Raw genomic sequence first — 72,089 nt, forward strand, 5'->3', positions numbered from 1 at the left:
CAAACCCTCATGAGTAACAAGCCCTAAAATCAGCAGCCTCTCTCATGCTTGAATACAAAAAATGGAGTTGTGATTTTCTCCTGGTAATTATCTCAGTCTTCATTATGCAATCTGGAGACATGCTGGAATCCTGGTACATGGAAGACCACAAAGGGCTTTAGAAAAAAGCTGGAAACACCTTACGATTATGGAAAAAAATGCACAGGTTTTCAACTGCTAATCTAAGCCTCACTAGACTAGTCAGAGGGAGGTGAACACTAAATTACCACAGAGAGACCCTCTGGCCACAAGACTCTGGAGAGGACCATGAGGAGTCCCTAGCCATGACTATCAGTTTCCACCATTGCCACTCCTGTCAGCTTTAAGCCACCTTCCTACCCAGTCTCAAGATAACAAGGCACACTTACCATTTCCTGGCTCTCAGGGTTCTCAGTGTTCTCACTGTGATTTGTTTTCAGTTTCTGCATAGCACAGACACCTGGGCTTGGATCCAGGACAGAAGCCTACAAAAAGATTGAAAAAATGGTGGGCTCCAGACACCAAGGGAACAGAAGATTGTGGAAGCCCTCCCCCTCATCACCGGCTGCATGAGGGTTGGACAGTTCTCACCTAAGAGACTGATTGGTCAAGGCTTCATGCCCTGCCTCCAACCTGAGCCAAGTGGGTGCAGAATCAAAAGCTGAATGACAGGCTGCTCCATTGTCACTGTTAAAAGACTATAGATCAGGGCTGAGATTATAGCTTAGTCAGTAGAGTGCTTGTTTTGCTGATAAAAGGCCATGGATTCAATCCCTTGCACTACAGAAACACACTCTCCCACCCCCCCAAAAAAATAAGTAAAGGACTTTGGGGACTAGGGTTATGGATCAGAGGTAAAGCATTTCCCTAGCATGCGTGAGGTACTGGGTTGAACACCCAGCATTGCATTAAAAAGCCACCCAAGAGGGGATGTGGTTCAAGTGGTACAGCACTCCCTGGCATGTGGGCGGCCCAGTTTTGATCCTCAGCACCCCATGCTGTGTTCGCCAAAAACTAAAAGTAAATATTAAAAAAAGCCAACAAACAAACTACTAATGACATTTGACAAGAATGAGTAAGAACCAAATCTAGATGAATACTCTGACCTCCATCTCTATATTCATTTGTCAATAAGCAAGAAGGTAAACTTCTCTGTGTCTAATCACTAAAATAAGGGGATAGTGATCATTTTCTTCAGTGGGAAGTGATTAAAAATCATTATTTTGTGTAAAGTACATTAAATGTGAAAAATCTATTTTGGACATGTATAATGATTTTGGACATGTATAAAATGATTGCATAACTAACAATGATTTGTAATTTTATTATATAGTAGTTAATAAGAACCTCAGAGATGCTATACCTATAAAGAACAGTCATTCTTTTCTTTTAATGAAAAAAACATCACCATAGTTTGAACTTATAGTTATTATGAAGCTAGTCATACTTAAAATTCTTTCTCCATTCAGTATTACTATTGCAACAATATTTGTTGGTTTATTTTTACCACATTATGGTGTTTCTTTTTTTTCTATCTTTCTTTTCTCTTTTTTTATTGGTTGTTCAAAAGAATAAAAAGCTCTTGACATATCATATTTCATGCATTAGACTCAAGTGGGTTATGAACTTCCATTTTTAGCCCAAATACAGATTGGAGAATCACATCCGTTACACATCCACATTTTTACATAATGCCATTAGTAACTATTGTATTCTGCTACCTTTCCTATCCTCTACTACCCCTGGTCCCCTCTTCTCTCTCTACCCCATCTACTGTAATTCATTTCTCTCCTTGTTTTTTTTCCCATTCCCCTCACAACCTCTTATATGTAATTTTGTAAAACAATGAGGGTCTCCTTCCATTTGCATGCAATTTCCCTTTTCTCTCCCTTTCCCTCCCACCTCATGTCTCTGTTTAATATTAATCTTTTCCTCCTGCTCCTCGTCCCTGCTCTGTTCTTAGTTGTTCTCATTATATCAAAGAAGACATTTGCATTTGATTTTTAGGGATTGGCTAGCTTCACTTAGCATAATCTGCTCTAATGCCATCCATTTCCCTGCAAATTCCATGATTTTGTCATTTTTTAGTGCTGCGTAATACTCCAATGCATATAAATGCCACATTTTTTTTATCCATTCATCTATTGAAGGGCATCTGGGTTCTGTCCACAGTCCAGGTATTGTGAATTGTGCTGCTATGAACATTGATGTGGCAGTATCCCTGTAGTACGCTCTTTTAAGGTCTTCAGGGAATAGTCCAAGAAGGGCAATAGCTGGGTGAAATGGTGATTTGACCCAGATTTTTTCAATCAAAAATTCTAAAGTATAAATCATCTACTATGACTGTTTAGCCTAAAGCAAGATAGTCATTGAATACAGTATAAGAAGAAAGCCATAATTTTGTCAGAAAGATAACACTTGTAAATTCAGGTATTATCAATAGTTACTGGCTTGGTTAGGTATCTAATTGTTAGTATCTATAGAAACCAATCAATTGAACAGAAGTCTCAGGCAATTAATACCTGAGTAAAATAGTGCTTTTGTTTATGTAGTAATACTAAGTTTATATATCTTTCTTTTCTAACAAGCTGAACATAGCCTCAAAACCCCAATCTCTCAATATACAGGAATTTAACCAAGACTTTTTACTGAACAACCAATTTATTCAGTTAAGTGAGTTTAGTGATTGCTGTCTGAGCCAAAATGTTTTTCCTCTGCATGCAAATCTGGGTCAGCTTCATGTAACATAAGGTCAAATGATTATAGGAATCCTCAAAGTTCAGCACTGCAGAGAAACAGCATGAATAATTTCCCTTCAAAAATGTTAAAAACTGATGTTACCAATCTACAATTGCATTTATTGAAAATCACAATGTTTTACCCAGGAGACATCTAATTTTCTGCACCACAACTCACTTTAAAAGGCTCCAGTGTAAATTCATTGCAGAATGTATTTCTAGGTAAATAAATAATTTGACGCATGTATGGAATTTTTGAATAGATGCCAATTAAACAGGAGAGAAGAGCTGAAAAAATAAATTGTCATTTTAATTTTAAAGTAGTTGATCTTGAGCTATTACCATTGACAGTAGTTAGAGAGTCGGGCCATTTCTCTATTGAGGGCTCTTAATTTGTGAAAATAGTATCATACTATCAGCACAGTAGAAAACACATCTTTTGAATTCTCTAAGGCAAAAAAAAGTATTTTTTTCTCAAGTTTCTATGAGTGAATAATTGTTTCCAAAAAATTTCTACTCTAAAATAGTGCTATTATATAGTCTTGCTCAATCCACTGTTTTCTCAATAGACTGAAAACCATTACACATTGTTAGCAGTCTTACTTCAAAATTCCCTTGGTGGTATTCCTGAAAAATATGAATACTGAGACCTTTTACTTCCTACAGGGAAATCCTCTTCCATCATCTTATAATCCTAATAAAGAGTGAAAAGAAGTTGCTTGTTTTTCAAGTTTTATATACCTATATATGTTTGTATACAATTACATATAAAATTCTTTAAAGTAATTTATATATATATATATATATATATATATATATATATATATATATATATATATACATGTGTGTGTGTGTGTGTGTGTGTGTTTGTATTTATCCACACATTGCCTACATAAAAATTACTTTAAGGATAATATGTTTAATATACCTGGAGAATTTAACTGCAATGTGGTCTCTTGTACATGAAATCATGTAGCTGGTTGCAGTGGTACATGCCAGAGTCTTGGGAGGCTGAGGCAGGATGATTGTGAGTTCAAAGCCAGCCTCAGCAATTTAGCGAGTCCCTCAGCAACTCACATCAGTGAGATCCTGTTTCTAAAAAAATACAAAAAAGGGCTAAATATGTGGATCAGTGGATTATGCATCACTGGGTCCATTCCTTGGTATCAAAAAAAAAAAGGAATGCAATCCTGCAATCATGTAGGCATGCATAATGCATAAGTACATGGATTCAAGTTTAAAGAAAAATAAACATGGTAAAATTTTACTAAAATCCAATAGTTTGTAAAAAAATAATTAAAGAAACTAAGTGTTAAAATACTTACATATTTACTGGAATACCATAAACTATTATCAATATTGTTGTAAACATTGACAACATGAACATTTAATAAACTATAATGTTATCAGAAAATAAAATATTTTTTAAACATTACACTTAACATTATCACTTGCTATATAATAACAGGGAGGCATTATTTAATCTTAATGCCTTCACATTTTAGGGTCTAAATTTTAGATGGAAGAAGACCATCACTAGTCTTTGGCTATGTGGGCCTACATATACCTAATTTTAAAAAATCCACAGAATTTACAGTTATTGAATGAATTAATTTGGGAGTATTATGACTATGGGTAATTAATTTTTTTCTTTGATTTACCTTTTTTATAGACTTCACAGGATGCTCTACTTTTGTAATAAGAAAATTCCGTTTCAAAAAAAAATTTAATACAATTAAAAGTAAATTAAGACATGGAATGGATTTAGTTTTTAGTAATCAAAAATAAAACTATGGGGCTCAGAAGGGAATATAGTACATGGGTTGAATGTTTGCATTTTAGAGTTATGCTTTTCTGAGTCTGAATTCTATCTCTGCCTCTCCTACTTAACAAGGAACACAGCTCTCTAGACAATGGTGTTGTAAACCTCAAATACAATAGTGCTTGCAAGGTACATGGCACTCATTGTTAGTTTCAAAGGATAGTTGCTTTTATTATTACCATAAAATCTAATTTTAATAAAATGAACAACCTACAAACTATTAGATATTTCACACTTTGTACTCTTTTTGAAAATAAAATATTTCTAAACCTATAACTCATACTTGGACCTGGTCAAATACTTACTCAATTTATATTGCATTTTCCACTTAACATATTATTCTAGGGTAAGGAAAAAGGCAACCAGTTCTCATGACAATGACAAACATGTCTACCTGGAAGTCATCTTTGATACTGGAAACTTGAAACTACTCATTCCTTTAAATAAGAAACACAGCCCTTCATTTGAAATACAAGTTATATTATACTCACAAACATATGGACTAAAGTGTTACTGAATAATTGGTTGTGGTTGTTTTTTCTTTTCTGTGGAGGTGAGGATTAAACCCAAGGCCTTACAATTGCTAGGCAAGTGCTCTACCACTGAGGTATACTCCCAGTCCCAAATATATGTATTGCATACAATCTCTTTAAAAAATCTGTTATGTACGTCATTAGTAACAAAATATGCTTATTACAAGATGAATTTTTTCTTAGTTCAATATTTATTTCCAGATAATCATATGAATAAATAAATCATGTATGCTAATTTTATGATATGCAATGTAAATAAATTGAATCATCTTCCAGAATAATTAAGATAAAATCCCTTTGCATAATAGTAATTTTTACCATCCAAATATCTAAAATAATGGCTTTCTTCATTTTCATACCTCTTAGTTTATAAGTAAGCTCATGTGTTTTAAAATAATACTTAACCTTACTGATTGAATATAAGTCAAGGAAAACTAGGATCTTTTAATTTGGCAATAGTAAGAAAACATTTGAAATTTAAAGGAAATTAACCTTTTTAAAGTATTCCTTCAAAATTTTTCAAAATCAATATTACATAAGGTAAAATTTTTATCTTTCTGTTTTCCAAAAAAAATACTAGTTCATCCTTAGTTACATTATACCCTAAAACAAAATCCTGATTCAATGAAATATGTATTTTTATCTTTAAGTTTTCTAAAATGGTAAAATATTTCTTACTCTTCATATAACTGGAAATATAATAATCATGCTTAAACATTTTCACTTTAGATTCTAGATTATAATATCTTGTATTTTCTAAAACTCTCCTAGTAATTGAATTTCTACATTTATCTCAGTTTTTAAATACACATATTAATTAGAAATTCATACTTTAATATGTAGCATGTTATAATGAATTAAATGCTTAAAATTTACAAGAAGATGATAGCGAGGGTATTTTAAATGTTCTAAAGATTAGTATCTCCCATTTATATTGCTTTGGTACATAATTTAAAAAATGGAATTGGAGACTCAATATAGCAGAGTGAATCTGTGCTACCTCATCATGCACAGAATTTTCTAGCTTCATAAATGACATTATGATCTTGGATTTGGATTTCACCTTTCTGTGCGCTAAAGAATTACATGTTGGGTTAACTGAATCTATTTCACAAGACTGTTGGAAAGAAAAAAAATTCAAAGTGGCTTTATAGAAATATACTAGACAAATTTAAGATATAATCAATTAGAACTTAATTTTCTTTATTTCACAATGTTACATTACTGGAACTCATATGCCAAAATGCCCCAAGGCAATTGATAGAAATCCACTGAGAATATTACATTCAGAGAACTGTAATTACTGGTTAGTAATTCAATTTTCCTAAGAGGCAAATACTGGATCACTCGCTCTTCCAGAAACAGAGAAAGGAAAAAAAAGTTTTAAATGAAACTTGAATATGTAACTTGGACATTTTACAAAGTAGTTCATATTTTTCAGTTGTAATTTCTTCATGGATATGAACTTGATCTTCAGAGATAATATCCCTTATAAGCTCATCACATTTATTTCTTTCCTAAGACATACAAAAACAGAATCACTTAAATATTTAAATTCTTAATTTTTTTTTACTATTAGAAATATGTCACTACAAAGAAACACATATTAAGCTGCATACCCTTAAGTAGATATTATATCAATATGAAAAAGCATTTATTTTTCTTTTGCAAATTTATTATGTAAAGCCTAAAACAAAACAAAAAAATTTATTATGTAAAGCCTAAAATATTTTTTTACAATAACTCAGGACCTTTTCTTAAGTGTATTCTTAAGTTTTTAAAAATTTCTTAAATCATTATTTATCTTTAAAGATTTGTGAATATACTTAGCTATAATTAGAGAAGAATTTAATTTTGCTTTATAAAGTTTATGAAAATAATATCATCTCATGGGAAGGCTGGAATATTTTAATATCTGTCTGACTTTTGTTGTGTGTTTCTGCATCTGCAAAGGTAAATGTAACTCAATAGTTCTTGTTTTATAAGCTAGCAATAAACTTGTAAAATTGGGGAGACCATTAAGTGTATTTCATACAACAAAATAGTTTTAGATCCCTACATATTCTGGACACTTTATCATGTAGTTTTTGTACTTTGGACTTTTCAGATATTTTCTATTCCATATGATTGTTCAGTCAAATGTGAAACTTCTTTGAAATTCAAGGTATTACATGATTTCTTCTATATAAAATATTTTCTTTAGAAAATTTTACATACACTTGTCAAGTCTGAAACCAAGGTTGTAATTTTAAAATGGGAATGAATATTTTATGTTGAATTTATTATTCCACAAAAATAATAATGCATAAATATCATGTTTAAACAATCATGGATAAACCTTCTATAAAGGCAAATCTTAATGTGTCTATTCATTGGGAGCACACTCTCTTATAAGAAACAATAGAGCAAATGCAGAGATTTGCCTATAGAAATCGAGACATGCCTGATTGAACTGTGAGAAAGTCTCAGGAGATGTCTTCCAAAAATATCATCTGTCAAGAAACTTTAGATTTAAAGACTGGAATTGAAAGATCTCAGGCCCACCAGTGAGGAACTCATGTTTGCATAGATCTGTGCCTGACAGTTGGCTGGGTGTAAGAGCCAGAATTCAAGATAGGCCCAAAGGGGAGAAGATTCATATTTCTGAAATCTCCTCTCTCCTTGACAGAAAAATATTTAACTGTAACTTGATATTGTCTATAATGTCATTTCCATATACCTTTTGAAAAAGATACCACCAGGAAACAACTAAACATTCTATAATACATTTCTCTGTTTTTTTGCAACAAGGTGAATTCACCTTCCGATGGCTTTCTCAAGATCATAAATAAAAAGCACTGCATGAGAATACACAAAGAAAGAAAAGTAAACTAAGGACAAGATGAATTTCTTGTCTATTTTCTTCATGGTGGTAATTTCTTAAAATATAATAATGGAATTGTTTAGTTTCATCTTTAAGTATTGAAATTGATGAAAAGAATTTGACAACACATAAAAATATGTAAGCTAGTATGTGACTAGAGATTGCCATGTCAACTAAATGAAATGATTAAATGTAAAAATGAAAATGTAACAGGACTTTTATAGTCTTTGTGTTTTAACAAATTAGAATTTTCATTTTGTGTATATGTGGATATTATTGTATGTGTACCTTAAAAGCACATTAATTTTCTGAAGGCAGACAATTAATTGGGTCCAATTCACTCTTAACATGAATTGTAAACTCTCTATTATTCAATATTCCCTCATTCTGATAGCTGTGAACTCCCAGGTTATCATGAGTATGGCTAGGATGCACTGTGCAGTGCTCATTTAACAATTTGCTGCTGTGGTGCTTGAGTTCCTGTGGTTCTTGATGCCTGAGGTAGTTTTTATTCTTTTGCCCAGCTTGCATTCCATACTTTCATAAAAGTTTTAGAGATGTATCTCAATGCCATCTAGAAAATATCTATTTTCTTAGAAATGGACCCCAACAACACATTGCAGTAATACATTAAATATATAAATCCTTCAAAGCCTTTAGTAAGTCTTTCTAAGAAGGACTGGAGATTTGTAAACTCACAGAAATGCAATAATGTATTAATGATTTTGGTTAATGATCTGCTCATACTGATTACAAATTTCATAGTGTTATAATTGAATATGACATGTAGTAACAATACAGTTACATAGAAAATGACAAGTAAATCAGAACTATGTATAATTATTTCTAATTTACATGGCAAGTTTGAGGCTAAATTTATTTAAATTTCCATTTGTCTAGCCAATAGATAACCAAATTATTTTTTCAAGCTTTGTGTGTATGTGTGATGTGTGTATGTGTGTGTGTGTGTGTGTGTGTATATATATATATATATATATATATATATATATATATATATATATATATATATATAATTCAAAATATTTCTATATACTTTCACACTCTAAATAATATTACATAATATTATTGTGGTAATATTTGCTTACTAATGAATAATTAACAACACATATGATTTATATCAGAATATATTTTTGAAAATGTTCTGTAAAATATTTTAGCTGGATAATTTAAGTGTATAAGCAAAGCTAAAATTTAAAATTTAAATTCCAGGTAAGACTATGATACAGTGATTAAAAAAAATACTATGTTAACAAAAAATATAAAATGGCCCAGGAATTTTTAATGATTTGTGTGCAGACCTTTGTAGTTAACCTCAGAAACACAAATCTGAGCTAGATGTTTTTAAATAGCAGATGATTATTAACCAACTTAAAAGTCTAATGGAAATTTGTTCATAATTGTCTATTATTTAAAAGCAGTGCTCTTTATAGTTTGAATCTGGTGCTACCAGAATCATTACACTAGGAAAAATACTAACAAGCATAAGCTTATTCTAACCTATAAATATTTTCTGACATGTTGCTCACCATCTCTAGCAGTCAGAGAAATGCAAAGCAAAACCACCCTCAGATTGGCAGCCATTCGGAAGTCAAACAACAACAGGTGCTGGCGAGGATGTGGGGAAAAGGGTACTCTTGTACATTGCTGGTGGGACTGCAAATTGGTGCGGCCAATTTGCAAAGCAGTATGGAGATTCCTGGGAAAGCTGGGAATGGAATCACCATTTGACCCAGCTATTGCCCTTCTGGGACTTTTCCCTGAAGGCCTTAAAAGAGCATACTATAGGGATACTGCCACATCGATGTTCATAGCAGCACAATTCACAATAGCTAGACTGTGGAACCAACCCAGATGCCCTTCAATAGATGAATGGATAAAAAAAAAATGTGGCATTTATACACAATGGACTATTATGCAGCACTAAAAAATGACAAAATCATGGAATTTGAGAGAAATTGATGGCATTAGAGCAGATTATTCTAAGTGAAGCTAGCCAATCCCTAAAAACAAATGCCAAATGTCTTCTTTGATATAATGAGAACAACTAAGAACAGAGCAGGGAGGAAGAGCAGGAGGAAAAGATTAACATTAAACAGAGACATGAGGTGGGAGGGAAAGGGAGAGAAAAGGGAAATTGCATGCAAATGGAAGGAGACCCTCATTGTTATACAAAATTACATATAAGAGGTTGTGAGGGAAATGGGAAAAAAGCTTATTCTAACCTATAGATATTTTATGACATGTTGCTAGTATAAACATGGTGGTTACTTATTGCATGAGGATCAGAAAAAATTGGCAAGCACTTTACATTAACTGTTATTATTATTTGCAAAAAGTCAAATACAAATGTCAATACACACACATATATTCTGTGATAAAATTTCTTTGATCTTACATTTATTTTTATTTTCTTTATAATGACATCTATTTTAACATCTTCTATAAATCAGGCAACTGTAAGAACCACTTACCCCCTCACACGTGTGAAAACACTTGCCTGTTAACTGCTAAATACCTGGCACTTAGAATGTACCTCATTCATTTAATGAGCTCAAAAATAAACTTTGCAAGAAATAACTGGTGGGGCTGGTGTATTCAGTGATAGGGTTTTAATCCTAACCACCACATTAAAAGTAATAAATAAAAGAAAGGTATTGTGCACATCTATAACTAAAAATATTTTAAAAAAATAACTGATGATTACATTATAACACTACTTTTCAATTTTATTCTGTTCAACAACATGAGTTAGCATGCCCTTATCAACCTTCCTGCCTATATCAATATAGTGTTTCACAGATAAACTTTCACTTCTCACATGAAGATCCCTTTCAGAAGGAAAATGCATCCTATTCCCTGGTTTCTACACTCATTGACTTTTTTTTTCTTCACTAAATCTAAAATTACTGCCAATATAAGTTTTAGAAAGCCACATGAACCCTAAGAACTGAAATTGTAGCAGTCTTGAACTCAGACAGTTAGCATGAAAACCAAAGAAGGCACTGACCTCCTGGTGGACTCCCCAGAAGCACCCAGTTAGGAAAAATGAGCTCTGCTTGACATCACTGCCCATCCAATGTTCCTAGCTAAGTTCTTGAAACCTTCTATTCAATGCCTTTTCCTTCAGTTCTAAAGCAAACATTCAAAACTTGAATAAACTAAAATTTACCTCAGCAAAATGATTCAATAACTTCCATGATATAAAATGTTTTCTTTTTTAACTAAAGTGATCAATATTAGAAAATTGGAGGGAGAGTATAGTGTGCATAACAGAATGAAGACAAATAGAACGAATGTGTTCTCTCTATAATATATTTGATTTTTTTTTTAAAAAATGGTTTTATCAATACTCAGATCTGCACTGAAGGTTTACAAGCTCACTTTGGCACTGAGATAGCCCTAGTCCACAGAGAAGGAAAACTGTCTAATAATTTAACGTGCATGTCAGAGATGCAGTATAAATTATACCATCATTTTCATTTTAATTCAGGACAAAAGTCATATTTATTTCCTCTGTGTCCCATAGATGCAATACTCTTGCAATTATTAAGTTCCTTAGATGATTGTATAATTCCTCAGAGTCTTTTTCCTACATGGGAAAACTAATTATTGCATAAATGTCAATTATTTGAGAATTAATTTATAAGAGTTGTGCAAGATTGGAGAAAATAACAATTGAGATTTTTTAGGTTTTATTTTATTTCTGATTGATATAATAGGATGTTTAAACACTTGTATACATTGTATAATCATAGATTCACGGTAAACAACAAATCCTTCTTAAATATTTATCATTTCTTAAAGTTAGAACCTTCAGAATTCTCCCTTCAATTCTTTACACATTATTGCTAAGTCACTCTACTTTACAATAAAACTCCAGAAATTATTCCTTCTAACTATAAAACTATTCCCATTGATAACTTCCTTACCCCTTCTAAAACTTGCCTAACGACTGTTCTACTCTCAACTTTTAGGAGATCAACAGGTTTAGAGTTTATTGTTTTTCACTGAGTCTTTTTACTGAAAGTAATGCTTTTACATTTTATTTGAAATAGAGATAATAGATAATAAATCTTGAGAGCTTCTGAATTAGATGATTTAAATAAACAACTCATTTTAAAAACCTAAAAAATGGGTAACAAACAAATAATCTTAGAGAGGATATTACTATAGATGTGGATACAAAGGTGCATGTCCAAGTGTGTACACATGTTCATGTACACAGTAAAAAAAAGAATTGCAGAGGCTGGGGTTGTGGCCAGTGGTAGTATGCTTGCCTAGCACATATGAGGCACTGGGTCCAGACCTCAGCACCACATGAAAATACATAAAACAAAGGCATTTTGTCCAACTACAACTAAAAAATATTTAAAATAAATACATGAATAAATACATAAATAAATAAAGAGAATTGCAATTCAATATAAAGAAGAGGATTTTTTCAATGAACAAATTTGCTTCATTTGAAAATCAAATTGGATCTTTATAACATACCACAATTAATCCCAGATGAATTCAACATTTTTCGGGGGTCACCCCACCAGCTGTGATTACAGGTGTGTGTCACTGCATCCGGAAGACTCAACACTTAGATGACAAATTTAGAATCAAAGAAGTGAAATCAAAGAAAAAGATGTGGATAACTAACATTGGAATAACTAATTTGCAATTGAGAAGAAGGTTGTAAGACTAGGAGTAGAGGAGAAATTCACAAGTTTATTATATTTTGCAGTATAAATAATAAAACATTAGAATCACTGAACATACTCATTTGGAATAAAAGAAATAAAAAATATAGATAATATCATATATATATATATATATAATATATATATATGACATTATCTATATCTTTTCCATATATACAACCTATAAATAAATAAATATTTTATGTAAATTTATATATGTATGTGTATGTATATATATATATATATATTACTAATTTAAATTTATATATGTATGTGTGTGTGTGTGTGTGTAAATATATATATATATATATATATATATATATATATATATATATATATATATATATATTTATCTTACTAATTTGCTTAGGGCCTTACTGAGTCTCCTAGCCTGGCTTTGAACTTGTGATTATTCTCCTTCACCCTCCTGAGCCACTGAGTAAAACAAGACTTTGATGCCATTTTAAGCTATCAACTTTCTGTTCTTTATATATGCAGATAAATATATGTGTATATGCATATATATTTAACCACCATTAAAGAAAATGAAAATAAAGTTAAAATAATATAAGAATTTTCACTTCCTAAACTTTCTGAAGAAAAATTTGCCAAAATTTTGGAGTATGTGTGTACTTTTATTAAACTGTATACTTTTGATCTAGTAATTCCAATTTCAATCATTCTTGATATTCAGGTTAAATATTTACATAAAAATGTGTTCTATAATTTAATTTGTATGAATTATAAATAATAATCTATTGGTTAATATCTTACACCTTATTACTATGATAGTATACGGCAAAATAGTTTCAAATTTTTTTTGAAGATTATTGATCTGGAGAGACATTAGATTACAAATGCTCAAGTTAAAAAAGTATAAAATATGTTCATTGGGTGTTTGGTCATATATAGACATATAAGCATATAAGTTTAAATTTACACTATTTTTGTATTTAAACAGAAGTCTTCATAAACACACCTTACATACAGATGTATGATAAAACACTAAAATACAAGCCATGTTAAACTTAAAATACAGGTGAATTTATTATCATATTTATGGTTTTTGTTTTTCAAAATGCTAATTGAAGGATATTTAAAAACTTCTCCACTTTTTAGTAAAAGTATTGTTTGAAGACTGTATGATAGAGGTTGTCTAAGTAATTCTTTCATGATGAATTGAATATACGTTGGAGGCTATTTATGAAAATGGGTTGTCTCTCTGAACTCATGAAGGAATTTAATTACAAAAATCTTATGTCAATGATATTAAAGAAGGTAGAAACTAATTGGACTATGGTGTTTAGTGGTAGGGCCCTTGAAAAATGATTAGGTTTGATTCCTTCATTAGGATGGAGCCCCTTTGATGGAGTTCTTGTGGTTTTATAAGGAGAAAGAACTAAGATATAGATTTGAGAGATACACAACATGGCGCCTACCATGTTGTGATGCTTCCAAGAGGGACTCCTCTCAGAGCCTTAAATCTGTAAAGATCTGAAATATCTGAAAGATGGGATAAATGGCCATGACCAGAATGCTGATAGAAATACAGACAGTAAGGACCATGCTGAAGAGAACTCAGATGCAAATGAAGACTATTCTACTGGAAACTGGAATCAACAATTGTCACACCTCTGCTGTGAATTTGGCTGAACTGTGTCCATGCTCTGAAGCTTATGGATGGCCAAATCTAGAAGTGATGGACTATAATATCTAATGGAGAAAATATGTAGTCAAAACAGCATTCAGGCTCCTTCCTGGTTACTTTCAATTGTATTCTATAGAACTTGGAACCAATGGGATAATCTAAAGCTGAAATGTATAATTTAAAAAAAAAATATGGAGACTTCACAGCCTGTTTAGGGAAGGAGTGATAAAAAGCACATTTATGAAAGATGGGTAGAGTGGAAAAACCACTTCCTAAATGACATGTGTTCATTAGTAAGACAATTGATAAAAAGCCTAATTTCTTGACCACTGAGCCACATCTGCAGCCCTATTTTGTATTTTATTTAAAGACAAGGTCTCACTGACTTGCTTAGCACCTTTTTTTAAAAAAATATATATATATTCTTTAGTTTTAGGTGGACATAATATCTTTATTTTTTTATGGTGATGAGGATGGAATCCTGTTCCTCACATGTGCTAGGTGAGTGCTCTGTTACTTGAGCCACAAACCCAACCCTTAGCTCCTCGCTTTTGCAGAGGCCAATTTTGAACTCACAATACTCCTGCCTCAGCCTCCCAAGCAGCTGGGATTTCAGGTGGGCATCACCGTGCCTGGCTTTATCTTATGTTTGAGGCAAGGTCTTACTTATGATAACCAGGTTGTCTTCCAACTCCTGGGCTCCAGTGATTCTCATTGTCACAGCATCCTGTACAGCGGGGACAGCGGGGACTTCAAGGTCATGCCACAATGACTGGCTTCTTATTTTTTAAACAAGGCTGTCCAGAGCTGGGTCTGGGGCTCAGTGGTAGAGCTGCTTGTTTAGCTTGCATGAGACATTGGGTTCGATCCTCAGCACCACATAAAAATAAGTAAAATAAACATTAAAAAAATACAACAACATGATTTAAAAAAACAAACAAGCAAGATTGTTCTGATGTCCCAATTTAACAGATGAAGCCTTGGAGGCTGGGACTGGGTAAATTGCTGTAGCAGACGCTGTGGGTGCTCCACCCATGACCCCCACCTATCCCACTCAAGGCTCTGACGGTGCAGGGGGGATGGAGAGCCGAGCCATGTTATTGGTAGAGGCTGGGACACCTACACTGGCAGAGGCTAAGCCACTTTCCTAAGTTTCCCCACTTGTCCTGGGGAGTCTGTGTCTTGCAGGATGACAGATGAGCCATGTCTTGCAGGCATGGTGGACTGTGTTGGACAGTCAAGGGGGTGGGACTGGAATGAGGGTGAGAAAGAGAAAATAAGGTCCCTGTGGCCCCCAGTTTTCCCACTGTCATTACTGGGTTTGAGAAGCCTAAGCCATCCTGTGTCAAAGAATCAGAGCCCCAGGCCTAGCACCCCACTTGCCATCCCAAGCAATCCTCCCTGGGAAATCTCCAGTGGGGTGTGCCAGCTGGGTTTTTTTTGTTTTGTTTTGTTTTGGTTTGGGGTTTGGTTTGGTTTTTCAAACACAAAGCAACTAAAACAAACACATAGCAATTAAAACCTCTAAGTGAGGACAGCCACTGTCCACGGGCAGAGGGTGGAGCAGAGTCGGCCCCTGGGAAGCTTGACCTGTTGTTCCTCATTGGAACACGCTGGTGGCCAGTGGACTTGTCTGTGTTTCGAGTGTCAACAAAAACAAGTTGACTTACAAAGTACTAAAGTCCCAGATGTGGTGTCACACACCCGCAATCCCAGTGACTTGGAAGGCTGAAACTGGGGGATCGCAAGTTCCAGGCTGGCCTGGACAACTCAGTGAGGCCCTGTCTCAAAAAAAGTAGGGGCCACACACGTGTGGGAGGCTGAGATGGGAGGATTCCAAGTTCAAAACCAGCCGCAGCCTCGGAAAGGTGCTAAGCAGTCAGTGAGTCTCTGTCTCTAAATAAAATACAAAATAGGGCTGGGGAGGTGGCTCAGTGGTGGAGTGCCCCTGAGTTCAATCCCCTCCCAAAATAACAGAAGGGGCTGAGGGTGTGGCTATGTGGTCAAGTGCTTCTCAAGCAGGTGTGGCCCTGCGTTCACACACATCCAGTACCAAAAAAAAAAAAAAAAAAGAGGGAAGAGAGAGAGAGAAAGGAAGGAAGGAGGCAGAGAGGAAGGGAGGGAAAGAGAAAGTCCTAAAGTGGTGCTGAATGAACGGGTTTGGAATTGTTACCAACACAGACCACAGCTCGGTGCAGTGACAAGAGGAAGATGTCTGTGTCTGTCACAAATGTGGTCGAACACTCAATTGCCTATTACCAGGCATCAGAAACTAGAATGGCGGTGGCCTCTGGAAAAGGCAGGAGGGTGGCTGAGGGTTGTTTTTAATTTTATCCCGTAAGAATTCATGAGCCGTCAGTGTTTTTCAAAGTGTGTGTGTGTCCTCATTACAAGCCTCTGCCCCATTCCCAGGGTGCCCATATTCCCTTGGGGACAGGGTATTGTGGTGCTCCACCTCGACCCCCCTCTCTCCAACCTGTCCCTGCTGGGTGGTGGGGCCCTGGAGAAATTCTTGGTCTCTCTGGACTCCCATTTCCCTGTGGTACAAGGTGAGACTGGACCAGGTTTCCCCCAAGACCCCACCCATCCCAATGTCCCATGTGCTGTGACTCGGTAAACCCAATCCAGGGACCAAAGCTGGTCTGATGTGCAAAAAACCTCTCCACTCAGCCCACCCCACGACCCCGACCTAGGCCGCTGAAGCCTCCCAAGATGTTGGGACAGCACACCCAAACAGCAGCAGTGCTTGGGCAGGTGTCCCCTCCTCCAGGCAGCCTCTGCCCCGCCTCTGCTACCAGCACCCTGACTGTGCCCTAAGACCCAACTATTCCCTGTGCGGACCTTGAGGGACTCTCCCTTTTAACTCAGGATAGTGCATATGCTTCCCCAAGCCCTTGTTCTGCAGCCCAGGGACACAGCGACACCAGGACAAGGGATTCTTTCCATGATGGGGTTCCCTGGAGGGTTATCAATTCCTTGGTCCCCTAGGGTCTGGAGCCACCCAAGCCCTAGTCCTCCTCCCATTCATCCCAACAGCTCTCCCCGGCCAGGAAATCCCTCTTGGGCCTATGTTGTCACCTCTGTCATGTGCACCCTGAACCCTGATGGACAGGAGAGCGCCCTGTTACTAAGACAGCCGCTAAGACCAAGCACATCTCCACACACATCCCACCCAGGAGCCACCTGGGAAGGGTAAACTCAGCAGGCCCGAGAGCCTACAGCCCTCCACTCCGCCCTGGAGAGTCAGGCCCAGGCCCCACCTGGAGGAAGAAAGCAAGCTCTTCCTTCCTGGAGGGCTGTGGGGCTCACTGAGAACCCACTTTTTTTCCCTGGAGCCCAGAGCACTCAGGAAGCAGCCAGCGCAGGAAGGGCAGCCTGTGCCCAAAGACTGGCTAGAGGCTGCCAGGAGTTCCTGGCTGGTTCCAGGCTCCCCCAGCCATTGGGAACCCAGGCCTGGGATGGATGAGGCCTTGGAAACAGTCACAAGCCCAGCCCTCAGCAGCTGAGGACATTGGCCAGAGCCTATAACATTAACCTTTACAGATATCACCTGTAAATGGGAGGATTCAGCCCCTTTCCTGAGAGGAGCTGCAGAGTGGGTGAGCTGCAGGGGGAGCCTGGCAGAGGAGGTTACACTTGCCCTTTCCATCAAAGGGACACAGGCTGGGAGTGGGAATGGACAGGGGTTCACCTTTCTCAGATGGGAGAACCAAGACTCAGACAGGACACGCTGGGTCCTGAGAACTACAAGAACCCCGATTTTTCAGGTTCCCTGTAACAACCACAGCAGTTGTCTGGGCTGCAAAACATGGCTTGTGAAGCTCGGTGAGCAATTATTACACCTGCAAAGAACCACAAGGGTCTTTTGACTTGATGGGCCTCGCGTGCATCTCCCTATCCCATCCAAGGGCAGCGCACAGCACCACTGACCCTTGCTGTGAAAGATCTCAGTCCAGGGCTGCCAGATCTCCTGATCACCTGGAGCCCCCGGGAGCCCAGCCCGGGTCAGCCCTGGGGGAGGGAAACCTGGTCCTGAGCACACAGCCAGAGGGGGACTTCCATGTGTGTGCCAATGGCCTGCAAGTAGGGCTAGTGCAAGAGGTCGCAGGGTCTCCCAGGGCACTGGCCTCCCCTTTGCTGCAGGGCACCTCTCTACACCCACCTCCTCCCAAGCCACCTAAGGGACAGAAAAAGTAGTTAGGGCCTCACTGTCTGCAATGACACAAACATGGGCTCTTGGCCACTTGTAGCTGTGTGACCTCTGGCTTGTTACTCAGCCTCTCAAAACTTCACTTTCTTCATCTGTAAAACAGGGGAGGAGAGCCTCTCTTTGTAGGAGAATAATGCTGCTCATCAAATTCCATCATTCCCATCGATAAACACATTATGGTTCCAGAAGCCTTGGTGTATGCCTGTAATCCCAGCAGCTCAGGAAACTGAGGCAGGAAGATCACCAGTTTGAGGCCAGCCTCAGCAACTTAGAAGACCTTGTCTCAAAAATAAAGGAGGTGGAGGCTGTGGATAGAATTCAGCAGTAAAGCACCCTGGGTTCAATCCCCACTACCACAAAAGAAATAAAAAGAAAAAAGGTATTGTCTCTTTTCTGTTGTAATACACCTCAAGGCCCTGGCTATGGGCTTAACACAAGTAGTTACCTAGGAATTTTTGAACCCTGGATAAACAGGGAGTCAACTAAGCAAAATCTGATGCCCAGGCCTAATTCAGAAAGGACAGAAGGGAGACAAGGAAGCCCACCTCTCAGCCTTGCCTTGGCTTAAAGTGGGAAACCACTGATCTAGTCTATTGGCATCCAGATAGATAGGGAAACTGAAGCACAGAGAGGTGGTGTGACTGGAGCAAAGTCACACAGCAAGCAGGAAGCAGGGCTGGACCAGAAGTTCCATGCTGACTCCTGCCTGCTGCCCCAGCTCATCTAACCCTTAGTGTGTTAGCAACACTCAAGGCCTCCAGGGCCAGACACAAAAGGGGCAAAGAGGACTCAGCTGCACTCCGGAGTCGTGGAAACTGGCAGGACAGTGCCAGCGATCCTTGCTGTGTAAGAACTCAGTCTGGGGCTGCCAGATCTCCTGGTGACTTTGAAGGACAGTTAGAAACCTGAGTTTTTGTGCAAACTTTCCTGAATCTTAAGAATTACGTTCAAGGGCTGGGGTCGTGGCTGAATAGTAGAGGACTCACCTAGTATGTGTGAGGCACTGGGTTCGATCCTCAGCACCACATATATATAAAATAAAGATATTGTGTCCACCTAAAACTAAAAAATAAATAAAAAAAAGAATTGCGTTCTAATTCCAAGAAAATTTTTTAAATATTTATTTTTTAGTGGTAGTTGGACACAATACCTTTATCTTATTTATTTATTTATTTATTTATTTATTTATTTATTTTTATGTGGTGCTGAAGATCAATCCCAGGGCCTTGTACGTGCTAGACGATCGCTCTACCACGGAGCCACAGCCTCAGACCCCAAGCAAATTTTAAACCTGAACAACCAACCAACAAAAACCTGGAGCTAGGTGCGCTTCTCTGGTTACCAGTTTGGGACCTCAGTTCAGGATTTCAGGGTAGGACCTGGGGATAATTTTTTGGCACCGAGTCAGGATAACATGAGAGGTTCTTGGAAAGTATCTTTCTCTATAAATCAGTGTCTGGTCCTGGTGGCTCATATTCTGCCGTTACCTATTTGCTCCTGTGAGCCAAACAGTGCTCTCCCCAGATATTCTTGCCAAAAGGTTTTGAAGAGTTTATTACAAATATCGTTGTCTAGAGAACAGATTTAGGTATTGTCCTGGACCTGGAAAATCAGAAATAATTAATGGAAAGTGCACTGCATCCCATGAGAGGGAGGAACAAAAAAGGCTGTGCTGTGGCATCTTCAGCCTCCCTCCATTGCTTCAGTGTGTAAGAGGGTAAACTGAGGCCCCTTGTGGAGCAGACCCTGAGGTCACATATCTATCTCAGAGCCCAAAGACCCTTCTTCCCCACTGGGTCAACAGTGACTTCTGACAGAATTACTCGATGCCTCTCCTGACTCCCTTTGCTTCCTGTGGATGCACCCACCATGCCCTCTGCTCCTTCATCACTGCATCTCCTGGTTCCTAGGCTGTGCTCACCTAAGGGGTCCCGGGTGGGATGCTGCCTCCAACATTCTTCCCCTGTCTTCTCCCCATCCACTGTTCTTATGGGTTGGGATCCACTCACTCAGCCTGACTCTGCCTCACCAGCTGTGCCAAACAACTAAGCCCCACTATGTCCTCTTATTTTTTTTCATAAGCTCCACAGAGCCTCTGGTCTCTTACCTGCACTGTTCTGCAGAGCCATGCCCACTCCACCCATTTGATCTTCTACATTGTGTCCATGTGGCTCATCTTTAACACATATTGAACACTCTGGGATTGCAGGATTTTCTCTCTAGCTCTGGAACCTTTGTAGTATGGCTTGTTTGATATAAGAATACCTCAATATTGTGATTAACAATGTTTCTCAAAAGTTAAAAAATAACATTAAAAAAAATCTGAGGATGAGGCTCAGTGGTTATGTTCCCCTAGTTTGAAACCCTTGTACAAAAAAAAAAAAAGAAAGAAAAAAATAAAGAAAAAGAAAAAAGAAAAGGAAAAAAAGAATAAAGAAAGAAAAATAGGCAAGTAAGAAAAAAATGTGGTTCCTTTTTCTTCTGTTATGTGTTACAAACTTAGGATTCATGTTTACCTGTTGTGGAGGCTGTGAAAAGTCAGTCTTTCATACATACTTCCATGCCCACACCTGACATTTTGCTGTAAGGCTATTGCTTTATGTCAAGGTCTATTATTTACTTGCCACCTCACTTAAATTGGAATTTTTTTTCAAATCCTAGGTTTCTCTGGTGGCAGGGTTCTTCTTCAGTCCTTGGAACCTGACTTCTTCCTTCAGTACTCATTTAGTTTCAAGTTTTTATTTTTTTTTTTTTGGAGAAGACACACTTGAAAATTGGGGACAGTAAAGCTTGCTTAAACTCACTTTCCCAATGGCCCATCAGTGCAGAAATGGAGATTGGGACCAGTGTCAGCCTGTTGTGGAATAGTTCTCAGGAGAACCATGGGTGCCCTGAGATTTTGGACTTGAGTGTTGGCGTCAAGAGGAAAGATACTCTCTGTGAACATTCTGCAGCAGATGAGGGACCCTGGAGATGACTCAGGCCTAACTCTGTCCCAATGGCTCAGATTAGGTACTATAGAGGTTCTGTGTTGTACTTTCCTTCCATTCCCAGAGACATGAAAAACAATTGGTGACAAAGATGGCTGGTTTTCTTGACCTACATTGTTCCTGAACCTGAAGACAATGAACAGTAAGCAGAACAAGGAGGAAAATCAATGCATCTGTCTTTCCAATACTAGAAAAGTAAACCCATCAAATACTGAAAAATATTTCCTTTTACTTGAAAATCAAAAAATCCATTGATTGGTAGTCTGGGCTGCTATGGCTATCCAGCTATTTCATCATGCCCCAGGGCCCTTTCTGTTTTTCATTGTGCCATCCATTTAATACAGCAATCAGGGGAAAAAGAAAAAGGAAAAAAACAAAGAGCTAGAGTCCCAGTTGCTTCCAATGTTATCTCATTGGCCAGCACAAAATCACAGAGACCCCTACCTGCAAAGAATATTGGGGAATACAGTTGTTTTTCACTTTTACTTTGGATTTGTTTTTTTATTTGGTTTTGGGGACTTCATCTATGATTGCTTAATCACTGAATAACCATCCCCAACCCTTTTTAAATTTTAGAGACAGATTTTTAGGGCTTTACTACATTGCTGAAACTGTCCTTAGACTTGTGAGCCTCCTGCCTCAGCCTCTATAGTCACTGGAATTATAGGCATGTGCCATTAGGCCTGCCTGTGATTTTTTAGGTGCTGGAGTTGGAACACAGAGACAGGCACATGTGAAATTTGTTTACTACTGAGCTGTAATTTCAGCCATAAACTTGTCATTTTGAATTATTAGCAACCCATTTAAAAAAAAAATATAAGGTCCCAGTGGAATGAATGAGGGATACCTGCTACCTGGACCTTAGCAACGAGTTATGCTGGTGTGCCTTAGTGCAGGCCCAATGCATACTCACAGGGTGGCATGAAAAGATGGGCATCAAGTGAGGAATGGGTTCGGATGGGCTGTGAAAGGAGAACTGCTGGATAGGTGGCAGACTGAGATACTGTTCTTTCATGTGTAGTGATGGGCCTCTCAGGTGGAGAAGGGGTAGAGGGTGAGTGCATTTGTGTGGTTAAACACTGAGATACACCCCCATTTTTTAAAATATTTTTTTCTTAAAATATTTTTTCCACTGGGATGTCAGGCCTGTACCACTGAGCCAACTCTTATACAATTTTTAAAGTTATTAATTCCATGGTAATATGGATCTGTTGAAACTTACAATATAAAAACATACTTATAGTATATTCACTTATTATAAATAAAGTTATAAGAATTAGAATATGTCATTTTTATAAAAATAGATTTCATAACCCTTGTTCCCAAGGATCAAATATGACCCATAAAATGTTAAACACATATGGACATTTGATTTATATATTTTATTCTTTTTTCCATATTTATTATTGTAGACAAGTTCTAAACACTGAATGAGTGAATGCAGAGGTTAATGCCAATTTCCATAATTATTAATTGAGAATAATATTTTATTTTTCCTAGTAGTGGCATTTATTTTCCCACAAATACTGCATGTGGCATTTATGTGTTGAAGCTGAAAAGTTAATCACACAGAAACTGAGAACAGAAACACTTCCCGGATTTATGATAAGAATGAGAAACGGATTGATTGTGTGTAGGGAGTGCAAAAAACAATTAAGTCCAGAAAATAACTCTTAGGTTTTAGAGCACAATAAGGTGATTGCATTGTATAATAACTACTTAAATAAATCAAAATAGCCAGAACTTAGAAAGTTTCAAACACAGAATAATAATTTTAATGAGATGAAAATTACCCTTATCTGATAATTACACACTATGTACACATGCCGAGTTATAATAATGGGTCTCATATCCAAATACAAAGAGTAGATTCCAGGTAAAAATAAAAATAAATAGAAGTAAATTCTTTGATGTTTTAGCCAAATATGTACATTACCTCAGATTTTTAAATGGTATCCTATGTTCATGAATGTTTCACTGTTTTGGTTTCCCTTACTGTCATGTCTTTGAGATCTGCAAGGTCTAAAGAGTCATGGAATGATTTAGACTTATTTACATGGATTTCTCATGACTGTAATTAATTTTCAAAACTTGTTTACACATTATTTTATTATTTTATTTTTATGTGGTGTTGAGGATTGAACACAGTTCATCACATGTGCTAGGCAAGCATTCTACCACTGAACCACAATCTTAACCCTGATGACTGGTATTTTTTAATATGTGGCTGGGAAAAAGCTAAAATACATACCTATTATTTCAGGCACTTGACTTAAAATCCAACATGCCTTGTATAAAAAAAATATTCCATCAGATTAACATCAAATTTTTTGTATCAATTTTATGCATGGTTTTTTTACTGGAGAAATGCATCGCTTACTTCAAGCAGATGAATATTGGGACTCTTATGCAAGTTTGTCTTTTAGGCTTGGGTCAAATTCTTGTCCTTTAATTTAAAAACCTTAAAATGGAATGACTTTGAGTCTATCTGAACTGTGACTTTAATTAAACCTTTATTCCAGATGACTAAGGAGAAAACAATAATAATATATTTCTACTGATATTCAATAGCTGGACTTTGGTCACTTAAGATAGTTTTTCTGGTCATGATAATAGCATATATGCAAGGTGGATAGCTACATTGGGGATTCAAAGATGGGCCTTAAATACTGTCAAGAAGCTTTCTACACATATTGCTAGAAAATTTTAATATCATGAAAATAATTTGAATCCACAACATATGTAGCCATTATGAAAAGAAAAGTTTTAAATCCATTAAATCACATAGATGATGAAGTACATAATTAAAAGATAATGGCCATCATTTCTACTGAGTACTTTTTATTTCAGAAACACATCCATATTTGATCCTTGTTCTTCTTTCATACACAATAGCTCTAGAATATATGTAATAAGACTCCATATATGTAATACAAGATGATCAGATTTAGCACCAACATAACACTTGAACTCAATAAAACACTACAAATACAAATTAAAAAATCATCTTAGAGGATATGCTTCTCAGTGTCATCTTAGATGATATATTAAAGGCATTAAGTCTGATAATAAATGGTCAAAAGATAGATCTAAAAAATACATCTATGTGCACACCTACTACATTGAGATTCATTTTTTGAGAAGGTAGCAATTCTTTACTTTTGTACAACCATTCCATTTCAATTCATTGAAAATTGTAGAGTTTTCAATATATTTCTACTGCTTAATCAAGAAGAGAAAGATGAAATCAACTTAACACTCTACCTCAGAAAATCTCAAAAGAAGATAATATCAAGAAATATTTTGAGAATATATGGTAATTCTGAATCTATAAGAAAGGCTATGTACAGTGGGAGCACAGCTACTATTACACAATCCAGACATGATTTTGTAATAATATTCGAATGGCACCTGGAGAATATTAGAGAGAGTTGATAATTGAAGTGGGAAAAATGTGTGTTGGGTGAATCCACATATATCCCTAGTAATAGGATAGGCTGAGATTGATAAAGATGACACTATTTGAAATAAGGGCTTCTGCTTCATTTTCTCTTAAGATATATACTATTATTATGGAATTTGAAAATAAAGATCAACAAAATATATTATTTTACTAGTATAAGAAACATTTCCTCTGAAGTTCATCTTGAGATCTCAGCTAACACCATAATTTTCTTCTGCAACTTCACGTGCCTTTTCTAGCACAAGATCTAACCCAAGAACTTTACCATTGGTATCTTGGCGGTAACATATCTAGGGATGCTGATAATTATGGGGTTTATAGTTACAGATGTTTTTGTCTCAGAATTTTGGAGATGACATCAAATATAAATTAATAATCTACATTCACAGGTTTGGAGAGGGGGCTTCTCCATTTTTACCATCTGCCTGCTGAGTGTTCTCTATGACATACACCTCAGCCCCAGAAGCTCTTGCTTGGCAACGTTCAGCCATATATTCTCACATCAGAGCCTGTGGTTCCTTGTTTCCTGTGGGTATTCTGCATGTATGTGACCTGATATGATCTTATATTTATTACTGTATGCTGAATAATTATACAGATGCATTACTTTCTAAGGCATTTATTTTAAATATTTGGGATGTTCCAGGAATTCTTTTTATAGGGTTCATGTCCTCAGGTCTTTCTAAAATTCAATAAATAGATAAACCTCTAACTAAAAAATAAATGATGTTATCACTATTAAAATGTGAACATTAATATAAATAAACAATATTTAAATCTCTCAGCCCATATGTGTAAGGACTTAGATTACAAAGATCAATTTTTTGGGAGACACAAACTACCAAAATGCATTGTGTCCTTGGTGATCATTGTACTGGGAAGAATTTATTGGTTTCAGCATTGGACTCTCACCAAACCATGGATTTATTAAGGGTAGGACACTGATGTTTTCTTCTGTAACCATGACATGGTATCAATCATATGTAAAAAGAAAAAAAAAATTACAGAAAGAGAAAATGGTTCCCACAGAAAAAGAAGGCATTACCAGCATTCTGTAATAGTGCAAAGAATATCCAAAATGTGGCCTCTATCTACTGGGACATCTACAGAAAGCATGAACTTGTATATTTTCTGGCAGAAAGAAAAAATGTTGTAACCTTTCAAAGAATTAGGCTTTATTACTTGAAATTATAAAAAGTAGCCATTGACAAAGCAATATTTCTTGCAGGACTGAACATTCAATGTACGTTTGCTAGAATATAAAATAGATTCCCAGAGCTATTCAATACAGAAATATTGTTAATACATAAAGCTCAGGAATAGCTCAAATGTCCATCATTTGTTTAGTTCCAACTTTGGTCTATCTACACCATGGAAAGGTAAGATTTTTGCATATGTGGGTTGTTTTCCAGGTTGTTTCATTGAATAATAAATAAGGGGAAGACAGGATATACAGGAGCACTCCCTTTTGAGTAATAAAGGAATTTACCTAATAACTTATTATTGTTATTGACTCCTACCAGAACAAGAAACAGTAAGAATATATACTAAAAACAAATAAAACAGATGTTCATGAAGGGCAAAGGGAAAAGATTAGTGGGGATGGAATAGAGTTGAGTTTATATTTGAACCACATAAACAACAACCATGTTGAAAACATAGAATTAAATCAATAACAAAAATCAAGCCCAACAGGTAAGAGTCTGACAACCCAATCATGAACCACATTAGTCGGTGACTAATATCTTTTTGTTTTTCTTTTTTTTAAAGAGAGAGAGAGAGAGAGAGAGAGAGAGAGAGAGAGAGAGAGAGAGAGAGAGAGAGAGAACTTTGAAAAAATATATATATATACATTTCAGGGGACACAACATCTTTATTTTATTTTTATGTGGTTCTGCGGATAGTACCCAGTGTCCCACACTTGCCAGATGAGCATGATACCACTTGAGCCAGATCCCCAGCCCCTAATTAGTTTCCTAAGCTTGCATGATTTCCAGGATCTTTTTCTCCAATGTGAACAATATTTTACCTAAATTTTTTACCATATGCTTGTTGCAATGTAATATTTACTGATCAGTAATTAGCCATAAATGATCCCAGGATTCATATGCAATATTTAGTGTCAGTGCAGCAAGGGACAACATGGGTTTTATGCTTTCTCCATTAGACTGGAGTTTACAATGGAAGAGGCCACTTCTTGAGTGAGCAGCCGGGTGAATACACAGATACGACTATTAAAATGCACTGAAGAATTCTTTGACAGTTTATTGCCAGGAACACATAGAGGACTTGACAGTTACTTCCAGGTCCAGATTTCAGAAGCTTGGCTATACACACTTGGGGCAAAATGACCAGTCCTAGACCCTGTGTGAATGTGTATTGTAATATTGTGGTAGTTTATCACAAGCCTAGGCAGAAAAAGGTTGGGTCTTGAAGGTTATTCAGTCATGTGGGTAGAGCTATGGAATGGGATTATTGTCCTTTATTAAAAAAGAGCTGCAAAGAAACTTCTCAATTTATCCTGTGAGGACACACATAGTGCACTTCCTTACTCTCATCAAGCTGCTATAATAATTTATGGTAGACTGGGTGGTTTATAAGTCACAGACACTCATTTTTCACATTGTATAAGATCAAGGCACAAGGCTATTCAATGCTTGTTGAGAAAATTTATAATGGGTAGAAGCTTCTGGCTGTGTCATAATGTGGTGGAGGCAGCCAGCTAGCCTGTAGCACCTGTTCATTAGAGCATTACTTCCACTGATGAAGTCTTCAGCCTCAGAAACTCAACACCTCTCCAAAGACTCACCTTCTAATACCATCACCTTAATGGAGAGAAGTTCAACCAAGATACTCAAAGGGACACAAACCTTCATATTACAGCTTTCTATGAAAAAGCAGGATCTCAATAGTCAATAAATCTGTTGGAAAGTTGATCTTAGAAATCTGAGCTTTCAGAAGTCCACAAATAAAATTTGTTTTTGCTTGTAAAGAATGTAGTTTCTAGAACTCCCTTAGAGCAGTCCAATCTGACTAAAGTATATTTCAAATGATAATATTGTCTTTTCAATTGTTCCTCGATTATGAACACTTCTCTGATTTTTACACAGGTTATCAACTCTCTGGGCATCTCTCTCTGTATGTGCCTATGTACATGCACATACAACAGAAAGGAGTTTGGGGCTTTCTGCCAAGCCCAATCCTCATATTCTGCATTTCTACATGTCAAATTTGGGAACCACCCACTTGGCCCCATCAATGCAAGGCAGACCCAGGCCTCCTGTGATGTTACTCTCTGAGCTACCTCTTTATGGTATGAGTGAAGCCTGCATCTACCCTGTACTCTGGACTCTGCTCTCTCCTCCTCAGGCCTTGCCTATACCCTGGTTAGAGCCAGGCCTTCCATTGCACCTGTACCTCCTTTTACTGCTTTATAACCTGATCATTATGTGCCAATGCTTTACCATGCTCATTTGTGCATTTCTTCCCCTCTGTTCCCACAGCTACAATGAAGCTGCCATTTGCTAGCTGTGTGACCTAAATCAAATTAACTCGACACAGCTGAGCATCTTTTTTCTGCAACATGAGTGTAAACATGGCTTCTGCTCATGGAGTTCTGATTGCCAGTGAAGAGGGCAGGGATAAAAGTCTCAAAAACAATAGTCCAGTACATGGTTATCAATGGCTCCAGATGTCATTAGATGTTACCACTACTAGCTGTCAATCTCATTTCACAACTTGGGAACATGAATCCCTGAAAAGTAAAAAAAAAATAATAATTATAATTAAGTTCACCTGGCCAGTGGGACCAGGTCTGCTCTGACTCTAGATTCTATGTCCCAACCAGAGCTCAGGGCCAGGATGAATACAAAGGTGCGACATGAATACAGGACTAATGTAAACCTGGTAAAGGCAGTTTCATGAATGGACAAAAGGGAAAGAATTGTGGGAAAGAACCATATCCTATATCTGACACCTGGAGAATCAGGAGATTTTACCTTCACATTGATTCCCTTCTCTTGAGAACAAAACTGTACTGAAAACAGACCCCTGAAACAGGTTAGTCATCAATGCAGACTATAAAGGACACTCTGGAAGTTACCAAGCTGTTTGGTGCATGTACAAGCAGTAAGAGCCACAGATTGGAAGACCTCAAATGGTTCACATGAGACCTCATTATTCCTGCATCTTCATTCCCTGGCTCACACAATGGCAGACTGAGCTTGGAAACTCAAGGTTCTGTGTGCTGGCAGGTGATATACCCAAAAAATAGCATCTACACATCTTTTCACAAGTTTACTCATGCCACTCAGCCATAAACAACAGAGGAATTATATCATTTGTGGGAGATGGAGGAACCTGGAGCACATCAAATTAAATTAAATATATCAGATGCAGAAAGTCAATTTTCAAGTGCATTTTCTGATATGTGAAAGGTAAAAAGAAAAATGGAGTGAAAAAAGAAGTGGATCTCGAAAAAATTGGAGAGAGAATAGTTGAGTTTAGATTGATGGAAGAGAGGATAAGAGAGATGATTCAGGCACTGAGAAATGAGACTGATCAATGACGTTATGCCCATACATGTATATGTTACAAATGAATATACTAATAAATTAATATAATGTCCTAATATAAATGAAATTTTTGGCACCTGTGACTGAAATTCAGCATGCTTCACCATTGAGCAACATTTCTTCACCACTCCTTTTATGTATTTTTTTTGAAATAGGTTTCTGCTAAGTTGTTCAAGGCTTTGCCAACAGACAAAAAGCTGGGTGCCCACTTTTTGTCTTTGTAAAAATACAAAGGTCTGTCATCCCCCTGGCTTATGGAGCACTCACTAGGCAACAAGTGCCAACTATTTATGACTTCATTTAATTCTCATCACAGTCTTGAGAAGCAAGTGGCATCATCCCCATCTTTAACATAAATGAATAAAAGTTAAGAGAAATTAAAGATCTACTCAGGCTGAGTGAGGTGGCACATGTCTGCAATACCAGCAGATTTGGAGGCTGAGGCAGAAAGATTGTGAGTCCAAAGCCAACCCCAGCAAAACTGAGGTGCTAAGCAACTCAGTGAGACACTGTCTGTAAATAAAATACAAAATAGGACTGGGGATGTGACTCAGTGGTTATGAGCCCCTGAGTTCAATCCCAAGTACCAAAGGAAAAGAAATCTATTCAAGCCTTAAAAATATATAAAAGCCAGATTACAAATATACTATATGTACTAAAGACCTTGGTCCATTAATATTTATTTTATACTAATCATAACATCTAGGAACCTCCCTGAAAGCTTAATAAATCCAATGCTTGAGAGTACTCCCCAGAGATTTTTGTTTCACTGATTGGAGCTAAAGTCCAGGTATCAGGATAATTGACTCTAATGCTCACAATTAGGAATGGAATCACTTTTCAATTAAAAATCAGGGAAGCACAGACAAAGAGATTGGATTCACCTGCTCAATATTGTGTGTCAAGTCGACAGGAAAACCAGGGTATGTGTATGTACTTCTGTAGCTCTCCAAAGAGCTCTCTGGCTCCAAAGAAAAGAAGACTCCACAAAGCTGGAGGCAGAACACAAGTCAAACCCTCTGCCAAAACTCAACCCACAATACTCCAATTCTCCTAGACAATAAGTGTGCATATAGGAGACAATTCCAGATGGTACCTTGGTGATCAATGGGCGACATGCAAAGAAATAGGGCACAACCAACTTTAGAAAAGGCAGAGGTGTGGCTGGGCCAGGATGGGGACTAGTCTAGAGGATTAACTTTTCCAGGGCACATGAAGTCCAGGGCTTCCTCCTTCCCAAATGAGCCTTGCCTTATCACACATATGCTTGTTCAACTATTTATGCCTCTCTCCTATTTTATATTTCTCTTGCACATGGCTTTGGAGGTCTTATGCTTTGGCATTTCTTATATATTTTTAATGCATCTTTCAATCTACCACAAAATCAACCATGAGGAATATTACATGTACAGGTTACAGTTTTATTTTATTACCATTTAGCTCAAGTTTCCAAATCTCTCTGAAATACACTTTTTTTAGTTTTTATGATAATTTTATTATCCCTTAACATATTGACAATGGTTGTGATAAAGCAGTATTCTCTGATTTCAACACTTGGAATATCAGTGACCTGCTTAAACTGATTGCACTTTCTTTTGATTCTCCATCATAAGCCTCCTTTTTATTTTTTTACAGTATATATAACTTTATATATAGTACAGAAAAGCCCAAGCTAATATTACATGGTTTCTCTAAGAGAAAGGGCAGGTACCTCCATTAGTGAGTATGAGGGCTCATCACAGCTTCCTTAGTTTGGCCTTCCACCAAGGGCTCTGACTCAGCTCAATGTTCAATCTTCCTGTGATCTCCTCAGCCTGTGGCCTTCAGCTCATCTTCTTCTTTTAAAATTTTAGATTAATTTTAATATTTTACAAAGACCCTGAATGAAAAAAATGCCAGTTTAAAAATGGTGGCATACATAAACAACACTACCCAGAAATCAGGTGCTTCATGTGGGAACAAGCAATGGAAAAGGAGCGTATCACACATGATAAAGAGGATCCTCAGAGCCATAGTGGAACCATTGGAGGATACAGAAATCCCTCACCTCAAAGATGAGGCATTGTAAGTTTTTTAATGGGTCTGAACTAATGTTATCATACAATCAGAACAATAGCAACTGTGATTGGTACATGATTCCAATTAAGATGCCTTTCCAAATATGTCCAGAAAAATGTTTGGAGACCAGCTTTCCCAGGATTGGTGTTATCAACCAAAGAAGAAAGTAAAATTAAGAGACAGCTGACATGTTACACTGGGAAAGCCACAGTTCTGTGTTTTCCAGGGGGATGTTTGTCATCTTTCTATAGACATTAATATTATAGGCCTGCAGAGAAAGAACTTTAAGATGTCTTTCCTTAAAACATGCAACTCTTTAGGCTATTACCTGCACCACATTCTTCCTGGCCTCATCCATCTGGGTAAGTGCCTCTGCATTCTTAGATTCAGAAGTAGTGTGCAGTTGGGTCATGGAAAGGCTGTGGAAGAAGGGAATTTTAGCATATTGCTGAGGTTTCTTGTAGATGAAGAAGAGAGACTTCAGCTCCAAGAGTTCAACGCAGCCCAGAAAACTTTGTTCCGTATGATACATTGAGGATATTTTCTTCTAACAATGTTTGCTTCTTTAATTCATATCCTCCTAAAATGAGTCATTTTTTAAATAGGGAGTGATGATTAATTTTAGTTTCTCATTTGTTCTAAGATTAATGAGTTCTACTGATACAACTTACATATAGAATGTCATCTAGAGATTTTAAACATTACTTATTTGTATACATATTATAAAAGAAGACATGAGTTTTAACTTGATATTTTATAAACATTTATTTTATTTACATGTGGATCTGAGGATCGAACCCAGGACCTCACACATGCTAGGCTCACATCACTGAGCCATATCGCCATCTGTAATTTAGCATTTTTATTTATAAACTTGCTTCTGTAATGTTAATAAATAAAATAGAACTACTATTGATGCAATTTCTATAATTTGAGTAATTATAAGTTTTTAAACTTTTAGAAGAAAATGAGATTCTATGTTCAAAACTTCATTTCATAGAGGGCAATATCACAATGCCATAAACTACATATATTTCTTATAAAGTCTTTGTTCCAATTTAACTCAAAGAATTAAAAATTTCCTGACCCTGTACTCTCTCAGTTAGGAAATGTCAAATGAGAGGATTATAATAAAAGTGTTTGGAAGCACACTGAAAATTTTTGAAAATCAAATGAACATACTAGTAATTACCTAATCCTGGATTAAAAATACACAGGAATATAATTTCCATGTTTAGAGGAGGAATATTGGTGTTGATTAGTTCTTTATGTATTAGTTTTATGTGTATATATATGTGCCTATATACACACATATGTCTTTTCCAATTTCTATTACAACGGAACTGTCTGACTCTAACTTTTCTTAAAGGAACATTTAGGTCAGTGGAATCTCATCCTACCCTGTCACTGTATTTCAATTCCTGATGTTTTCACAAACTCAGGTTATTTTTTAGTTCTTTTTTTACTTGTTTGCTTGATTCTTTACATGAACAAGTAATTCTGAACCTGTCTCCTTCTCTGGTCACTGAAACACCAAGAACAAGATGACACAGAAAAGCCAAAGTTGTGGGGAAGAAAAGCAGGACTTGAATTTTACATAACTACATCAATCAGAGAGACAGACTGCCCTTTAGGAATCCATGGGTTTCCCAGTAATGAAAGCTTGGCATCTGTGAAGAAGCACTCTCTGGCTTTTTATTTCTTTACTTTAAGATTAAACAGATGTTAACTTTATGAACCATATAAATTTATTGACCATCAACTATGTGAAAAATTTAAGGCTAAACTCTTGGATGAAGAGTTCTTTAAGCCACTGTGCACTTTCTAGCTTTCATGGTAATTTCTCTCTAATTTAGAAACTGTGAAGAACAAGAATTTCTAGACAATTCTATAATTAGAAAGAGGCATATAATTTCAAACTACTCATATAAGCATATATTACATTAATACATCTGAATAAATGAAGCATGTGAGATCACAAAACAAAAACATGGGCCTAAAACTCCCCACACAGTTATGAAAAGTGCTGTAATGACAAAGCAAAATAATTGTCTTTTGGGTCCAAAGCATGAGGTTTCAAAGTCCTGTAGCTAATAAATATCTATACCTTTTTTATTTCAAATTTATTGCTGTGCATGCATTATCATAATTTGTTTGAAGGATCATGTGTTGATCTAGTGTTTCACTTCAAACAACTCTCTTAAAAGTACTGAGAATTTTTTTTCTAATATCCATCACTAATAGTATTAGTACCATAGTTATATGGTGATTTTTGAGCCTAAAGGAGAAGTTTACTTAAAATTTAAAAATTATGTGTCACTGAAAAGGTAGAAGATATACTATATTAAAGCTGGCTTTATTGTCTAGGAAATAGAAATATCAAAGGAATTATTTCCAGGTATTTGGTCATTTTTGATGTACTGATCTCTGTATAATAAATAAGATTTAATTATATTTGCAGATTTATGGAACTATGCTTCAAATTAAATGTTCCTTGAGAAAGAATATTAGTGTTTTTAGCTTCTACATCTATGTCTCAAAAATTTACACAATGTCTTTAAAATTATATGTTTCCTGTAGAAATGCTATTCACTGTATTGTATTTGGAGGAGATTAATGGATTTGGTATTTTTGCTTCAAATATGTTTTGTCAAAAAAAACAGAACATGGTTATAAAGCTTTTTTTATATTATATTATCAATTTATGGTGATGTTTTTATTCTCTTTCAAGCACAACTATATATAAAAAATAGTGATTCTTTTTTTTTTTTTGGTGTCATGTTATCTTCCAAAATTCTTATCCTTTGTGAAACAAAATGATAATTTTGTAGTGCAGAATTACATCCTTATAAAGCCTATTTTATTTCCTCCAATTTTAATCATGGATCTAAATTCATATTAAAATGTATTGAACATTTTTGACTGTGTATTATAAACCAATAAACTAAGCTAACTATTTTTCTTAGAGACCTGGATCTTCAAATATACAATTCTATTTTACCCACAATGAATTAAAGTAACAGTAAAATAGAAGCATAAAATGAGATAAACATTCACAATGAAAAGAGGAGGTGATCTCCAGTGACAAAAGACTTCAAAGAACTTCTGGAAAACAGAAAGTATGGAATCAGATGAAGGATGCATTTGAGTTCTAATTAGGGCTCCCAAGGAGGGAGATTAAGACCATGACTAGGCATCTTGGAAGTCTCTAAGGTAGGGTGCTTCAGATCAGCACAATGGAAATAAAGGGAAGGGAGCTTGTTTGGGTGCACAGAATCTGGGTTTGCAGTCTTATCTCAAAGGAGGATTTTGCTTACTCCAAGTGAAATTTTGGAGTTGTCTTGCACTCTCATTTTGGGTCCTACTTGAGACATAGAGTGTGATTTACATGAGTCTCAAACAGTCTTGAGTGTTGGAAGCCTTGAATGGTCATAGCCAGAAAAACTCTCTTCTACTGATGAATATATTTTGAAAAGACCACTTTCAGCAGTTGTCTGGGGGAATGAATTTATCTGTCTTTATGGTGCCATAAAGCACAGTTCCCTATAGTGACACCACAAAAATTTGCTTTTCAGTCAAAGTTCTGTACTTAGTTTATGGTACTGGTGAGAGTCTGTTGCTGAAAGAAAAAAAAAACTTATAAAAAGGAAAACAGGGCAATTAATTACAGTTTTGACAGCTGTGTAGACTGAATGTCAAATTAATGTCATCTTGTGTTTTTTCTGCTCTTCTTTTTAGATCCCCTAAATGGACTTTTTTTGGTCTCTACAACTTAGCTGATTGAGTGAAACTCATACATATGCCCAAATCATTTGAGCCTCCTCACCATGATTTTCTCAAGACACAACTACTTCACTGGTCTTTTTACAATTCCTGTATGGAAAGTGAGTACTAAAAAGAAGAGAATTGGATCATCTGTTTTCAAATTGAATCATCTGAGTTTTTATCTCCATTGCAACATGGAATCAATGTCCTTCTGATAAGGAGAGTGAATTGACCTAGCTAGGATTGTACTTTCCCCTCTTGCTTTCTGTTTTTTTTTTTTTTTTAGTACATAGAATTTTGAGTCCTCAGGTACAGTTTAAATTTTAGTTTGAATCTTGTTAGACATCCTGGTGGAATAGTGTCCTCTTAAATAATTAGGATTTCTAAAACTAGAGGATGCGGAAGCATGGTGTAAGAAAATGTAATTGCCAAGTGGGTTAATGGGAGTGATAGAGAGTGAAGAATCTTCAACTTTGACAGTCTAGCTCCTGGATCTATGTAGTCTATCTCTTGGTAGCACAAACTGATATAATGTTATGTAATTTAAGAAGTGTAGGCAACATCATCACCTGTTCCAGAATTCTACCAGGCCAGTACCTTTTTATTTATTTTTTTTGTAGGTGAAAATACAGTGAATAGCATGGTCATAGACCCATATAATATCTTGTTTTTGTTAACTGTGGTCTCATTCACTTTTATGCATGATCCCTTGGCACTTTATTAATGGTGCATGCTTAGGATTTATTGTCCCTAAAAGCAAAATGTAAAAAAAAAAAAAAAAAGTTTGGGTTTTTCTGGTTAAAATTATTTCTTCATTAAAAGAGGTCCACTTGTTAATTTATGATGAGAGAATGATGAAAAGAATGATGCTTTCACAAGAACCTAGAAATAGACCTCTCTTCCTAACTGGCGGGATATTTGTAAGAAGTATTTGATAGATAAAATGCAGTGACTGGAAACCACTATGGTACTCAGTCCTCATTCATCCTGTGCATCATCACAGGCTGGATAAATACAACTAGCGAAGTCAAGTTGTCAACTTGGTTGTCTTGTACAATGTCCATGGTATATTTGCTTTGGTATTTGATAGCATGAAATCTCATGATATTTACATTGCATTATCTCTTTCAGAGATTCATCCCGATTACTGTACCCCCAAAATTTTATAGTCTTCCAAAGTTCCTTCTAGACTCTTGAAAAGTCTTAATTTCTTCCTATAAGTTTATGTACCTTCTTAGCTGAGGTAACATTTTTTACAGTGTAATTAAGGATGAAGTGTGCTGCCAAGTATTCTTCTCTTTAGAAAGAGCTTTTTCCACTTTTCATTTTTCAAGGCTAACCCTGAAAGATTCTGTACAATGATGCTATTTTATTTCCATTTACTTCTAAATGAAGCTAACTCATATTTATTTCTAGGAACATTTTATTAAAAGATGGCCAATTTCTTCTTCTATATGATTTATAAAGGGACCTTTTCCCAAAGAAGGGAATGAATAGGTGTTGTATCATTTCTTTGCTCTGAAATTTATTGGGGTTTTCTGAGAAAAGTGTAACTTCATGATTATCTTCTTGATTAGTTATTTGCTTAGTTATAGGTGAAATACAAAGGATGATAAAGAGTAAAATAAGCAGAAGCTATTCATTTATTATGCTTTTGTAACTGAAGAAAGGTTTGTGAAGTACTTTATGACTTGCATAACTCTCTACCTTCCATTTAAAGTCATAAGGTAAAATTCATCTTTATTTTTTGTGTTTCACAAATAAACTTCTAAAAATAAAATTTACACCTATTTTTCCTAATCCTGTTCATGATTTTTCCATTTTCTTGATTATATGAAATTTTCATAACTCATACTAACTTAATAATCTGTGTCATTTCCTGGCTTACAAACAATTATTGATTTTTGTCTTCTTATTTATAGTTGGCCTCCAGTGACTAGAGGAAGAATCCTTCCTGTCTGCTCCTCCCAGCCCTGCTCCAGCCTCTCAGCTTCCCAGACCCTCATGCAATTCGTTGTAAATTCTCCCAAAAGCTGTTTTACTGTCTAATTTTCAGAACTAAAAATAAAAAAATAAAAATTAAAAAAAAAACGTTAAAATGCAAAATGTGGAGGGAGAAAGCAGCATATATATATATATATATATATATATATATATATATATATATATATATATAATGTAATTAGGCTTTTTTAACATTTTGAAAATATTTTTCTTTTTTTAATGTGGGTCAGCCACTGATATTTCATCAAAATATAACAGTTTCTTTGTTGGGTTCAGGTAACCAAGAAATAGCCACACCCTCAGAACAAAATAAAACACACACATACAAAAAAAAAAAAACAGAATCATCTTTAACTTAACGTTTTATAAAATGTCTCAGATCCTCGTAACTTGCACACAAGCTTCTGTGTTCAGTTGAATTGTAACTGCTTTTTGTATTTGCAGAGAGTGTGACTACTGAACTTGAAACCTTTTATTCTGAGTGTCTTGGTGGTTTCTGGTAAGATTAAGTTGGTGACAGGGTGAAGAGAAAGTAGGGAGTTCTTCCCTATTATAACATGAATTTTTCTCCACAGTCTACTCTCACCTGCCAGACCTCAAGTTTTTCTTACACTGGTATACTTTAACTATTCTTACTTCCCCTTTACCAATAATTTTTAACAGCAGTTTATCAAACTACACTTATTAAGAACAATTTTAAAAATAAAGTTATAGTTCACCTCACCAGTCTACACTTATTGCTTATGGTTTCACTCACCTGCTATGCCTGTTTTTAGTGTCTGAAAAACATAGATATTATTTTCCATATTTTATCCAGTTTCTTACATGTATATACTGGAAAGAAAATCTGGTCTGAAAATATTCCATTTTGATTGAATGCTATATTCAAGAAAATAATATTTAAACATGCTAAATATATTTACAGAATTTCTCAAGAAGCTATGCTTTAACCAAATAGAATATCCTTAAAAGAAAAAACTATGGTCAGCTTCAATAAAGCAAGAATAGAACCCAAGAATTTATCATTAATGATGGATTATAGATGATGCATTCAGAATAACCACAAGATTTAAAGAAAAAAATCGTATTCAACCTGGTATTCTAAACTGAAGCAGACTGTCCATTAATGATAAATAATAATAGATTTTCATTAATGACAAAATTCTAAAAAAGCAATTTTCTGTGCCTCATTTCAAAGAGAGTTACTCAATATAGAAAAAAAAAATAAAACAAAAAGAGCACAGTTTGTGGACAGAAATAGTGGTTCTAACTACAGAGCTCAAGAAAGTTATGCTGATTCTGCAGTAGACCTTGAAAATAGTTTTGTTAGCTTACCTCAGTCCTACCTTTAAAATGATGCTTTAATAGAAATATTAGCTAGTAAGTAATCAAGTGATTGAATACAGCAAAAGTTAGAAAATTCTAGTGATCTATTTTTCATACCACACACACAAAAAAATGAGTATTGGAAAATACAGGAAAAACAAAGTGATAAAAAATAAAGCAAAAACCCACTAAACAAATAATGGAAAGTCAAGTTCTGCATATGAAACAGAGTACAATGTGCACTTTTTGTAACATTTGATGGGATAGAAGAAAGTTGTATTGATTGTTCTTGATGGTAAGAACATCCCTCCATGAGCAGCATTCATGTCCTGATATTGGATGTTAGAAAGGCTAATAAATTAGAGAAAGAAAGCATTCTTACTTCTTGTGTGTGTTTTGTGATGAAATCTATTTTAAAGTCAAAATTGTGAAAATGATTACTGGTTTTTAACCTTCATAAATTTTCTGTAAAAAAATAATGCAGCACATAATTATTTTTAAAAGGGATTAATTCACTGATGAAGCATGAACACAGGTACTTGTAACTATTGAAAAATAGAGTGGGGTATGGTGGTGTGTACAGATGCTGATACTCAGAAATAATAAAGTTTCCAATGTAGATTAAGCAAGAAATCACAGAATGCATATCATTCTGATTTCATAAATGATAATCAATTAAACACTAAAGCCTTTTAATATTTGATTCATTAGTCCTGAAAAGAAAAAGTGGCCCCATATGCTACATTGGTTTTCTTCGCTCTCTCATTGCTATTGGAAAAAATAATGGGAACACCTAATACATTGTGAAGGGTCTTCTATGTATATATTTCAAGATTATGGTTAGTATCAGACAACTAGTAGTATGTATGGCTAAATTTATTGCCTTTTAGAACTTTACATAGTTGCAGATAGAGTGGAGGATGCTGATTTGGGTCTAAATTTTAGAAACTACTGTTTTATATGGTACTGGGAATTGAAACCAGGGGTGCTTTATCATTCATATATATTCACAATTCTTCAATATTTTATTTTGAGAACTGGTCTCTCTTAGTAACCAAGGGTGGTCTTGAAGTTGTGATCTTTCAAGGCCTCAGCCTCTATGATTTTTCAGATTACAGGTATGTACCACCACATCAGGCCAGGACACTACCTATTAATTTTTACATGCATCTAATAATCAAAACTATTTTAAATATTTCTGCCCTTTCTTTTATTTAAAATATTCAATACTAACTTTCTGACATTGCCGGAGAGCATCTGCCTCTTCCCTCCTCCCACTCTGCTTGAAGAACACACGGAAAGAAACCAGAAAAACTGGTCTCAAAATATACTAAAATTCACTCTACAGCCATTCATATCTAAACAGAACAAAAAACAAACAAACAATTATACTGAAGTCAGAGAGAGTGGCACAGGCCTGTCATCACCAACAGCTCTGGAGGCTGAGGCAGGAGGACTGCAAATTGGAGGCCAGCCTCAGAATCTCAGTGAGAGTCTGTCTCTAAATAAAATATAAAAAAGGCTGGGGATGGGGCTCAGGAGTTCAATGTCCCTGGGTTCCATTCCTGGTACCAAAAAATAAAAAAAAAATGCAGACTTCTTGTGCTCATGCTGGACATATCTGGAAATGGATGATTACAGCAAAGACAAAGATGGAGGCAATGAGATTCATGAGGTAGAGGAGATTCTGGTGTGAGAAAACCTCTCTAAGGGCTTGGACTTTGTCTGTGTTCATGGCCCAGAGATGGAACAGTACAAGATGTCAACCTCCAATTCCATGCCTGTTGGCATTTGTGAAGGGAAGAACAAAGGGAAGAACAAAGGGCTGGACTCCGCTGGGTCTTGGGCCTCCTCCTGGCCAAAGCAGAGACAGGAGAACAGAATAAGCCAGGAGACTCAGCCAGGAGACTCACGGCACCAACAGTCACAGGGTCACAATCTGAATTTTTTTGGCACCAAGGATGGAACCCAGGGGCCCTCAGCCACTGAGCCCCACTCCCAGTCTATTTGTATTTTATTCACTGACAGCATCTCACTGAGTTGCTGAGGCCTTGCTGTTGCTGAGGCTGGCCTCCAAGTTGATATCCTCCTACCTCAGCCTCAGCAACAGGCAGAAAGGGACCTGGCCTGAGGAAAAGGCAACAGACCAGCCAGGGACACTGCAGCACAGGGCACCAAGGTCTGAGCACTTCAGAAATGGCATGAGACTGACTTTAGAACAAGATCACAGTGGGAAACGCTGTCACCATGGCCCCTGAGGCCCAGATCGGTGCTTCACTAAACATGGCATCTGTGGGCAGAGTGGCTAATAGCTGGGGACTCAGATGTCCCAGTTTCTCCCAGGGACTGCATTTTCCTGTCACCCCAGAGTTGGCACAGCAGGACTCGTGTCACCTTCTGGATGGCCACTCAGATGGGCCATTTGTCCTGTAGACTACATGGACAGGATATCTGTGACAGAAACACTGTCCTAGCTTTCCCTGGCCCCCTGGCATACCCGTGGTGGTCTTCTTACAGCCCCTCTCCCTGCCGCCTGTGGCTGTGTAGGACAACCCCTGATGTCCCTATGGTAAAGAATCTGGAGACATGAAACGTTGAGCATTTTGTATAGGAGGAAGCTCAGCAATCCCAGGGGGAGAGAGTAGGGACTTGTCCTGGCTCCTCTTGCCCCAAATGACCTCTCTGAACTCCCTGCACTTGCTCCGCTGAGCCACAAGAAGACCCTCAAACACACCAACTCATCTCTGCCCCAGGGCCTTTGCACCCGCCAGGTTCTCTAGATGGACCTGTATCACTCTTTTCCAGTAACCCCATCTTTCTTCTCTGCTCTATTCTGACCCCGGGGCCCTGGGATGACACTGACGCTCACACACCTTATGTTCTATCCCTTTGTATTATTAGCACCCACAGAAGCACCTAGTGCTTAACAGCACCTTACTGACAAATGTCTGGAATGAAAGGTGGGTGACATCAATGGCAGGGTGTGGGCCTTAGAAGCTTTCTGAATGTTTAACATGGTCATTTCTGGCAAATCACTACCCTCTGATCTCTAGGAAATGGGTTGTTTCATGCACTAGTGTCACAGGGGGCAAGAGCCATGTGACATCTGTACTGTCCACCTCCCTCCCAGCCTGGACTGTCCCAAACCTCAGGGAAGAAGGACCAACTGCACTCTCCACTCTAAAGGCCCTTCCACACCCCACTTTACAGGTCACAGGCTGATCCATGGTGGCACTCCTGCTAACAGGAAAGCCTTCCAGCTGAAAGCTACCTGTGCCTGCTCCACCATCCTCTTGCCCGTCCTGGGGCTGTCCCCATGGCTCCACCATTTTGGCTCCTATAGCACCACTCAAAGCCCCCCAGGGAAGATCTCTGCCCCAACGAGGTACCAGAGGTGGCCAAGGCAGCCACCTCCATGTCTCAGTTGTCTGTGGCCTTCATCTCTCCCTAAGTCCTAAGGCCCTCACTCTGATTTCACACTGGCTGACTCGGGCTGAATGGCATTGCCACCTTGGCAGCCATTTTCTCAGCCTGTCTTTAAGGGACAGCAAATCATTTCTTCAAAACTGTCCCCTCACTCACCATCCTGCTCCAGAGCAAAGTGGTCCTCTGGCTGGCTGCCACGGCCCAAGCCTTTGCTGACTGGTCCCCTATGGTCACCACTGCTCCCACTCTTTTTGAAGGCAGCCCCCGGCCAAAGCCAGGAGGTCTTGGTAGACTCCTTAACTCCTACCCAGATTTCACCGCCACATCCACAGCTGGGGCCCAGCTGCTTTGCCCCCAGATCCTCAATTCACCTTAGATTTTCTGAAATTCTAGGAAGAGTCTCGTGTCACCTTTGCCTACTGTTCTGTAAGTGTTGCCGACACTCCTACCTGGGGTCCAGTCTTTCCCATGGGATCTCTCAGGCAACCTGCAGGGACTCATCTGCAGTTTCCTCAATTTGATGTCATGGCACTGAAAGCCAGCTCCACAGTCAATTCCAAAAAAACACAAAAAATGCACACAAATATTTTCCATGAGAGACTTCCCAGCAAAAAACAGATTCAGGGATCAGAGGCCAAAAGAAAAAGAAAAGAAAAAAATGTCAATTTCCCTCTTCTAAGAAGTCTCACATGTTTTTCAATTTTTATTTTATTAAGATTTGTAAGCCAGGTGTCATGGTGCATGCCTGCAATCCCAGTGGCTCTGGAGGCTAAGGCAGGAGGATTGCAAATTGGAGGCTAATGTCAGCCAAATTAGGGCTCTAAGCAACTCAGCGAGACCCTGTCTCTGAATAAATTAAAAAACAGGGTTGGGGCCGGGGCTCAGGGGTTAACTGTCCATGAGTTCATTCCCTGTGCCTTCCTCCCCAAACTGGAAATACTGTAGGTTGAACCCAGGAACAGTCATTCTACCCATGACTGTTTTGAGACAGGGTCTCACTTCTTTGCCAAGGCTGTCCTTGAACTTGTAATCATCGAACTAACTGCTCCTTGCCTGAACAAGTGGTTTGGTGTAGAAATTTCATTTTTAGAATCTTATTCGCTAAGAACAACTGCTAAAATATGTGCAGGTGATTGCCCAAGGATATTCACTTTGATGCTAACTGTGACTGAGAAAGAACTGAAATGTCCACCAGAAGACAATTGACTAAAATCAACACTTCTTTATCCTTGCAGGGCAGGTTCCTGCTAAGAAATTTGAGGCAGGATTACTCTGTGGCATGCTAACTGTCCTTGAAATATTCTTATAAGACATGAAAGTTTAGATATCACTTTGATTGTAAGTGTTGTTGTTGTTATTGTTATAATAATAATAATTATTATAATTATTATTATTATTATAATTATTATTTGGTACTAGGGATTTAACCCAGGACCACTTAACCCCTGAGCCCTGTCCCCAGCTCCTTTTATATTTTATTTAGAGACAGGGCCTCAGTAAGTTGCTGAGGCTGGCCTCCAGCTTGTGATCCTTTTGCCTCGGCCTCCTGAGCTGCTGGAATGACAGGCTTGAGGTTCTGCACTCAAGTATAATTTTAAACATTTGCACACTGAAAATTCAGAAGAAATGATTCTGAAACAGTTATTTTCCCCCAGAGAAATACTCTGCATACATGAAAACTTCCTGCAGATGTGCCCAATGGGAGGCAGGGCCCTTCCCTTGGTCGGTGTTGATGATGGTGGGGTTGAAGGCCTTCCCCAGGATGGTTTCACAAATGTTGCTTGAGATGGAGAGGGAAAAGCCAGAGCCCAGGCCGTTCCCTTTATAATGAAGCTCATCCAAAAGGAGGATGATCAAGCCTGCCACAAAGAACTGCAGAATTAAAATAAATTAATTAATAAAAGTGAACTCTGTGTTACTGGCCCCAGTGCCCTGGTTCCTTCCATCATCAATGACAGGGCTCTCTGTTATGAGGGCCAAATAAGAGACCCTTCTCAATCTGCCTCATGGGAATTCAGAAGCCAAAGCAGGGTCTTTCAATTCTCTATTATTATTTTTAAATCTATTTTTTAGTTGGAGGTGGACACAGCATCTTTATTTTATTTTTATGGGGTGCTGAGGATCAAGCCCAAGGCCTTGTACATGCCAGGTGAACCTCTGCCACTGAGCCCCAACCCCCAATTTTTTTTTTTGTTTCTTAATTGTTTTTGGGTTTGCAGGTGGACAGCAGGCCTTTATTGATTTCAATATTTCTCGTTATAGATGGGCGCAGTGTCTTTATTTGATTGATTTCTTTTTGGGCAGTGACCAGCCTCCAACCCGGGGCCTTACTCTGCTCAGGCCAGTGTTTACCCTTGAACCTAGCCCTGAGCCTGGCCTGGCCCCAGGTCTGGCTGAGTACTGCTGAGGAGGAAGAGGGACAACAGGGTCACTCAGGAAGCGGGGTGAGAGTGGGAGTTCACCTGAGTGGTGATCAGAAGGCAGATCTCAGAACCCATCTTTGAGGGGGTCCCTGTCAATGCCTGTCATCACATCCATAATGGACTGGCTGATGGTGACAATCATGCCAAACACTAGGGTCCTAAGAAAATTTTGAGTAGAGTGTGGCAGGAATATAGATGACAAAAACTGACACTGCCCATAGGCAAGTGCTTTACTAAACTTCAGACCAGTCATCCTAAATTCTTTTTTTAAAAAATAATCTTGAATTCTTAATATGGAAAAACATTTTTAAAAAATTGTCAAAGTTAGGAGAAAACTTCTGAGGCTGTAGCTCAGTGGTAGAGGCACTGAGTTCCATTTTTAGGTCTGCAAAAAAAATATTAAAAACAAAGAGAGAAAGAGAAAAAAAACACCCAATTTGGGATTTAGAAAAATAATGCAAATTTTTTGTTTGTTTGTTTTGATTTTGGTACTAGGGATTGTACTCAGGGTCACTCAACCACAGAACCTCATCCCCAGCCCTATTTTGGTTTTATTTAGAGACAGAGTCTCACTGAGCTGCTTAGGGCCTCGCTGTTGCTGAGGTTGGCTTTCACTCACAATCCTCCAGGATCAACCTCCTGAACTGCTGGAATTAGAGGTGCGCACCACTGCGCTAAGCCAAGTATATTATAAAATGTCAAAAATAAAAATTAAAAAAAGAAAACCACTTATTAGTGCCTTAGAAGGATAATGCATTAATTTAAGGCATTGAATAATAAATGTATTACTTAATATTTAATAATGCATTACTTAATTCATTAATGATTAATGCATTAATACATAAATATATTCTACAATCTTGATTTGTGTCTGAAACTCACAATTTAAGTTAGATGAATTTCTCACTGAATTATTTAACCTACTAACTTAAAATTTCTAAGACATGCTGTATGGAAGATGACAGAGTAGAAAATTGTAAATATTGTTTTCTAAATAGCACATTCCAGTTAACAGAGGCTAGGCTTGGCTGACTCTGAGGCTGGACCCCATTATTGGGGCTGCTTATCATTTGATACAGTCAATACTCTTAACCTAGTTTAACAGCATGTAGAAACTGAGACTCCAGAACTATTATCTATATTTCTTCCACATCAAAAAATCTAATCAACAGCAGAGCTGGACTGAGAGGATCACCTTTTTGCTCATTAAATCCTTTTAAATACAGAAGAAAAATAGCACTTGCTAAATAACTACCATGTGTTAGGCACTGTGAGAGTGATTATTTAATTTAACCCTATTTTTTTTTATACTGAGGACTGAGCAGACGTGCTTCACCTCTGAGTCTCATCCCCCGCCATTTTTTATTTTTTTTAGAAACAGGGTCTCACTGAGGTGCTTAGGGCCTCACTAAGTTGCTGAGGTTGACCTCCAAATAGTGATCCTTCTGCCTCAGCCTCCAAAGCTGCTGTAATTAGAGGCATACTCCACAGCATCTGGCTTTGATTGAATTCTTATGACAGCTCTGAAGTAGATGTCACCTCCTTCGTGAGGTATGGAAATCATGGCTGGTGAAGGGGTGACCTCCATGCACTGATCCTTCAAGTCCATCCTCTGGGGCATTCCTGCCCTCCCCTGCCCTGCCTGGCCTTCCCCCATACCCAGCACCTCCCAGAAATGCTCTCTCACTAACAGGCCATGGAGCACCTACAGGGTCGGCAGGCAAAGCACACAGGCCAAACTGGGCTGTTTTAATGCCCCCAATTTTAGAGGCAATTCAAATTCTCAACTAGACACCAGAAATTTACTCATGATCTTTCTTAAAGTTCTGGGCTCACGTTGAAGAGGGCTTGGTCTTTTGGGGTGTCACCCACTTCAATCATCTTGGTGCAAGCCAAGAGCTGCATGATGAGGCCCAAGGTGACCATTGCAGAGATACCGAGCACCATGAGTGTGCCTAAGGAAATGGGCAGCCACAAAGCCCCTGTGAGCTCAAGAAAGCAAGACATTATTTAGTAAAATGAACCTACAGAATTGAATGTGACCCCTTTCCACATTGGATGGGCTTCAGGTTCCTGGCAGCAATTATAGCATAACACCCCAAAACCAAAGATAAGAACACAACTCAGTCCCTCTGTCGAGCCCACCAGACACCATGTTATTCTGTTTGCAAAGTCACGTACCCCTCAAGAGCCTGCTGCATTCCCATCCCCATGGACAGATCCATTCTGGATGGACAGAGGACAGAGAGGCCCGTCCTTCATCAGTTCATAAAACTGGAGAACATTCCAATCATTTCCTGAGTCTGCAGATGGGGCTGGCACATTTGGATCTAGTTGGGAATCAACCTTCCCTTTCCATCATGTTCAGATGACCTCTGATTCTGAGTGACTGGAACCTTTTTGGAACCCCAATTTTAAACCGTGTCCATCAAATGCACCATCAACATACACAAGAAAATCATTTCTAGACGCACAGGTGACTGGTTAGATTTGACCTTCCACTGTCACTCATGGTTTTGATCCATATATTTCACCTGTAGATATGAAAAAGATGCAGCTGAGAAACCACTAGAAAGTTCTAGAGAGTGTTCTATGTCTACTCACCATCTCATTTCAGGGATTTCAAACACTCTAGTTTTTTTAAGTATTCAGGAATTCTCAAGCAGAGACTTATCTTGCTCTTCCAGGTTTTGTATTGCATTCAAACCCAACTCTAAAGAAGATGGTGTTTCCCAGGTTGAATGCACCATTCATCAGGCTATTTGACATGGCACATGCAGACTTTCCAGGCCACAGAGCTGCCCATTCTCTGAGCTCCACAGAAAGGCTGTAGTTCAACTAAATGATGCTGGTCCAGCAGAAAAGAGGCACAGTGAGCCTGAGCCTCCCTCTGTTGGAGGCCAGAATCTCTCACATTCAGTAGAAAGGGTCCACAGAATCTGAGGCAATAATACCAAACAAAGGATCTGGAAACAAGTAGAAACCAATGGAGTGGCACATGGTTCCCCCCTCTCCCCCTTGCCCCAAGAACAGCACAGGACATAGGATTGACCTGACAGCAGAATAAGAAGATGAAAAGGGGGATGGCTCGCCACAGCACCTTTGCCTTCAACTGGATCTGCAGAAGAGGTAGAATCAGAGGACATGAAGTTTCCCAGTAAGTCATTAAAAATAGAGTCCAACAGACACTTTCTCTGATTACCAAGAAAGGCCAATGTGGGTTGGGGGCACAGCTCCATGGGGAAGCACTTGCCGAGCTTGCATGATGTTCTGGGTTTAGTCTCCAACAGACAACCTCCACCAAAAAAGCGAAGAAGCCAAACCATGCACCAAGCAGAGTCCTGAAAGGTGAATCTCATGCTTTCTGTGGACAAAGCCAATGCGAAGATGTCCGTAGGTGTCACGTCTGGGAATGCTCATATTATACAGCATCATGATCTTCCCACTGCTTAAGTGAGTTCAATGGCAAAGCTGTACTCTTAACCATTGACATGAACAGTTTAGATCCTCAAGGAGGGGCAAGAGGAAGGCAAGTTCAAAGACAGCCTCAGCAAAAGTAAGGCAGTGAGCCACTCTATGGGACCCTGTCTCTCAATAAAAAACAAACTAGGTCTGGAGACATCTCTCAGTGAGTGGTTGCTTCTGAGTTCAATCCTAGGGATAAGTAAGTAAGTAAGTAAGTAAGTAAGTAAGTACGTAAGTACGTAAGTAAACATATTCTTTCTGTTGTTGATATTTTTAAAATAATATTTAATCTTTATTTTATTTACCTCTTCTCTGATGTTTAGTATTTTTTCTTCTACTAGCTTTGGGTCAGGCATGTTCTTGATTTTCTATCTCCTTGAAGAGGAAGTCTTGGTTGTTTTCTTTTTTGATGTAGGTATGTACTGATCTAATCATCTTAAAATTGCCTCTACTCTATGATATAGGGTTTTTTGTTTTGTGTTTCTATCATCATTTTTCTCAAGAATCTTTAAAAATTTCCATTCTATTTGTCATTGACTCTGCTATTTGAGAGCTTTTTGTTATAATCGCAGACATTCAGGATGTTTCTGAAGTTCCGCCTGTTGTAGGTTTCCAGTTTTATTACATTGTGTTCAGAAAAAAAGTTATTTCAAATGATTTTTAGCTTTTAAAATTTGTTAAGGTTTGTTTTATGACTTAATCTGTTGTCTATTCTGGAGAATGTTGTTGGTACTGTTGTGAAGAATTTGTCTTCTTTTGATTTTTGTTGGAAATTTCAGTTAAGCCTATCTGCTCTGCAGTGTACTTTAAATTCTGTGTAAAGCAAGAAGAGACAGAAGCAAGGTGTTGTGTATATTGTATTTCTGATAAGAGGTTCAAGTCTGTGAGATTTTCCAGAGTACTTACGGTTTTGTTTATGTGACTTTTGGTAACAAATAGGGTTTATTTTGTGTGTGTGTGTGTGTGTGTGTGTGTGTGTGTGTGTGTGTGTAGGGGGGTTGTATGTTGTATTTCTGTGTGCATGCATACTCAGTGTTTGGTTATATCATGTGCATGCCTTCAGGAATTGTAGAGTATATAGGAATGTATAAGCCTGCATTTGAAAAGTATACATTATAATTTCATGTCCATCAGTACCTGGGTGATAACAGGCAGGTGTATTTGTGGGTATGTATATATTTTTTTAGAAAGGAAGTGGTGGTGTGTGTATTCGGGAAAAGCAGGGATAAAGGTGGTTTATGCATCTGTGTTTTTGTTGGAATGGCAATGAGTTGTGGGACATGCACCTGTTTCTAAATGTGAGGTGTTTTAATGATATCTGTGGTGAAAGGGGTTTTAATGAGTGTGCATCTTTCCATGTATGTGCCTCAGCAAGAGGTGTTCACAGGTCTCTCTGGCTGGGTGGCGTGTGTGCATAAAAATCTCTTTGAACTTCCCCAAGATTGAGTGAAACCAGAAATACCCTAATTGCAAAAATGTAACATTCTTAACCATAAATGACACAGGTACAACCACCCACATACACACATAACCATTCAAGCTAATTAGAGTCATAAAGCTATAAGAATAGGGCGTTATAATCCACTGGTATATTAACCTATTTAAGATGGTTGGGCTTTTCATACAAAAAATCCTGAAGTATTCCTGAAGAATATTTGGATTGAAACAGGTGAGAAATATTGGTTGAGGCCCACTGCTATTTTGTGTCTCACTAATATTAATGCAGAGACCATTAGGAGCAGCACACTAGCTGAGCTGAATAAAGATAGCCAATTTCAAAGAAAATCATATTTTATATAATACAGGACCTTTAGATCACATCAGGTTAACTCTTTTGGAAAGCAAATGTGTAAGCCATGCAGTTCACAAGACATGACATGGATCATCCACATTCCGCATGGCTTGTGAGGCCTCTGTTTGGCAGCAGAAGACCCTCAACACTGGCTTCCAAAAAAGAGATTCCTGCAGTCCAATATTGGGATTAGAAAATTGTAGTAAACTATGGTGAAAGCAATTTTGAAGACAGATGCCTTCTGTTTGTTTCCAGAAAAAAGAGTAAGGAAAATATAAGTTAAAAAGTCCTTTTCCATGAAATCCTATTTGTTTTGCTTTGTGAGCATACCCTATAGAAGAAAATAGAATTCTGACTGTGAGGGGAAATCTGGACCTCCAGTGATTGTTATAGAAGAATAGGAAATGTTGACACCAAGGGTATGCTATTAAATACTTAGCATAGGACTGCCTACTTCTTTGAGAGAAGGCTCTGTGGTAAATAGAAAATGCTGGTAAAATCTTTTCTTTTGGTTTCATGAAGCCTAGAGTTTTATTTGTTGTTTGAGATCCACTGTGCTTTGAAATATAATCTTCTTAGCATCCCTGCCATAGGCTTTCATGAAAGGTGATTTAGTGTACTGTGATGGGCTAACATCCATTTCTTCTTTTTATGGGAAACATTTTTTACTAAAAAAAATAAAAATGGCCAATACTCTTTAATAGGGAATTTTATTCATCATTGAGTGGAGGCTTTCTTAAAATGCTTTTATTCAAACACATCTTTTTTTTCAGAGAGAGAAACAGACAGAGAGAGAGAGAGAGAGAGAGAGAGAGAGAGATTTTTAATATTTATTTTTTTAGTTTTTGGTGGATATATCTTTATTTGTACATGGTGCTGAGGATCAAACTCAGGGCCGTGCACATGCCAGGTGAGCACACTACTGCTTGAGACATATCCCCAGCCCCCTCAAACACACCTTTGATTTAAAATATAGAAATGACTGGCTTTACAAAGCCAGTTATGTAAAAAAAATTCAGACACTTTAAAATAAACAGATCACTCACATTATATTTTCTACAAAAATATTTTATTTACCATTAAATTTAGAAAAATATAAAAGAATCAAATTATTTCAGATACATATAAAAGTTAACCTTAGATAAAACATATATAAATTTATACATAGTGTTCTATAGTGCATCTACACATACATATTCTAAAATATATATTAGATTTCATCGACTTGGAGAAATATTTCAGGAAGTATCTAGTATTGATATTGTTTAATAAACTTTCATGTATAAGTAATTACAAAATCGTGTCTAAACTTGTGAGAAATAGTTTCAAATGTTATCTTTATCTCAAGAAATTAAGTTTTCAGAGATTTATCAGAGGATAAATAATCTGTCATTCCTCACCGTCTTATCATGCATTCACTCCTTTTTTTATTTTTAGCGTGGATTCTCTAGAACATTAAGACTTCTTTCTTCATTTGTATATTTGGTTTTCCACTTCTACCTATTTTGTTTTACTTTCAAAATCACTCTTTGTATTCTGTCTTTCTGTATCTCAAAGAATAGATTTAAATGAGACAATATATTATTTTTTAATAAATGAATATATTTTAGTTGCTTAAAAAGTATTTGCTTTTTTTCATAATATGTTACAGTTATTCTTGAGTATTACAAACTCCACAATGGAATCTATACATCATTTCAACATATATAAACATGCTTTTTTATTTTTGTATTTAAATATTTGATTTCCTCTGAATTTGCTCACAATCTTTTATGACATAATTTTTAGATTTTATTCTAATTTATTATAAAAGACAGTAGAATGCATTGTAATTCATATTACCCAAATAGAGTACAATTTTTCATATCTCTTGTACACAACAGAGTCACACCATTCATGTCTTCATACATGTACTTAGGATAATGACATCCATCTCATTCCATCACTTTCCTATCCCCATGCTCCCTTTCTTCCCCTTCCTCCACGCTGCCTTATCTATAGTTTTTTCTGTTCCTCCCATGCTTCTCCCTCATTTACATTACGGATCAGAAATTTTATGTCACAGAAAACATTCAGCATTTGGTTTGGGGGGATTAGCTTAGTTCACTTAGCATAATATTCTTCAGCTCCATCCATTTACTTGCATATGCCATGATTTCATTCTCTTAAATGATGAGCATTATCCCATTTTGTATAAAAAGAACATTTTCTTCATGAATTCATATTCTGAAGGGCATCACAGCATCCTAAAAGAATGCAGCTACAACAATGTTTATACTACCACAATTTAAAAAATGATTTTAACTATCAGATTATACATGCTTTTTTCTAAAAATATGATATAAAGGTATAAAAACTCTACATGGTTTGTATTGAACATTGTGGATGTTGAAGGTGTTGAATATTTTCTTATATATTTATCATCAGAAATACTATTATTTCTACTAATAGAATGTTTCTAAAATGAAAATATTAAATGGAGAAGCCAATAAAGTAATAGCCTTGCCTCATAATGTATTAGGTGTAAGACTTTGTAAATATTATAGTATTTTTTAGGTGTAAAACCTTAACTACATTTCATTTGAATCTTAGCTTTTTGCACTTAGTAACTTTATAAACTATGATATATCACTTAACTCGGGGATTCTCAGTTTGCTTATCTGTCAATCATTAATAATTGCTCTCAGATTTTTCTGGAAAATTTGAACATGCCCAACATTGTTTTCTTTTTCTGTTTTAAAAATATTTATTTATTTATTTATTTTTTAAAGAGAGACTGAGAATTTTAATTTTATTTTATTTATTTATTTATTTATTTTTAGTTTTGGTGGACACAACATCTTTGTTTGTATGTGGTGCTGAGAATCAAACCCAGGCCACACACACTCCAGGCGAACGCACTACCTCTTGAGTCACATCCCCAGCCCTGTTTTTTTTTTTTTTTTTTACTTATATGTTATGAAAGAAATTTTCAGAGTTCTCTAAAGTAAAGTAGCCCTGAAAAAAAGCAAGTGCTCTATACAATGTAGACATGAAGTGGTCATAACTTTTGAGATCAGAACTACATGAAGCTTGGTTTCGTATACTCCATCATTTCAGGTTTTGTACACAAGGGATAAGACAATGTTCATATACCATGAAGAAGATCTCATAGCAGGACAGTTACACACTGCAGTCACTTGTCCCCATGAAGTCCCAATATCACATCCACTTATCACGTCCACCATTTTGCAAAAAACATCTCATTACATCAAAACTGGTATATGAGATGTAACCTCACTAAAAGTCTCACCAAGCACAAAAAAATTTGGACACCATACATTGCAGGGAGGAAGCCAGGACCAGATCAAACAGAAACTGCTTGCATTAAGACCTGTAGCCACCTTGGTGATGTAGCTGAACACAAAGAAAAATCAAAGCATGAGTATTGGGGTTGATAGATAAGTGTGCAAAAAGCTTATTTGTTCTAAGGCAAGGAAGCAATGTAAACCATAATTGTAACTATACACTTATAAATCACAATTTTAAACAAAAGGACAGAAAAATAGGCAGAAATCTCAAATTAAAGAACAGGATATAGTTTTTAAGTCATAACAGAAGACTTGACAATCCTTACCAAAGGGGTGAAGATGTCCAGAAATTTTCCTTTATGAAGGTCATTTGTGGAACGAGTGAGTTTTTCGTTTCTGAAGAAAATTTTGGCAGAAAGTATAGAATAAGAGAAGGAATAGCAAAAGCACAAAAGTCACAGAAGGAAGCTAGAGTCTAATAAGATGTTCAGTTAAAGGGTTGGGGATATAACTCAGTTGGTAGAGTGCTGGCCTCACATTCACAAGGCCCTGGGTTTAATCCCCAGTACCAAAAAGAAGTTCAGTTACAAATTTTTATTGTGTTTATCATGATGTCATTTAGAACTATTATTAGTATTATTATTTAAATCAGGAATTGAACCCACAGGTGCTAAACTACTGAGCCAAACCCAGCTCTTTCTTTTCTTTTTTCTTTCTTTCTATTTTTTTTTTTTTTTGAGAATTAATGTTGCAGAATTTCTGAGAGTGGCTGTGAGCTTGCAATTCTCATGCCTTAGTCTCTAGAGCCAACCAAGATTACAGGCATTCGCCACCATGCCCAGCTTGGAATTTTTTAAAGTTATTTTATTTTTATATGTCAGGACTTCATCTGACAATGATTGTATTTTCTTTTGCTAATGTTTTGAATAGAATCTGTACCTTATACCACAAATAAGCTAAAAACTCACTCTTTATGTAAATATGATATCATCTTAGCGTGAGTGGAATGACTCTACAGTTCTTTAAATGACTCCCTAAGTATCATCAAGCATAATGTCAAATCTTTGATATTGTTCCATAAGAAATTTGGAAAAGAATGTGGCACATTAAATGTATATTCTAATAAAATTAAAAAGCCTTGAAAAATATGTCCAAGATACTTGTGCTTTAATCCATTATGAGTAATGTTTTAGACTGTATAGTTGAGAAAAATAAATGTTGTTTAGAACTCCACATCTCAGTGATTTATTTAATCAATGTTTATTTCCCTCTCTAAAAGGTCTAAAGTGAACAAAATCTAATGGTCAGGCAGGTATACTGTGTGACTTACATCTGAGATAGTATTCAGAACTCTGGGGTTCCTGCATTTCATGGGTTTTATGAATCATTTTTCCTCTACAATTTGTTAGTATCACAAGAGTACATGTTTCCATCAAAAATATCCACCTTAGTCTCCCAGACTTTAGAGATCTTCACTTTGTGATGGTGTGCTTTGGGAGAGGCATTAGCTTTCAGAATCAGTTTCAGCCTTCAGCACACTTCTTTGTGCTACTTGCCATCTTGAAGTATTTTTTCCAGCAAAAAGTATGCTTAGAGAGTTATTTTGTGTATGGGGATAAACTTGAATTTTTATTTAACTTGCCTCTTGGCTGATTCATGTCTCTTAACCAGTGATGAATTTCTATTAATAATTTTACATGAATAATAAATGTAAAGGCATATTTAATAGGATAAAATTATAAGTAAAAATAGAATGAGCCATTTTGCCTTCATTAGGATTGCCAAATGAGAAAGAAATTTAATGTATTTTAAATATTTGTAATTTAAAATTATTGTACTTAAAATATTATAGCAATACCTTTAAAACTGTTTCTTTATCTTAAAATATATGATTGAAACTTTATAACTTAAAGATTATTTTTTCAAACCTCAACTCAATGAATCACATCTCACCAGGTGCAAAACTCAAAAAAGAAAGCAGAGAATTTGTATATTAAGAACAAGATTAAATTTTTTTTAAAAAAAATAGATGGCTATTATAAAATCTGAAAGATAATGTTCAAAAGATCCTTCAGAATGAAAACAGAAGATTAGACAAGGAGATTAAATTTTCCTAACATGATTCTAAAATGAGAGAAATGAGATATGGAAAAGGGGAGACAGAACATGAAAAAATAAAATTCCGTACTGCTGAGTGGGAATGTGAATCTTCAAAGAGTTTTAAGTCTTTCCACAAAGTAAAAAGTGATCATGAATAAAGGTGCCAAAACCACAGTTGTCCCTGTGTTACCACCAGTCTCCCTGTCCAAAGACACAGGAGAAGTTGTTTCATGTTTTTTGAGATAAGGTTTAAAACTAAACATACAAGCCAGTCAACCTTTCTTTAAACTATGAGCTAAACATAAATACCATGGTGTCAACACAGACTTTATATCCTGTGATATTACTGTGTCTGTGTTTTAAACAATTTCATCTGTTGCTTTATGAATTTTTAAAAATGACTGAATTCTGTAATGGAGTCCTTTGTAAATTACCTGATAAATGTTGAATAAGAAAAAGTTATCTACCATATCTAGAAAGGCATTAAAATTAATTAATCTGTAGAACTAGAAGTAAAAGTGTCTCAGAAATGAATGTAAATTTGCTAGTTTACATTTAACTTCTGGATTCTTACCATGTATCCATTAAATTATAAGATTTGAAGAAAGATATTTTAAGACAGTTTGTACTAGTTATTTGTCTTGGCTAAGGGAAGTCAGACCTCTTAATACCAACTCCATTCCTCTTTGATATACCCCTAAATGCTGTGTGGTCCTGCACCGGCTTTGGCCTTGTTTTTCAGTTCCTACTCTTCTGTAGCACTTTTTGTTCTGACATTATTTAAATAGTGCTCTCATTCTGGGTGGTTCTACACATTCTGTATTATCAGCAACAGGCACAGGGTAATCATTAATTATTGAAGAAATACGAAGGCAAATTACTTCTAAAAAATAGATAAAGAGAGCTAATTATTTTCTTTAACTTTTTTAAGACCTAAATATGGGTCCTCAAAAACTTGTTCTTCATTTTTATTTTGATGTCACACTGGAAAGACATGAGAGAGACACATGGACAGACACAGGGGATGTACAAAATTTTCTGAGGTTAAACCTTGTTGTGCACACCTATTTCTCATGTATTTGCTTAAAATTCTGACTTCTTTTCTCTAATATATAAAATCATTAAGATTTGGTAAATTAGAATGCTTATTAGTTTTGACTTTACATCAAAATTGATTGATATTTTCTTGCCAAGAATTTATTTATTTCGTGATCCTCAGATTTTTGAGGCTTACTTAATATTCTTATCATCTTTCTCTTATGCTTGCATTACTCAGAGACAGAATTGCTGTATTCTTTCATATGTATTTCTTAAGAGCAAAAACTTCAGAGTATTTGTTTGGGTATCAAAGGTATTTTAAATTAATCTCATGGTAAAACAACTCTAAATACTCCTTTCAATGGTTTTACATTTTCAAATTGAGGTTTTCTTCAGAGAATATTTTACTGAATATTTGTGTTTCACAATAACAGACTCAGAAATTTCAGTCACTAAATGCCATTTATTTACTGATATATGTAAAATTTGGATTTTTAATTTTGTGCAGCTACAATCGTATTTGATAATAATATTTATGATGCTTTCATGAACAAAAGTATATTACAAAAATAGATGTATTTCACTATACCTTAATAAAAATGGACATGTACATGTATCATTATTTAAATGTTTATTTTCAACTCTGGGTATATTTTACCAATATTATTATAAAATAAATCATATGACATTTATTAATTTATGTTTATTTGTTTGTACCATATTTATTTATTATGTTATTGTTGTATACATATTACTGGTTAACACATTCTTTTTTTTTAAAGAGAGAGAGAATTTTAATATTTATTTTTTAGTTTTCAGCAGACACACATCTTTGTGTGTATGTGGTGCTGAGGATCGAACCTGGGCTGCATGCATGCCAGGCAAGTGCGCTACTGCTTGAGCCACATCCCCAGCCCCAGGTCAATACATTCGTAAAAAGAAAATGCTATTTAATAACCATAGTAATGGAATATTAAAGAGCTTTTTAAAATACTCTTTTAATACATATTTTTTTTATCTTTCTAAAAACTTCTAGAATGTGTAAATTTATAAATATACACATTAAGGAACAAGAGATCCTATGGCAATAAGTAATATATCAAAGAATCAAAACCTGATAAATTCAGTGCTAGAATTAACAGTTTTCCTGAATTTCAGGTCAACGATGTCTCTAATGCAGATAGTAAGCAAAACATTAAAATAACTAAATAACTGTAATTGAAATGATTCAGCAAACTATTTGGCATGACCATATATGGCCATAATTTTAATCAAATATATATTAGATTTATTTATAATATATAGGTTAATTTATTCCTTTATGATCACTATCTCTTCTTTGAGAAATGACCTCTAGTAAACAGCCTCATTTGGCCTCAGGATGTGTGTACAGTAAGAAAAAAAGTATCAAGAGTTCTATTATATTCATAATATATTCACATATTCCCACGGCCTTTCACATACTGGTCAGTCACAGACAGTAAGCAATTTGAAAGTTCATGAAGTTTTGCAATATAACATTGTTATCCTTCCAAGACATTTCTAAGAATTCTGTGTGATTTATTGAAAACATCAACAAGGAAAATGAATATGTCTTTTTAAACCCAGAACTTGAAATGACACTGGACTCAAGAGATCAAGTTTGTGAAGACAGGAGTTATGTGTTATGGCTTCTGTTTATCTGCAGAAGAGCTGTCAAGGTGAAAGGGGTTGTGTGAGAATGGCCTTAGGCCTGAGCCTAAGCAACTCCTGTAATGCAAGATTCATAAGACCCCAATAGACTTCCAGGAGCTGAATCTGATGCAGTCACACAAGAGTGTTTATTGTAAGCTCAAGCCTGGACTCACAACCATTTCAGATATAGTGGTCCCAAAGAGTGAGTCTTGACCCTTAATTCATTGAGGATTAATAGATTTTGTGGGATATTGTATGCATCACAACATCACACAGCCAATCATTTCACATCACAGAAAAGTCAAAGAACAACTCTTAACATTGATTGGCACATTCATTGGCAGAAACAAGTTGTGTAAGGGTGATTGGTTAGTTCAAGTTGTGGATACATTTGAACCGATTTGTTTAGGCCATGAGAGGTTGCAAGAGTGTATATGATAAACTTGCCTAATCATGTTAACAATCAACAAAACTACTGGGAAGGTCACCTGGTGTTTCAGGTATTTTCTGTGTCTCATGATTTCTGTGGTAGCTAGGGGGTTGCTATGGGTCCTAACCTAGTGTAACTGAGTCAGGATCACTTGGCATGGAAGATCTCTCCAGTTATTTACAGACAAACAACTCAGCAGGGTTGGTATATGCCTAGGAGCAGTCTGAGTTTTTCCATGGACAAGGGTAACTCCCCCCTTTGGAAAGGCTTTGCTCTGACGTGGCTGGTTTCTCAAAAATGGAGTCACATCAGTTTCTCACTCCATTTAAAAAACTCCATTTTGAAACCTGAGGTCATTAATAGAGGTCAATTTTCACCAGGCACACCCACAGAGCCCTCTAATATGGCCTCAGACAAATTACTTGCCCTCACCCTGGTAAGCTGAATAAAGCCTCTGGCAGGCTTTTCTCTCCTGATAAGAGTGAAAGGTGATGATATCAGAATGGAGACCACCAGACCAGATATTTCTGACCTCAGGGTAAATGAGAAATCTGGTGGCACCTGATAATTACAAGGTGTGGTAAAAAATAAAAAATAAAAACAAAATTTAGTATAAAAAAATATAGCTAAAAACAGGGATTTGGCCAGCCTAAAGGAGTATGTACTCCAGCTGGAGAGCCTGATGTGGACCTACACTGACATCCCATCACTTGCCATCATTTTCCTATTCTCTGTGTGATCCTCACTGCTCTCAAACTCTACCACCTTGTCTGGACCTTTGTGAGAGTTGCAACTTCTCCCTGTGACCCTCTCCTCAACTGGTTGTCCACTCCCCACCAGAAAAAGCCTGTTTTGGTTTAGGACCTGATCACTGCTGCCTGAGTGAGTGTGAATCTGCATGACATAAAGCCTAAGGCTTGAGAGTTTTGAACTTAGCATTCAGAATAAATGTCTGTCACTAGCCTGTCATGATTAAATCTGTTTTGCAATGTTCAGAATTAATCTAAAATTGTTTTCTGGTAATTAATTAATCTAGAATTGCTTGTTGTTATTTGATTATCTCCACTGCAGGGCCTATTATTAAGGATTGTTGTTTTCTTCATTAGGAACCTACAGAGTAAAGTTGTATTAAGAATTTGAGTGAATAAAGAATTGAAAGGGGCAGAAATGCATGGACATTCTTTATTTCTCCCCTTGACTGCAATGTCACAAATTTGCTCCCTGGAAACATGTTGTTGTTGCTTTTAAAGTATTAAATTAAGGAATTCTTATCACTAAAGATTATTATTATCTTCAATTCTAAATGTTGACTTTACTTTTGGCATTATCTCTGTCCTTTGACTGTTATTGTTATGGCTATTTACTCGTAATGAGGCCTTGCTTTCCCAATGCTGAAGTATAACACCAGAGAAGCACATCAAGGCAAGTTTAGAGTGGAAAGTTGAAGATTTATTAAAGGACAGCAGAAAAGACTTCTCCCTGGAGGAAGAGGGGGACCCAATGAAGTGGTACCCCCTTTCTCCACAGACAAATCCCCTTCACCATGGCTGATTTGGGGACTGTCAGCCAAAGAGTCTCTGCAAAAGAGTTCAATGTAGATAAACTTTCTATTTTTGTGTTGCCCTGCTTACTTGGTCACTGGCCAAGGTGCTGGACACCCCCTTAGTATTTTCACAAATATATCCAGTATAGTAGTTTGACGAATTTGCAAACAACGCCTCTGGCCTTGAGATGTGCTTCACAGAGATGTCTACATTTTTAAGATAAGTTACAAATTGGCTCCATGGTAACAGCTGGCAGAGGGAGGAAGAAAAGGAAGAAGAAGTTCTTCTCTTCTCAAGTGTTGTCATTGAAGGGTTAACTTGCCCAGAACAGTGTAAGAAAAAGCTGCTTTTATGTGAACTTCTGCAGACTGTAAACTTCTGAGCCCCTCTACTTACATGCTGGGTATAAAACTCTGAAACTCCCTGAACTTGGAGGGATTTATTGATAACAGCAAAAGCTGTGCTTTCTGAACCTGGATGCAGCCAAATGAAACTGCTTCTTTCTATCTTCAGTGCCTTGCTTCATTTGTCCCCACAACAAACTGGGACACAGCACTGGAGTGAAACTTGTCACATGTGATGAGTCAGGTTTTGCAAGAGAAAACACCAACTGGGCTGCTATCCCATACATCTATCCCACTTAGAGTAGCAATCTGACTCTGATTATCACCCCCAAACCTCTCCCCACAACAAGAGGCCTTTACATATAAGGGTCTGCTGACTGTCCCATGTCAGTCACATGTTATTTGGAAACCAATGACAGATCCACATGGCTCCACCATAGATGTTTTATCAGACACCTGCACTCCACTGCTCCAAGGCCAGTTCCCAGGAGGCTCCAACTCAATTGCATCTCTGTTCTACACCATTTTCATGAATTCCAGTCAATAAAGAAACTATCTGGTTCAGTCATGATGAGCAACAGGAGATCGGATGGATCTCCAGTTCAGAAATTCCTGGTCATGAGAATTTCATATATTTTACTGTATTGGTCTAGACATGATTCAAGGATGAAGTAGGTGGCACTGTGGGTCTCAAATCTTTCAGGTACCATTAGGGGTGAGAAAACTCCATTCAAAGAATAATATATAAGAGAGAGAGAGAGAGAGAGAGAGAGAGAGAGTGAAATATATATATTAAATACATGTAAAAGTAGCAATAGATATGCAAATTCAAATTCTTAATGGAACATATATCATTCAAAGATCACAAAAATATTTATTTGACTTTACATAGGGTTATGTATAAACTTGTTCAAATATGGAGCTCACCATTGGTTGAACTTTCAGTTCCCCTGGGGTTTGGTGGGAGTGATCTGTTCATGGAATTTGTATTTGCCAAAGTCAGAATACTCACATGAATGTACCTGTGATAGCATGAAGGGCAATCTATATGTATATAACAATACATGTTCTGACCCAGCCTACAGAGAAAGGGAATCCATAAGTTATATATTTGTTAAATTTGATGATACATGGAGAAGTATTAGAATGAAAATGTGACTAGTGATATAACACATACCCTTGATAAAGCAAAAGGAAAATCAAAATACACAATTCCTCCTATGAACTTTCTGCATTTCTCTATTTTAGGTTTGCTTTTATGCGTATGTTAGGATTAGTACTCAGAGTCTAGTTGGGTATGGGTTAGGGTCAGAGATTCAATACTTCAAAGGGAAAATATTAAAATCAATCCAATGTGTATATGAACATGTGCTACACAACATCACCTCCCACTGTCATCCAGAACAATGCCTTGACATTACCATCACCCCAAGTTATGCACAATCAGAGGGAGAAGAAGAAGAATATCTGTGAATACATACTGGAATGGAAAATGCTCAGCAATTCACAACCTTGTAGGTGGCAGAGGAGATTACAGTGACTGAGCCTTTAATCTCTCCTACTCTTGGTTGTGCCCTTCCAAAACCTGATCTCAGGTAGTATTTTACTGAGTCTCTGGAAACAAAGAATTGAGAAACAGAATGCATTAGTGGAAAGCTTTCCAGCACTCATCCTGGTGAATATGTGAATAGACTGCTACTTGCTTTGCAGATGGGCAAGACCAACTATGTTCCTAACTTCCTGTATTTTTCCTGAATTTTGGCCACTCTCCAGAAGGGGATTGTGGTTTTGTGTCCAAGATATGTACCAGCTCCAAGCTCTGTGAAATGGCCATTTCCTGGATTGTTGAAAGGAATGTCAAGCATCTTAGAAAACTCAGAAATCAGTGTGACCGGTAAGGGTCTCAGTGGAGAAACCCTGCTTGGCTAGATAGCAACTCAAGTAGCATCATCAGGAGCTGTCAGTGCCATAGTGTACATCTTGTGCAGAAGTCTGTCCCCCAGCTGTGTTCTTACCTATTGTTCAATTCCCCTGCATGTCAGGAAGGTCTTTGCCTCAGGCCACACCTTTGTGAAGCCTCAAGAAAACAGTTTCAAAATGGAAATTAATGGGCCTCACCTGTGGCTTTTTGGTAGAGTGCTTTGTGAAGGGATGTGTCTGAATCAACCTCTTGGCACTGGGTGAGGCTGTGGCTTAGATTCTCAGCACCCCTTGAAACTAAATAAAGATCCCATATGTCCATCAAAACTAAAATTACAGAAAAGAACAGTAATTTTGGATTAAGTCTTTCACCTATTTCTGGTAAGGCTCCTGACCTCCATTTAGTTCGAAAAGGGATTTATTGGTCAAATGAGGTGTTCCAAGCCCTGAAGTAGCTAGCATATAAGTGGTTGTGTTTTCTGCCTTGGACTTTGAATAGCTGGGATAACAGGTATACAACATATCATAGAACATAAAGAATCTACCCCCAGCAGTCAGTAGGCTTCTAATTTGAGAAGAAGGGCAGTATTAAACAAATTTTTCTACTTAATCTCATCTAAAATTAGTCAAGTTCCCAATGAAGCTACAGAAACAAAATTTCTATCAACATTCTCTATTGATAGAAATTTTTATTTGCCAAAGTCAGTTGTAGTCATATCTTATGGAGTGATAGTCATATCCTATCACTAACTTTAGCATCCCAGATCTGGTCTCTTTATTTGTCAAAGCCAGCTCCCCAGTTCCTTCTCTGCCTCAAGGCGTCCCATTCCCATGGGTGAGCCCACTGCCCCTTATCTAAGGCAATGTACTCTCACTTCAGTAACTCCTCATGCTCTGTCTAGTGAGTGTCTCCTTCAATTATCTGTTCACAAAAAGAACCTTGAACTACAAACCTTGTCATTGCATCCATGTTGCAAGAAAATCTTTCATGATTAGAAGTTGAAAACAACTAGAAATAGAAGAAAGAAAAACAGCTGGATGATATCATGTATACCTGTGATCCCAGCTATTCAAAGTCCAAGTCAGAAAACACATAAGTTCTAAACCACCATGAACCCCTTGACCAGATTCTGTCTCAACATTTTTAAAAGGGTCAGGATTTAATTCTGTTGTTGGGAGTATGCATGTCTAGCATATGTGAGACCATGAATGTAATTCTTGATACTGAAAAAAATGAAAAATGCAAACAACAACAAAATAAAGATCACACATGAGAAATTACCTTCTAATACATTAACCAATCAAAAAAAACAAAATATTTTCTTCCCAAAATGAAAAGAAGACAATTTTACATGCTTTCACTTGTTCTTTTTAACATATTAGAAATTCTGGTCAGATCAATCTGCAAGAAGTACAGGCAGAGGGCATGCCAAATGGAAAGGTAGAAGTATAAGAACCTCTGTTTATAAGTGAGATAAAGTTATATCTGGAGAATCTCAAGATTCCAAGAAAATAATCACCACAATGAATAAATTCAGCAAAGGTGACAATACAAAAACCCCACACACACAAACTGTGTTTCTATACACTAATAATAAATATTTATATATATGGAAAGAAAATCAAGAAAACAATTTCATCTGACAAGTAAAATAAAATGTAATACTACACCCAATGTATTACTACCCAATCAAGTAGATCAAATGTGAAGACTTTAAAACAAGCAATGAAACTTAGAATAACAACAAAAAGTGAAAGATATCAAATGATCATGGGCAGGAACACTTAAACTTGTTAATATATCAACACTATCCAAAGAAATCTACAGTTTCTGTTCCATCCCTAAAAAAATTCCTAACTTCTTTTTTTTCATGAACACCATTTTTATTTCATGTTTTTATTTACTCATATTCGTTTTACATGAGAGTAGAGAATATTTTGATTTATTCATAAAAACATGGAATAAATCTTATTCTAATTAAGATCCCAGTCTTGTTGTACATGATGCAGAAATTATTCATTGCAAAAATTTAAAATTCCATCCTAAAATGATAGGGAATTTGAAAACAACCAACTTCAGGAACATTTTAAACAAGAACAAAATTGGTGGTCTAACCTGCCATAATTTCAAAACTCCATGCTATAAATTTACCAGTCATACAAATACAAAATATAGAAATGTTGATTAATAAAACAGGGTAAGAAATTCAGAAATGAAAGAAAATAAGTTCTCAAGTGATTTCTGTCAATAGCATTCCACGGAAATTGACAGTATTTTCCACAAATACTGTTGAGAAAACTGAAATGATAGCAACACATGAAACAAGGAAGTTGGGCCCTTATCTGACACCATGGACTTAAATTAACTCAACATAAATAGGGGACCTAAATGTAAGATCTGAAATATAAAACTCATAACACACAATTAAAAAAGCTTATGACAAGGGATTTTGACAGAGACTTTTTGAACAGCACATCAAAAGCACAGGCACCAAAAGGAAGAAACAAACTGAACTACATCAACCCGAAAACTTTGATTCATCAATGGACACATTCATTAGTGAAAAGATGACTCACTAAATGCAAGAAAGCATTTGAAAATTATATTTGTGATTAGAATTTAAGATCTATGATATAAAGAGCCCTTATACCTCAATAAGAAGAAAACAGCAAATCAATATTAAAATGGGAAAAGGACTTGCACAGATATTTCTCCAAAGAAGATATGCAAATGGCTGAGAAGCACATGGGAAGATGTTCAATATCAATACTATGTGGAGAAATCAAAATCAAAATCAAAATCACAATGAGATCCAGCTTCAAACACATGATGAAACAGAAAGAAACAGAAAACAGAAAAATCCCTGATCGGCTCCCATTCTCCAGTCCAGGAACAAAGAGGCACATCCACCCACCACCACAACTAAAACAGAAAACACCAGTGCTGCTGATAATGTGATGGAGTCAGAACCCTAGTGGGTTAGAATGCAAAGTAGTGCAGGCTCTATGGGAAACTGATCGGTGGTTCCCCAAATTATCAAAAGGATCATTCAAATGACCCTTCAATTCTACTTCTTTTGAAGAGATATTTATATGCTTGTAATTACTACAGGGTTATTTATTATACTCAAGGGTACATTGAGGAAGAATATTTTTATTTTTAGCTGTGCATTATAGTTATACAAAAGCATGGAATATAGTTTGTTCCAAGCCAGTCTCGAGAACTTGCCCTTTCCCTCCCTTCCTCCCTGACCCAGTTTCCTTTCTTTTTCTATACTGGTCTTCCATCCATGTATTTATAATTTTCTTAACTCGTGCTTTACAGATATACATAAAGATAAAACTCACTGTGGTCTCTTCATATATGTATATAGGATAGTATGGTCAATTTCATTCTACAATTTTGCCCTTTTCCTATCCCAAGGAAGAATTTTTTTTTTACATGTAGCACATGATGAAGTATTATTTGGTCTAAAAAACAAAGAAAATTCTGACCGATAGTAGAGTAGGGATGGACCTTGAGAATACATACTGTATGATCCTACTTATATGAAGTACAGTACACAGAATAATTAAAATAATACAGAAAGGAGAATGGTGACTTCTTAGAGCATGAGGGAAATTGATGATAGCTGTCTAACAAATGAGCTTCAATTTTGCAAGATGAGAAAAGTTTTGTGGCTGCATGCTGGTTTCCAAAAATGGAAAAAAGAAGTGTAATGAACACCACTGATGTGCCTTCCCAAATAGCTGACATGGCAAAACTTTGCTGTGAATATTTGAAAATGTATATAAAATTAAACTCATTCAGCTTATTTCCACACAAACAAAAACCAATTAAATTCCCCACTAGTAGAAACTTATTAAAAGGAAGTTCTCTATGAGTAGAAATGTGAAAGGATCATTCAGGTTGAAAGGATGAATCACTCACTTGGTCATGCAAAGAAAAAAAGAATACAATGAGGGTAGCTCCACAGGAAAATTTAAAATAAGTATCATTGTACAATCAGTTCTTAACTCCTCTCCTAATCTGACTGAGGTCCAGTGGTGTAATAATTATAGAGCTTGTGATGTTGCCAGAGATGCACACCATGAGGCCAGTCATGTGCACATATGGGCCTAGGACACCACTAAGCTGGGAGGGCCAGTGGAGACTTGTGCTTAGGGTCTCTGTCTTTGTCTTGGCAGAGGGAAAAATGCAAGGGAGGATGCAACATGTGGACAAACAAACAACTCTCTCAACAATTGTCCTTGAATCTGTGAAACTCTTGGCAGTTTTCTTCCAGAGTTAGTCCCTTTGAATCACAATGGCCATACCTTACATCTTGGAGAAAAAGGTCCCCCCAACACTCCTGAGGGACCATCCATGATCAGCTCCCATCCACCAGCCCAAGATCCAAGAGGCACATCCACTCACCACCACAACTAATGTAGACAGATGTCAGATAAGAATGAGAACGCAGAAATCACTGTTGGAGCTCCAGATCAACAGGAACAAGCATCAGTGCTCTTGGGAAAGGCTTGCCATAACCAATGTGTTTCTGCCATCCCTTATGGCCACAGATGCACACATGCCACCCAGCCACAGAGACCTGTGAACACCTCTTGCTGAGGCGCATACATGTAAAGATGCACACTCATTAAAACCCCTTCCACCACAGATATTATTAAAACACCTCACATTTAGAAACAGGTGCATGACCCACAACTCACTGCCATCCCAACAAAAACACAGATGCATAAATCACCTTTATCCCTGCTTTCCCCGAATACACACACCACCACTTCCTTTCTAAAAAAATATACTCATACCCACAAATACACATGCCTGTTATCACCCAGGTACTGACGGACATGCAATTATAATGTATACTTTTCCAAATGCAGGCTTATACATTCCTATATACTCTACACTTCCTGAAGGCATGCACATGATATAACCAAACACTGAGTATTCATGCACACAGAAATACAACATACAACCCCCCTACACACACACACACACACACACACACACACACACACACACACACAATAAACCCTAATTGTTACCAGAAGTCACATAAACAAAACCGTAAGTACTCTGGAAAATCTCACAGACTTGATCCTCTCATCAGAAATACAATATACACAAAAATCTCTTTGAACTTCCCCAAGATTGAGTGGAACCAGAAATACCCTGATTACAAAAATGTAACATTCTTAACCCTAAATGACACAGGTACAACCACCCACATACACACATAAACATGAGTCCATATTCCCAGAATCACTTGATACGCAAACACCAACTCCGAAAAACACATAAAGTTTCCCAACCCTCTCCAAATGTACACAACAATGATGTCACCTACAATCTACTCATTGTCATTTCCCAAATACATACATAACACATGTGTGGCCTTAATACACATATTTTACCCTGCACTCTAATGTCACACCCTTCCCTAAATAAAAAATTAAATTAAATTAAAAAATCAATATTTTGTGAATATCAAAAAGTATTCACCAAAATACTCCATTCAAACACTCTTCTTAATAATTATTCACAAGTCCCACCATGTCATAATAACCCATATACACTGTCAGTACCCAATCCTCCTAACTTGTATTCCCATATAAATATAACTTCTATATTATCTCAGTGGAAACACACACTACCCATCTACTGTTTGAGAATGAAAACTCAGCTATCACACTTCCTAAATACATTCACAGTCCTAGATTATACAAGTCTGGGAACACACGTGTCCATCTGAATCTACAAATCCACAGTACTCCCAAAGACCCAAAGTACATGCAGCCAGTCTCTCACTATTAAAGGGCACAGAACTCACTATTAATGTACAAAACTGCTCATTCTTTCTGATATACTCAGTTAACAGCACACAACACTGTGGAGCTCTGAAAATCCTCAATAGCATAAACTTCCTATCTTCCAGATGCCTGACTGTAAACCCAGAGTTCCTCATGCCCAAATTAAAACAAATGCACAGCAAAACCCAAACAATTCCAATCAAAAACCTTACTTACAAACTCTCACACATATTCCAGTCGCCTCCAAGAAACACTTAAAATAGACATGAAGTAGGACTGAAGAGGCTGGATCCCACAGGAATTTTCAGAAAGCAGGTTTATTGGCTGTTGCCAACCAGTCCAGAGTGTGGCTCATACCTGAAACATTCTAGGGACAGATAATTTCAAAATATTTTGAATTTATGCCCCATGGGGGAAAAGGGCTTGAAGATTCACTTGACAAGTGTTTTTCATTCCATTCTCTAGGCCAGATAGAGGTTTCACACGTATTTACAAAAAAAAAAAAAAAAAAAAATCTGGCATTTACAAGAAAGAGGAAGCTACCAACCACAGTAACCTTTGCATACTTGCTGCTGATCTGACAAGAGAAGAAGCTTAATTATGGCAAGGGTCTTCTGGTTGAGAGTATGTGGTGTGCTTCAGATACACTCATCTTTAGACCACACATCAATCAGTATCACCCACAAAGCAATCACACAAACACTCCCTCAGTAACTGAATGGAGCAAACAAATTACTTATTAACATGACAACAATTTGTATTCTCAAATGAAAACCTTTACAATCACCTCTATGTTGCAAACATGCACATACACAGAATGCCTCAGAATATGAAGTTCAACAACAAATGTCAGATGTAGACACTGCTAACTCCTCCTACATACTCACAAAGGACACCCCTCCATTCCCAAAAATAACATGAACACCTCAAAGCCCTAAACAAGAAAATACCCAGCAGTCCACTTGAGACATTATCAACAGAATCTATACACATCTATGTGCCACATATACATAATTCTAAACACCCCAACATTCCCCATGATTCCATTCACTCCAAATCTCTGAACACCAAAGATTATGTCCCTAAATTCTGACCTAGACATCAACATACACATACATTCTAAAATCTGAAAATGCACAGATCCAACACATAATAGTAAGACAACATCCTAACTCCTCTCAAATGCATTCACAATAGTCATGTTCACAATAGTCCACAATGCCAACAACACCTACAGACGCACCACTAAAACCCTAAACACATGTCCTGCCAGAAAGGTACTCAGCCAACAATAACCAAAGAAATCACTCAGAAAATATTTACACAACACAACCAAACAATCCCACACAGGAGAAATTATTGTGTCTTGTTTCATATGATTTTCATTCCTGTACACATGAAACACATGAAAGCACAAAGTCCTGGTGCTAGAGGGACAAGTTCTTGTGTTCTCTCTCTCTCTCTCTCTCTCTCTCTCTCTCTCTCTCTCTCTCTCTCTCTCTCTTTGTCTCTCTCTCTCTCGCTCTCTCTCTCTCTTTCTCTGTTTCACACACACACACACACAAACAAACAAACACACACACACACACACACACACACACACACACATACAGAACATTACATACATAATCTGAACACTGAAACACCCAGTTCAAGGATTTATCTTGGGGGCCCTGCACACAGAGGTAGAGGGGTGAAGATGCAGATTTCAGGCACATACCTTGCTGTTGAAAATGTAAGAAAATATAAAAGTGCAAAGGAGAGAGCACATTCCCTCCTATAAAACTGAAAGGTACTTGCCAGCAACTCAATAACTCCTCAATATAGAGAAAACTCTTCAAATAATAAGAGAGTACTCTCAGATAATGCTTCTGGAGATGAAGGTACTCTGGGACATTTAAGGGGTTTCTAAAAGCGAGAATCACAACAAATAGATTCTTTTGAGTATCTACCATCAGCCCAGATGGATGTCTTCTAGCTGGAAAGCCAGACCATTGTACAATGTGTTCCAATTCCAGGGCTGGGCTTGTTCACCTGGGCTCCCCCCTAAGCCACATCAGCTCCAATTTCTGAATGGGGTCTGCAGTTTTCTCACAGAATAGACCTTTGGCATCATTACATGCCCAAATTCTAACCTGAAGATATTACTGGCATGTTTGTTGGTCAAAAAATTAGTGAGTAAATTGTCAGCTTTTCTGTGTTACATTCAGACAGAAGAGGTGGATCTGGTTAGAGGAAGGTCTGGGGCCTCTTATATTTTGGACAGCAGCTGTCCTAATCACTTTCCAAACCTGTGATAATATACCTGAGATCACCACATTCAAAGGTGCAGAGATTTATTTTGGCTCATGGTTTCAGAGATTAGAGTCTATGGTCACTTGGCCCTCTTACCTCTGGACCTGGAGCAAAGCAGAACATCTGGCCAAGAGTGTATGGCATAGGAAAATGGAACACCTCATGGCTGCTAGGAGGCAGAGAGAGACAGAGACAGAAGTGCATTAGGGTCCCAGTACCCCATCAGTGGCACATCCTCAATGAGGTAATTTTCATCAAATGGGCCCCAATTTCCACAAGCTTCCAACACCTCCCAATAATGACTTCAGCTTGGAACCATATGTTTAAGAGGTGAGCTTTTGAGGAACACCAAATGTTAATGCCAGAACATCTATCCCTTGTCCCCAAAAGCTCATGTCTGTCTCACAGCAATAAATAATTAAAAATAAATAAATAAACAAGCATTTGGACTCCGAGAGTCCACAAATATCAACAGTGCATTCTCAATAGTTTTTGCTCAATGTCTCTTCTGAGACTCAAGGGAACACAGTGACGCTGAACCCTGAATTGAACGTTTTTCTTTTTTTCTGCCATTCTCTTCTTTTTAATTCATGAGTATAGCTTTCTTTGCTCTCCACACCCTCAACCCTCTCTTAATGACTAACCATAGAGTGAGTTAAAAGCACGAAAGTCAGTTAAAAGGGCCCTTGCACTGGGCACTACACCTTATTATGTCACAGGAAATGTCCAAATTAAAAGGTATTGGCAGAAATGAACAGAAGACACTGACTAGAAGGGAAACCAGACACACACACCTTCAGAATTGCAAGCATATAAAAAATCACATTATCTTAGATTCACAGGTCTGGGATGTGTCAGGGTCCACTGGACCCAGATATAACCCACAGAATCCCACCTTCTTTAAATAACAGTTTTTTAAGAGAGAGAGAAAGAGAGAGAGAGAGAGAGAGAGAGAGAGAGAGAGAGAGAGAGAGAGAGAGAGAGAGAGAGAGAAAGAGAGAGAGAGAGAGAGAGAGAGAGAATTTTCTAATATTTATTTATTAGTGTTGGGCAGACACAACATCTTTATTTTTATGTGGTGCTGAGGATCAAACCTAGCACTGCACACATGCCAGGCGAGTGCGCTACCACTTGAGCCACATCCCCAGCTCCTTAGTGACATCTATTTTTAGTTGTCTATCAATATTTATTGATTTATATATGGTTCTAAGAATTGACCCCTGTGCCTCACACATGCCAGGCAAGCTCTCTACCACTGAGCAATGACTCCAGACCCCTCTGAAGGACAGTCTGTCAACACTAGTAAACTGTGCTTGTGTCCACCTTCCCAAGACTGCGAGAACAATTCCACATTACACACTGTATACACTTTCACTCAGCAGTACTAAGCAAGATGAAACCAGGAGCTAGCCATTCATCTCTGAAATGCTGAATTGTTGCCAATGAAGCCTTTTCCTCTTCCACCTCTCTGCCTCTTCAGTTACTGACTTTCATGAGTGGAAGCAAAGCAGCAGAATCAAACCTTTTGTAGCTGCATTGGCTGCAATCCTCATTAATAATAAAAAAAAAAGTTAACACATTTCAAAGATACATCTACGCAGGGGAAACACAACTAACCCCAAAGGGAAGAAGAGGACAGCAGTAAGGAGAAGACTGAAAAAGCACAGCAGGGCACACGTTAAGTCTAGTGCTCCATTAAGTCTAGTGCTCCAGGTGTGAAACTAGGGCACCTGATGGTGTAATATGGGTGCCCTAGAACTTGAGCATCCTTACCACTCCAGCTTGGTCTGATGTGGGACCACTCCCTAGA

Source organism: Callospermophilus lateralis, chromosome 7 (assembly GCF_048772815.1).
Source record: "Callospermophilus lateralis isolate mCalLat2 chromosome 7, mCalLat2.hap1, whole genome shotgun sequence".
Taxonomy (NCBI): Eukaryota; Metazoa; Chordata; class Mammalia; order Rodentia; family Sciuridae; genus Callospermophilus; species Callospermophilus lateralis.